Source organism: Myodes glareolus, chromosome 8, assembly GCF_982192425.1.
Source record: "Myodes glareolus chromosome 8, mMyoGla1.1, whole genome shotgun sequence".
Taxonomy (NCBI): domain Eukaryota; kingdom Metazoa; phylum Chordata; class Mammalia; order Rodentia; family Cricetidae; genus Myodes; species Myodes glareolus.
In genome coordinates this window covers 86,271,287-86,343,375 of record NC_142033.1, presented here as the reverse complement: position 1 = coordinate 86,343,375, position 72,089 = coordinate 86,271,287, and the positions used below count along the sequence as shown (strand labels likewise).

Genomic DNA, 72,089 nt, shown 5'->3' with positions numbered 1-72,089 from the left:
AGAAAGCAATTGGTTAAACCAATAAGGGTCTTGTCAGTATTGTACCAGTGGGCGCATGTGCATGATGGGTCAATATTCTCATACACAGGATTTCCCTGCTGGGCCAGAGACCTTTGATGACTTTGCTCTGCCAGCAGCCTGCTCAGGGCCCCATACTATGAAAGTTCACCTCCACGAGGAAGCTTCAAGTTCAGTTTCAGCTAGATTTTTCTATGCCCTGCAAACGAATATGTGGTGTCTTCAGCAATGGGATCTTAGCGTTCAGTTCAGCAGTGGTCTTTTGGGATGCTTCTGGGATTTCCCTGGCCAACAATGCACAGGAAAGTACCCTACACCTGATACTGCCGTTTCCATGCGCAAACTAATGGCTTCTGGGAACCACATTATCTATCCATGCAGGATACCTCACTTATATCCCTTAAAGGCTATATTTTTAATCAACTTATAAAAAGGCTTTTTTTATATTTCCTAAGTGTTAACCCTCCCACCATCCCTTTTCTTCTCCTTTCCTGATCCCTGATGAACTCTTTCTAACTGACTTGTCTCTGATCCGATTGCCCATTTTGATGTATTCTTCTTGCTCCTTCATGACCTCTTACTAGCTTCTTGGCCTCTACAGACACTTTAAGTTAAGCTTATATGTTTAAAACTTTGAAGCGCTTCATATGAGAGTGCATACAGCATTTGTATCGCCGAGGCCAGGTTTCCTCAGTATGGAATTTTCAGTTCTATCCATTTTTATTGTAAGTTTTGTGATTTCATATTTCTTTACAGCTGAATAGAGTAAATGTGTAAATGTTTGTGGCACATTTTCATCATCTGTCCTTCAGCTGGTGACATCTAAACAGACTCAATTTTTTAGATATTGTGAAGGGGGCATCAGTGAACACGGGTTTACGAGTACCTCTGCATTGGGATGTAGAATCCGTTGGGTATATTATTAGGAGTGGAATATCTAGGTCATATTGTATTTCCGTTTTTGTGTTTTGAGAAACCTTTACACAGAGCTCCATGGCAACTGAACTGGTTTACATTCCCACCAATACTAAATAAGGATTCATTTTCCCACCCCCTGCCAGCATTCGTTGTCATTTCTTCTTGATGATAGCCATTCTGGGGTGAATCTGAAACTCAGTGTACTCTGAATTTGTATTTCCCTGATGACTGAAGACGTTGAACACTTTAAAACCATTTATTAATTGTTCCTATTTCTTCTTTTGAAGACTCTGTTCAGTTCTATAGGCAACTTTTTGATTGGGTTCTTTGCTTTCTTAGTGTTTAATTTTATGAATTGTTTGTATTTTTTAGATATTAAACATCTGGATAGATAAAAAAATACTTTCTCCCATTATGTAGACTGCGCTCCACTTGAGTAACTAACTGTCTTCATGGAGTACTGAAGCTGTATAATGTCAGGAGGTCTCATTTTCAACTGTTAGCCTCACTGAGTGATGCAGTCCTGTTTAGACTGTCCTTATCTATGCCTGTGTCTTTAAGTGTGCTTGCTACTTGTTCCTCATCGGTTTTAGAAATTGTGGCCTCATGTTGAGGAGTCTGACCCATTTGGAGTTGAGTTCTATGCAGTGTGAGAGAGAAGAATCTACCTTCATTCTACAGATAGATGCCCAGTTTCCCCAGAACCACTTGTGGAAGACACTCTTTTTCTCCTACGTGCATTTCTGATGTATTTGCCCCGAATCAGGTAGGTGTACTTACATCTGGAGCTTCTGTTGTATTCAGGTTATCTGTTTTTGTGCTAGCATCTACACGCTGAAGATTCTTATTAAGGTTCTGTAGGGTCTCAGATGAGGTCTAGTGCTATTTCTTTTCTCTTTTTCCTTTTTAAACTCAGGACTGTTTTGGCTACTATATTTTGCACTGTGCATAAAATTGGAGATTGCCTTTTCTATTTCTGTAAGGAATGGTAGTGGGATTTTGATTGCAAAAGCATGGGACCTGCAGTCGGTGTTGGCAGCATGGCCGACATCATCCACAACATTATCTCTTCGAACCCACTGGCACTGAAGGTGTTTCCGACTCCCATTGTCTTCTAGTTCTTCTTTCTATATTTTAATAAGTTTCTTGATGGAGCTCTTTTATTTCCTTGGTTAAGTTTGTTTCAGAAATTTTATTCGTTTTTCTTTTAGAAGTGGTTGTAAGAGGGTTTGTTTCCCCAATTTTCTTCTCAGTTGTTATTGGTGTAGACGATGATTCCTGATTCTTATATTACTTTGTATCCTGTCACGTTGTTGAAAGTGTTTATTAACTCCAGAAGTTTTCTGCTGGAGTCTTTAGGGTCTTCCCATTATAATTAGTCTTGTCCAGAAATCCCTCACAGTTGTTCCCAGAGGCTTGTCTCTTAATTACTTCCAGATCCAGTTAAACTGTCAATCAACCTCTGTGTACATCCACAACACTCTGTTCCATTTCCCTCTCCTAACAATATCCAGTTCTCCCGAGTAGTTCGTCAGTCTATATTTACATTCTGTGGCTCTATGAATTGTAGCTTGGTTACCATTGACTTAATAGCTAATATTCACATATAAGCAAACATATACAATACTTGTCTTTATGAATATGGGATACGTCACACAGGATGACTTTCTTTTCTATCCATTTACCTGTAAGTTTCATGATGTCATTCTTCTCAAATATTGGGGGTTAAGTGGGGAGGGGAGTGGAAGTGAGGGACCAAATATGAGGAGGGAGAGCTAAGGTTGGGGGCCACTTGAGGGGTATGGAAGTGTAGAAGCCTAATGCAGTGGAAGTTTCCTGGAATATATACACATGTAATTGCCAATATAAATGAAATCTCTGAAAAACGGTGGAGACAGAATCCCATCTGGCCATATCTAGTCACCAGATGAAACTTCCAGTACTGCAATTGGGGTGTATCTAATTGAGTTGTTGGCCCTTGGCATCCCATGGAATCCTCAAGCAACCCAGCCTGTTGTAGAGACTGTAGGCGGCTGAAGAAAACACCTATACAACTTGCTAAACATGAAGAAGTTGAGCTGGTTCCTGCATGGAGCCTTTGCTTCACCACCACATTTTAGGACCTTTGGTAAAGGACAGCAGTCTGCATGCTACCAAAAGAGAAAGGTAAACACCTAAGCCACGCACAAACCCCTTACAATGGTGTCCCATCTGCCTGATATTCTTGGGCACAAAGCTTGTGAGAATAACCAACCAATATCTGAGTTGACCTAAGGCCCACTCCATGAGATGGAACCCATACTCAACAGTATTTGGGTGACAAGGAACCAGGCCCTGGACAGCCCAGGAGCCTAGGATAAAATCAAATACTACAAGTTCAAACAAACGCAGACACGCAGTAAAATGATTCCTGGGGACATTCTGCTGTCGTCACAAAGCAGTGTCCTGCTCAGTCATCACCAGGTAAACTTTCTCCTGCAGCAGATAGGAACAAATAGAGACCCACAGTCGGACATCATACAGAGAATGAGAGGCTTTGGAGCCCTCAACCCGAAATGGGATGTCTTCTTGTCACAAGTTCCTTTCCTACTTTTCCGGGACTCTTTGAGTTTAGTTAGGGTTGCTTGCATGAGCATGGGTGAGGGGTTATTTATTGGCACAGGGACAAGTTACTAGTGGCTCAGGCATGAGAAAGAATGATTTATTGCCTTCAGCTTCTCAGGGAGGGGTGGGGCCTCATGAGTGTAGTGTGTCATTCATTTTTGGTAGAATGTTGATGGGCCTCGTCTTGGGCATGTCTTGTGCAGGTAACAATCACTGCGACTTCAGGAGTGCAATGGCCACTTCATGTTCAGGAGACAGCATTTTACAGTGCTCCTCTTCATTTTCTGCCCCTTTACACAGAGTTCCTTAAGCTTTGGAGAAGGTTGTATACATATCTTCTGTAGGGCTGAGAACTCAACACTCACTTATTCTCTGGACTTTCAGTTAGGATTCTCTGTGCTAACCGTCACCCACTGCAGAGCAGATTCTATGAATAAGAGAGATGTGCCACATCATGGTTAGAAACATAAATATTTAGAAAGCAGTTCAAGACCATGTCCATTTAGCAAAACAACAGAAATTTGCCTTTAAGGGTCTAGGACATCCTCACGGATGGACTTTTGACGAGGCTTACAGAAAAAGTCATACGTTCCATTTTGAGAAGCAGACATCCAACCTAAGAAGAAAGCAGTTAGCTATCTCATAACATCCATGCCCCTATTGCACCAGAGGGCACATCTTGCCTGGAAGATTGGTACTATAGCTCCCCGTGTTTCAAGCTATTTATGACCATTGATGACTTGTCTCTTCCATCAGGCTGAAAAGCATCTTCTTGTCCTATGAAAGCTAGCCAGCAAGGAGGAAACTTCCCCCTCAGTTTCAACTTAATTTCATATAATTGTAATCAAAGTGACAACAGTCTGTGTTGTTTTCTGGGTCCCCACCCTCAACATAGAGTGCACAACATAGGGAGATATCCCTGGTCTTGGGACTTTTTGTTTAATCGCCTATGGCTTCTGGGATCTGCATTTATATATTCACACAGGGTATCTTCTAAAGAAGTTCAAGTTTTTTTAAATTGTGTTTTAAATTTACCTTATAAGATAGTTTTCATCATCTTTAGTTTCCATTAATCCTCCTCCCTACCACCTACTCTCTTCCTGTCTCCCACTTACATTCTTACTTCAATATTTGACATCAAGTATTTGCTGTCATATCACATATACTATACTATTTCCCCTGCCTGAAAACATCTTTTCCCTAAGTCAGTTCCCCTTTCTAGTTTTAGGACTTCTCTGTGCCAATTAAAAAAATATCTAAGGATTCTAAGTAAGTTTGCACATATGAGGTAACATACAACACTTTATTCCTTTTGGGTCTGGGTTATCTCACTCAGTGTATGTTTTTCTAGTCCCATTCATTATCCTAAAAATTTTACAATTTCATTTTCTCCAGTTACAATGAAAACCGCTGGATAGAAGGTGTCTTAGAGAGAAGTTGAGCCTTGGTACTGAAGAAGCCAAAAGAGGCCACTGCTGAAGGTATAGCTTCAGTTATAGTGGATACCATAGGATACTGGAGATGCCATGACTCCAGGATGACTGACGAGGACAGTGGCGGGGTGGGGTGGAGCCTGCGTAGGCTTCCTTGGCAAGCTGTGGGATGCTGTGGATGGTGGAACTGGAGAGGTGCGTCTACTCAAGCACTCTGAAGCCCGAGTGAACATGAGTGAGTCCCAGATGCTGGGCATTGAGCTTTTGTATACTGTTGGAGACTTGGTTTGTTTGGATTTTACTGTCGCTATGCTCTGGTTTTCTATCAGGATAAGAATGTATATAACTTGGTTTTAATTTTATAGGAGCCTGCAGTTAAGAGACTTTGGATTTTCAATGAAAACTTGGACTTCTAACTGGTTGAAATCATTTAGAGATTGTAAAACTTTTAAAGTTGTACTACAGTTCATATTGTAATATTAACATGAGATCCTGGGGATGAACAAGAAAGGATGTAATATAGATTAGTAGTGATATGTTCCTGTTTGGAGTTGACGGTTGTGCTGATTAGATCTGGTCAACTTATCACTAACTAAATTGGTTGTGCTGATTAGATCTGATCAATTTATCACTAACTAAGATCTGATCAACTTATTGCTAACTTGTGTCATCTGGGAAGAGGAAACCTCTTTATGGGGGAATTAATCCGGTCTTAGGGTTTCTATTACTGCAACAGATTACCTAACTTGATCGAAAAGCAGGTTAGGGAGGAAAGGGTTTATACAGTTTACACTTCCACATTGCTGTTCATCACAAAAGAAAGTCAGGACAGGCACTCAAACAGGACAGGATCCTGGAGGCAGGAGCTGATGCAGAGGTCATGGAGGGGAGCGCTTACTGGCTTGCTTCACATGGCTTACTCAACCCACCTTCTTATAGAACCCAGGACACCAGCCCAGGGATGGTATCACCCAACAGAGGCTGGGTGCTCCCCATTGATCACTATTTGAGACAATACCTTATAGCTGGATCTCATGGATGCATTTCCTCAGTTGAGGTTCCTTCCCTGGTGACTCTAGCTTGTGACAAGTTGTCACACAAAACAAGCCAGGATCTCTTGTCATCTTGACACACAAACACATCACTATTAACCCTTCCTTTCTTATTTATCCCCAAGATCTCACAATGAAAGCATAAGTACCTTTAAAAGTCCCACAATCTTTACAAATTCAAGCAATAACATTTCAGTCCCTTTAAAATAGCTGACCAATCTGTTTTGAAATTCAAAGTCTTTTAAAATTCCAAGTCTCTCAGCTGGGCTCTATTAAAATACTTTCTTACTTCAAGATGGAAAAATCGGCACAGTCACAATCAAATCAAAGCAACAAGCAATTCCAGCTGTCAGTGACTGGGATCCACTTGCGATCTTCTGGCCTCCTCCAAAGGGCTTGGGTCACATCTCCAGCTCCAGCCTCTGCGGCACACACAGCCTGTCTTCTAGATTCCGGCTGACTCCACTCCACTGCTGTGGCTGATTTTGGTGGTCATCCCAAGGTGCTGACATGTCCAAAATGTTGGTGTCTTGTGCTGCAACTGGACTGCACTTTCAGCCATAGCCTCTCATAGGCTTTCCTCATGGTGCCAAGCCTAAACTTCTGCACATGACCTCTTCAGTCCTGGCCTTCAACTGCCACTGAAGCTGCACCTTCACCAACGGCCTCCTCTGGCCTCTCACAGTGCCAAGCCTCAGGGTGCTCCATGACCCCTTCATGCCCTCAAAATCAGTGGCATCTGGGTGACTCTTATACATTACCAAGTCTGGTTGCCAGCACTAGGTACATACAACCTTGGCCCCCTCTGGAACATAGCTTCTCTCTATATTACAGGAAATACTTCTTAGATTTCACCTCAGTAATACTGGTCTTTTTCTTTTTCTTCTTCCTCTTCCTCTTCCTCTTCCTCTTCCTCTTCTCCTTCTCCTTCTCCTTCTCCTCCTTCTTCTTCTTCATCATCGTCATCATTTTTTTCTTCTTTTTGGTTTTCTGAGAAAGGGTTTCTCAGTAGCTATGGAGCCAGTACTGGAACTCACTCTGTAGTCCAGGCTGGCCTCGAACTTACAGAGATTCACCTGCCTCTACCTCCTGAGTGCTGGGATTAAAGGTGTGTGCCACCACTGCCTGGCTGCTGGTCTCTTCTTAATCACTACTAATTTCTTTTTCTTTTCTAATAAAGGAAAGCATTTAATTCAGAGGTTTGTCCATTATCCTCATGGTAACACATAGACAGACATGGTGCTGAAGAAGGAGCTACGTCTTGATCTCACAGGCAACAGGAAGTGGTCGAGATACTGGGAGTGGCTTGAGCATATATGACACCTTAAAGCCACCTCCACAGTGACACACTTCCTCCAACAAGGCCATACCTACTCCAACAAAGTCGCACCCCCTAATAGTTTCACTCCCTATGAGCTTATGGGGCCAGTTACATTCAAACTACCGCAAGCCTGGAGCCTGAGGTTCAAAGTGTCCTTTGGTCACCATGAAAGGTTCATGGTGAATCTATGGAAACAGTTTTTAAAATTGGTACATTTTATCAGATTCATTGTGTCTCCTCTCTCTCTCTCTCTCTCTCTCTCTCTCTCTCTCTCTCTCTCTCTCTCACACACACACACACACACACACACACACACACACGCACACATTTGGGGGGCAGTGATAGTAGGATCAGGAGGTTGAGGTCATCTTTGGCTGCATGTCAAGTATGAGGCTAGCCTGGGCTACATAAATTCTTATCTTAATAAAACAAAGAACAATAACAATATGCTGGACAAGGCTAGAGCTATGCCCATGAACTTGCACAGTTTATTGGGATGATGGCAAAAGCTGCTAGCCAGACACACTTCCAGAAGCAGAATGTTCACCACTTCAGCTCACCCAGCCTGGTTGTAAGCAGGACTGAGTCTTCCTGGTCATAGGGACAGACTGAGGATGGCAGGGAGTAGCACTCGGGGGCTGTGCCCAGACTCCCTGGCCATGCGAACCCAAGCAGAAGAACCAATGTCACCGATTAAAACAGTCTGTCTTCCTCCAAGAAATTACTGGAATTTTAATATATTCAGAAGAACCTGGGTTCTGAGGGGGCTCTGGCTACCCTACAAATAATACATTTGTGTTTTCTATATGAATTCCTGGTGTTAAGAATAAAAAGAGCCAGGCAGTGGTGGCGCACACCTTAATCACAGTACTTGGGAGGCAGAGGCAGGTGGATCTCTGTGAGTTCAAGGCCAGCCTGGTCTACAAGTTCCAGGTCAGGCTCCAAAGTTACAGAAAAATCCTGTCTCACAAACCAATCAACCAACCAACCAACCAAATAGACAAATAACTAAAATAAAAGAAGTCGTCTTTTATAACTTTGGCTTTGTGCAAAGCATGGTATAAAGGATATAGAGCTGACACCCCTTGTTCAGATGCTTGTCTCTCTCATACCTAAACCTGACTGTGGAGGAGCAGCCTCCAGCTCCTGGCCAAGCAGGTATCGTTTTCCATTCTCCCACACACCCTGGCACCAACAGAATTATCCAGGAGCAACCCCAGCGGTGGACTTCTGTTGAGTTTGTAAACCCTTGGAAGCCAACTTCATGCTTTTTAATCTACTATCTAGAAATGAAAAATAAATCCGAGCAAGTTGATACTGTCCCATTTCTGAATGCTTCACATTCAAAAACTTCAGTAGCCTTGTATTTTTGTTTTTTTCTTTTCTCTTCTGTTCTTTTTTGTTTTTCAAGACAGTGCTTCTTTGTAACTTTGGAGCCTGTGTTGCAACTCATTCTTGTAGACCAGTCTGGCCTTGTGCCTCTGTCTCCTGAGTGTTGGGATTAAAGGCATGCACCACCCCCACCCAGCTCCAGCCCTATATTTTTATTTCTTTTTTTCCTCACCTCACAAAACATGAGTCAGTAAAACAAAACAAAACAAAACAAGAAAACAGGAAAGAGTTCAAAGTAAGTCCTCACAGCCAAAACCACTGATGCCAAATTTCAGGCTTCAAACAAGCCAATTTATAAATAAAGATGCACTGATTGCTAAATGAAGAGGAACACGCTGGGGAGAGCAGTGGAAGCCTTTGAAGAAGGTGAGGAACCTCACGGTGTCAGAAGGTGGGAGCTGGCCCTCAGCCGTAATCACCAACTTCTTAGCTCCTGCCAATCAGCATCAACCATCCCAGCAAAGCAAAAACGTTGCTTGTTGCTTCTGTTGTTCTGGTATCTTGTTAATCACAGTTGATTCTTCAGCCCCACCTAACCACAGAATTTTAATTCAAAATAACAAATGGCCCCGATAGAGTCTTTACATTTCCCTCTAAAGCCTCACAAGCCTCTGCGTTGTTCTCAATAGTCTTATCTGTTCCCACAGAACATCCCAGAGAGCTGCACTCAATGGCTTTTCTAGTACAAACTTCCAAAGTCTTTCCACAGTCTTTCCAAAAACCTGGTCAGGTCTGTCAGAGAAATACCCTACTACATTGGTAGGAGTTTTCTTCCCCTCGAATGACTCTAGCTTGTGTCAAGTTGACAGACAAAACCAGCCAGTACAGATACCATCAGATTGGCCTTTGAACACGTTTGAAAGGCGTTTTTTTTTTTTTTTTTTTTTTTTTGGCTGCTAATTGCTGTATTAATGTGTTAACCAATTATGGGTGGTGCCGTTTCTGGGAAGGTGAGTCTGGGGTGTATAAGAACGGTAGGTGAGTAAGCCAGTCTTCTTTGTGCCTTGAATTGAGAATTCAAGGGTTACTTCTCTCTTCCTCATCAGAGTTCAAACTGAATGTCTGTTTTTGCTCTTGTTACTTCTAAAATATTAGTTGGTGTTGTCAAAGGAAGCAACAAAATTTAAATATTCATATTTAACGTTTGGAAAAATCTGCTAGATTCAATCCTTTGCATCACATGAAACTCTGTCTCAGATGTTTAAATTTATGGACTCCTTTAAATTTATTTTGTCAGTAATCTCATTCTAATTATTCCTTTCCAGGATGCCATTGTGATCAATTCCCTGTGGGATGCCTCGTTCTCTGTCATTATAACCCACAGAACTATCCGACAAGAGCGAAAGAGCCACTCAGCACCTAGTTTAGAAGCTGGATGCTCTTTTCTAAGACAGTCAGAGGTTAGACCCCAGTTTAAATTTTTTTTTCTGATACAAAAATTCGAATTTGACAAAGGCATAGTTCCTATTGCAAAAATCAGGTTCACTTAATTACAAGTCGTGAGAAGAATAACATACAAACGTTTGTATCAAAACCTCCTGTTACACAGATCAAATAGAATTGAATATGGATCATAAGTGCTTTCTTTTTATGAAAATCAACCTTTAATTATAGAGTAGTTTAGATTCACAGGCAATTAGGCGGTACAGAGTTCTCATATACCCGATAACCAGCTTCCCCACGGTTAGCATTTACATTAATATACCACATTTATCATTACCAGATAGACGCTAATGATGGGTTTTCATTACCGGGTACACATGTCCTTTCTCTCTTACACTACATTTAGTTATTCTGTCTTTTTTCAGCTCCTCTTGCTCTGGGGGTTTTTCAGAAGTGCCTTGTTCTTTTTTACGACCTTGACACTTTTGAGGAATTTAGACAGATGTTTTGTAGAATGTAACTCAATTGGGGCTTTATTTAATTACTGATTGATGATTAGTCATCAAAATATTTGCCATCACCAACTCGATTCACCACTATTGAAACCTTCCCCACTGGGCTCTGGCCGAGCTGGTGTTTGTTAGAGCCCTCCCTAATAAAGTTGTTTTTTTCTTCCTCCTCTCCATTTGGTGAAAGGAACTCAGTATGTACAGTGCTAAGATTAAGAAATGGGGAATTTACTTCGGTTGTCCAGTTGCATAACTTATTTGAAATTCTTGGGATAGATGTATCTTTTCTTTATGTTCTCCATATCATTTATTAACTTTATAATTTGATCTATAATGTAATATGGCCACCCTTGGGAACCCTCAGGGGATTACTTTCAGGTTGTTTAAGTTTCTTATGCAAAGTTACATAGTATTTGCATATGACCTATATATATGTTCTTATATATTGAAAACCATCTCTAGATTGCTTATAAAACTTAATTCATTAGGAACAGTGGGTATTACATTTGACCTTATCCAAAAGATCATAAAATAATAAATGTTGTACAAATAGTTGTAATGCTATAGTACTTATGTAAATAGAAAATGTTCTGTCATACTTCATATAGGTATGATTTTTTTAAAAAAATATTTTCCTTCAATGCTTGTTTGCACCTGCAGCTGTAGAGTTAATGTTTTGTTCCTCAAATGGCTTCAGCTTTGGCCACTGGGTGCTCTTTCAGATTTTTTGTCTTTGACATGACACATAATTGTGGATTTATATATTAAACTTTTTCTTCTTTTTTTAATTTGCATTTATTTATTGAAAATTTTCACCTCCTCCCATCCTCCCATTTCCCTCCCCCTCTCCCCCTCTCCCCTTCCCCCTCACTCTCCAGTTCTAAGAGAAGTCAGGGTGCCCTGCCCTGTGGAAAGTCCAAGGCCCTCCCTCCATCCAGGTCTAGGAAGGTGCGCATCCAAACAGACTAAGGTACCAAAAAGCCAGTACATGCAGTAGAATCAAAATCCAGTGTCATTATCATTGGCTTCTCAGTCCACCCTCATTGTCAGCCACATTCAGAGAGTCCGATTTGATCCCTTGCTGGTTCAGTCTCATTCCAGCTGGCCTTGTTGAGCTCCCATTAGATCAGTCCCACTGTCTCCGTGGGTGGGCGCACTCCTCGCGGTCCTGACTTCCTTGTTCATGTTCTCCCTCCTTCTGCTCTTCATCTGGGCCTCGGGAGCTCAGTCCAGTGCTCCAATGTGGGTCTCTGTCTCTATCTCCATCCATCGTCAGATGAAGGTTCGTTATCAATGACTTCTCAATCAGCCCCCCATTTCAGCCACATTCAGAGAGTCCGGTTTGGTCGCATGCTCATTCAGTCCCAGTCCTGCTGGATTTGGTGAGCTCCCATTAGAACAAGCAGACACTGTCTCAGTGGGTGGACAAACCCCTCGCGGTCCAGACTTCCTTGCTCATCTTCTCCCTCCTTCTGCTCCTCAATTGGACCTTGGGAGCTCAGTCTGTTGCTCTAATGAGGGACTTTGTCTCTATCTCCATCAGTCGCCAGACAAAGATTCTATGGTGATATTCGAGATAATCATCAGTGTGTTAGTGGGGTAAGGCCAATTCAGGCACCCTCAACTCTGCTGCCCAAGGACCTAGCTAGGGACATCCCCGTGGACACCTGGAATCCCCTCTAGAGACAAGTCTCTTGCCAACCCTAAAATGACTCCCTTAATGTAGGTATCTTCTTCCCTGCTTCTATATCTGCCCTTTCTCCTTCTCCACCCTCCCACTCCCCCAAGCTCTCTCCAGTCTTTCCCTTCTCTCTCCCCTCTCCCCTTCCCCAAAACCCACACCTACCCCCAACCCCATGCTCTCAACTTTAATTTTTAGATTAAATACTTCCTTAAAATATTTTAAATTTAATTTTACCTTGTGTATATCAGTGTTTTACCTACAAGCATGTATGCACCCCATGATGCTACCTGTATCCCTTGGAGCTGGAGTTAAAGACAGTTGTAAGACATCATCTAGGTTCTTGAAAATTGAACCAAGGCCTTCTGGAAGAACATCCAGTGTTCTTAGTCACTTAGCCATCTCTCCAGCCCCAAATTAAACACTTCTTAAAAGCACTTTATTTTTGATAGTACAAGATGACCCTGGGTCACCTTGTGTATTTCACACTAGAATCTTAAAGGCATCCTTTTTCCCTGCAGAACTCTAGCTCTTCTTACTGGAGATTATTAGAAATCAAGATCTGAGAGACAAGGGTGCCTATTACTACTTCCAGAGAGTTAGCCACAGTTTCTCACAGATGATAAAGTAGGAGAAACTTTCTATGTGGAAAATTCTCTTGAGAAAAATGAGCATATCTATCACATGCCTCTACATACACATTATATATGTAGTAAATAATTTCATGTGAATTCTACCATCTGTTGAACTGGAGCCTATTTCCTTGGCACCAATTAGCTACCCTTTAGTGTGTCTGAATGAGTTGGGAAATGGAATTTTGTTTTTGTCTAGGTGATTATTCCCATGAATATCTTAGGTAAAGATCTTTGCAAACAGAGGCACTCTCTTTTTGGTATTTGCATAATGACAACGACAATCTATTGGAGGAAGGAGAGAGAGAGAGACTGAGAGAGACAGAGACATAGAGAAAGAGAAAGGATCCTTTCAGAGAAGGTGGCAGGTTTGTTTACTATTCAGAACAATAAAGATTATCCCTCTCTGAGGCGAAACTTGGGCATGTTTACTCGTGACTTATTATAACCAACTTAGGCTTCTGAGCTCAAGCTTCTTAGGTGCAATGCACAGAGTCCACTGGAGATGGTCTCTCTGATCTTTCCAGCACACGGGGACAGATAGCGCCCATACGAACATTTGTCTTACTTTGATTCACTAGGACATGCATAACAAAGTCCTGCGTCTCATCGAATGGTCCAGAAGTCATGTCTATCGGTCACGAGACTGGCAATGTAACCTTTAGCTTGCATCAGGGTAAAATCCCAGACTCGTCAGGGTTAGGAAACTTGTCTCTCAGTTTCAGATCAATACTAGCAATTTTGTGATATTTCTCAGGTAAATTTAAAGTCCTTTTGAGTAACTAGTGCTAATGGAAAATTCAAAGAGGAAGGCGATTTCAGCCCTCATGTAGAATAAATAAAAAAAAATAGTGATTCAACATCACAACTTGTTTAAAGGAGAGGTCAAAGATTAAAAACATACAGGGTAAAGGACTGTTGAAATCTATTCATAAATGGACAAAAACCTGGCTTTACCATGGAAAGTGCAGGAGAAAAGCAGGGTTTGAAATGAGGTCTGTTCATGTTAGGATTTGTGTGCCCATCAGTTGTCCACAACTCCCAGTTATAAAAAGGCCCCTAGACAAGGAAAAGCACACCCAGTTATAGAAACACAGAAAGATTTACTGTAATTGGTAGTGTTATACTGTACACCCATAGTAATCTTTTTCCCCCTCATTCCAAAGCCTCAAGTTTTCCTTACACCAGTAATAAGTCCTGCATACTCCCCAGGCTATTGGTGAAGTGTGGGAGGGCGGGAGAGTCTGCAGGAAGGGATCTGAGGAAAAGCCTGGACACCGACGTGAGAGATGCCTCAAGAGGCCTCTAGTGAGCTTGTCTAGGGGTGAACTGAACATTTGCTCAAACTCAGACTCCCCTGAGAAAGAGAAATGACGACAGAGAATTTCCTTTACTGACCAGCAGGTGTTGCTAAGAAGTCGTGAGGAGGGTAGGCGGGGTGACATCTAATCCATCCTGAACTGAGATGGGTAAAGGGCTAAACTTGTGAATGGTCCCTTCCATTCTCTCTTTAGAGCAAAATGTCTGTCTGAATATGAACTCAACAAATCATCGGCTTCGTCTGTTTCTGACTTGTACAGGTGCCTTCAAATGCTGACTCCTTCACCCACATTTGTTTTCTAAGAATTTCTGATTAAAGTCAGCGTGCTGGGGAACTGTTAGCAAGCCCTTTATGACTTTAGGCGACGAATACTTGTATAAAACATTGAAAATAAAGAGGTATCAACTGTTTGCGGGAAGCAGTGCTGGGAATGGCAGGGAATGACCCAGCTTGTGAGCTGGCTTCCTCTCAGATCTCCAGGCTCCCAGATGCCTTTCACTTTTCTGCATGCAGAAAGCGTGCACCCAGGGATCACTTTTGGGAAAGAGTTCATTCTCTACACTGTTCAGGATCTATCGAGTGGGGTCAGTCCACATGCCGCCCCTTCAGTGATCAGAGAAGGGAGACTGAGGTCAAGTATGGCGCATCAGAATCTCGGTGCTTGGAGACTGTGTGGAGTGTGGTAATCATGGGTATATTGTCTTCTCGATATCTTAAAACGACACTCTGGTAGTGCTCGCTGGGACCCCATAGCTTCCATGTTTTCTTCTTTCCTCAGAGACCAGTCAGTTTTCTTTGTTTGTTCAAGTTTGTGAGTCATTTTATTTTCTTCAGCAAATCCCCATTTACTTCTGTCATCCAAAGAAACAGCTCCCAACATAGAAGAATAAAAGACATAGTCTGTTCTGGAGCAAATATGAGTGACCATTATCCAGGCGCATACATGAAGACCTCCCTAAGTATAATTTTCCAGCGGAAAAGCAGTTCTGTGGAGTTTTATAGCAATACAAAAAGAACATTACAAATCAAGGCATTTAAAAAAAACCTGGTATTGGCATAAAAACAGACAAATGGAACTGAATCGAAGACCCAGACATCAATCCACACACCTATGAACACTTGATTTTTTACAAAGGAGCAAAAAAAAATTATCAAATGGAAAAAAGAAAGTATATTTAAGAAATGGTGCTGGCATAACTGAATATCAACCTGTAGAAGAATGAAAATAGGTCCATAGTTATCACCATGCACAAAACTAAGTCCAAATGGATCAAAGATCTCAACATAAGGCCAATCACATTGAACCTCATAGAAGAGAAAGAGGGAAGTACCCTTGAACTCATTGGCACAGGAGACCACTTCCTAAATATAACCCCAGCAGCACAGAGATTGAGAGAAACAAATAATAAATGGGACCTCCTGAAACTGAAAAGCTTCTGTAAAGCAAAGGACATGGTCAACAAGACAAAACAGCAGCCTATAGAATGGGAAAAGGTCTTCACCCATCCCACATCAGACAAAGACTGATCTCCAAAATATACAAAGAACTCAAGAAATTGGTCATCAAAAGAACAAATAATCTAATAAAAAAATGGAGTACAAACCTAAACAGAGAACTCTCAACAGAGGAATCTAAAATGACTGAAAGACACTTAAGAAAATGTTCAGCATCCTTAGCAATCAGAGAAATGCAAATCAAAACAACTCTGAGATTCCATCTTATGCTTGTAAGAATGGCCAAGATCAAAAACACTGATGACAGCTTATGCTGGAGATGATGTGGGATAAAGAGAACACTCCTGCATTGCTGGTGGGAGTGCAAAGTGGTACAGCCCCTTTGAAGGTCAGTGTGGCAGTTTCTCAGAAAATTAGGAAACAACCTTCCTCAAGACCCAGCAATACCACCTTTGGGTATATATCCAAAGGATGCTCAATTATACCACAAGGGCATGTGCTCAACTATGTTCATAGCAGTTTTGTTTGTCATAGCCACAATCTGGAAACAACCTAAATGCTCCGTGACTGAAGAATGGATTAGGAAAATGTGGTACATTCACACAATGGAGTACTACACAGCAGAAAAAAATGACATCTTAAGATTTGCAGACAAATGGATGGATCTAGAAAACAACATATTGAATGAGGTAACCCAGACCCAGAAAGATAAATATCACATGTACTCACTCATAAGGGGCTTTTAGACATAAAGCAAATAAAACCAGTCTACAATTTACAATCCCAGAGAACCTAGACAACAATGGGGACCCTAATAGTGACATACGTGGATCTAATCTACATGGGAAGTAGAAAAAGACAATATCTCCAGAGTAAATTGGGAGCATGGGGACCATGGAAAAGGGTAGAAGGGGAGGGGAGAGAAAGGGAGGGGAACAGAGAAAAATGTATAGTTCAATAAAATTAATTAAAAAAACCCAAAAATACATTTGTGGGGAAATCAGAGAGGCAGGCCAGAGCAAGATGGCGGAATCTTTCTTATGGGTCTGAGATGTTCCCTGATGATATTTTTAAATTTGGGGTTGGTTGAAAATAGTGGTCTGGTGAGTTAGTCAGTTCCAGAAGGTTTGTGTCTATTAGTCACAGGATATTAGCACTCATACAAAGTGGGCATCAGCCTGGCTATATAGGGAGTAAAAGCTAGCCCAAGCTGAGGTGTCATTGTATAGGGAGCGAAAGCTAGCTCAAGACAAAGTGTCACTATATTAGGAGCGAAAGTCAGCCCAAGATGAGGTATCGTTATGTAGGGAGTGAAAGCCATCCTAAGACGAGGCGTCATTATATAGGGAGTGAAAGCCATCCCAAGATGAGGCACCATTATATAGGGAGTGAAAGCTAGTCCAAGATGAGGCGTCCTTAGGTTCTCTGTTCTTGTAAATGTCCCAATCCATTCACACCACTACAGCTCGGACCAGTTCATCTGTCGTTGCAGACACAACTTCTTCACACCTAGAATAGTCAAGCTTGGTGCCTGTTGATTGCAGCTAAGAGATCAGGACTAATCTAGTGAAATAAAGATTTCAGTCCTATAGGAATCATTTCAAAGGATTATACAAAATCTCTGTTAAATTTGCTATAGAGAAGAACTGGTCTCAGGACGAGGGTAACTTGTCTGAAGGTAGCGAATAGCTATCATTAACAGACCTCCACTGTACTCCACACAATGTCCTAATCACTAACATCTGTTATCTTATTTAATATTTAGAATGGCCTCATCGGACAGGTATTATGATCCCTGTATAATAGATGATAAATCTGAGGGCGAGTGACTAGGTAACTGTCCCATTGTCATATAAAGGTTTATTCTATAGAATATTAGTTTTAAAAAACTACATTATATTTTTCGGAGCAACTATAATCAAGTGTCTCCAAGTGGGTAGCTTAAAACATGGAGATATCTTATCTCATGCTTCTACATGTCTGTAACGCCATGTTTTCTGAAAGACAGCCTTGCTTATGCCTTCTAGCTGGTTCCCTTGCAGCCCTTGGATTCTAAACTCATTACTCCAGTTCTGCCTCTGCAATCACAATGGGGTTACCTTCCCGTGTGTCTCTTTTTCTTAAACGAACAGTTGTATTGCATTTGGTGCCCCTCTTTACAAGGAGGGCATCATATTCCTTAACCATTTGTCTCTATGGTGACCCAGTTTCCAAAGACATTGTATTCGGAGGTACTAGGTTGTTAGAATTCTTTTTTAATTTGTTCTGCAGCAAAGTGTTATTGAGGATTGCTCAACAAGAGTTCTTCAGGCAAATAAGTTTGAGACACACTATTAAAGGAGCGTCTCCAGTAAAAACCTGGGGTGGAGTAATGCCAGCCTGCTCTCAGTCCACTGGGAGAACCCTGAGGCCGGTGCCCTCCCTTCTGGCTTCGCTTTTATCTGCGGTGTCACTTGAGACAACCACTCCTCTTCTTGAGTCTGAGTTTCCTTAGTTCTAAGAAAATACACTATGCTTTCCCCATGGGTTTCTCGAGGGAGTAAATTAAATGAGGCTGGCTGAACAACATCCGCTATAGTGTCTGGCACAGAAGCAGGTAAACCCTTAAGACTAGGTACTTTTGTTACGCTAGTCAGATGCTTCTGAATTTCCTGGCAGCTTTTTTTTTAATTTAAATTTTTATTTTTAGAGAATTTTCTATATGAGTGATATTTATATAATTTCTACTCCCCTCTTTCTCCCATATTTTTCAACCCTCTCAACTTAACAATGCCTTCCTCTATATTATTATTGTTACTCTTCAGAAAATACCCCAATACAAAAAAACCCATAAAATCTTATGGGGTTGCTTTGCTATGTTTGGTGTTGCTTTTGTATATAATTATTTAGGTCTGAGCACTTGGGACTGGATAACCTCTCAGAGGGCTTGTCCCTGGGGAAAACTGACTCTCCATCTCTCAGCAGCCATTGATTGTAGCTCTTCATCTAGGGGTACGATCTTGTGGGATTTCCCCCATCCATGTTGGTCTATCAAGTGGTGTTACTCATTATACAGGTCATATTTGATCAACCATACTGTTGAGATTCCATGGTTGCAGCGTCCCTGTCCTGTCTAGAAGATACTATCTAGAAGTAGGCATCCTGATCTTTTGGTTGTCATAATCTTTCTTGTCCTCTTCCACAATGTCCCCCGAGCTTTCGGTGTAGGGGTTGAGTTGTAGATGTACCAGCTGGACATCGGTCGCTCTCTGCATTTGACCAGTTGTGAATTTCTGGAATGATCTCACTCTGCTGCAAAAGAGAAGCATATTTGATGAGGGTCAAGAGCTACACTTACCTGGGGGTGTAAATATCAAGTGTACCTTTAGAAACTATACTATTTTGACTTAGGAAAAAGGCAGCGATAGGTTCTCTTGGATCTAAGATCTCTCCAGCCAGGGGTAGTTGGCTAGGTTTACAGTACCAGCATGAGTTCCTCTTCTTAAAGTGAACCTTAAATCTAATTAGACGGTGGTTGGTTATCCCCAAAATGTAAGTGCCACTGTGGTACCATGGGGGATATCTTGCTGGGCAGGTCGTTGCTGGGGTCATAGACTTTATAACTGGATGGGATTGTTGATTGGCTTTTTTTCCCCCTGAGCAGCTTGCGTAGCAGCTTCTGACACTATGAGAACTAGGCCTCATGGTGGAGCCTCCCAGACCACCCATCTCAAGTCTTCCATGTCAGGTGTCTGAGGTGTGTGCTGTCTTCAGCAGTAGGATTCTATCTTCAAGATCTTGGAGTCAACCAAGGGCAATGGCAATTAGTCTTTATACTTTTTTCTTTCCCCACTTGAGACAGGGGTCTCACTATGTAGCCCTGGCTGTCCTGGAACTCATTATGTGGACCAAGCTGGCCTCAGACTCACAGAGATTCATCTGCCTCTGCCTCCCGTGTGCTGGGATTAAAGGTGTGGGCCACCATGCTTCTATCTATTGTTTTGAGAGGTTCCTTGACCATTCTGACCAGCAATTTGAGGGGAAGTTTCCCATGCCTGCCTGACACTGGGGTTTCTGTTGGATAGTCTCTGACTCTTGTGGTACAACTCCATTTCAAATACACAGACGCAGACAGACAGACAGACAGACAGACAGACACACACACACACACACACACACACACACACTCCATATATGTACTTTTAAATAAGCACATGAAACAATGCTTTCCATAAGACTTTCCCAAAGATCCTCAGTGTGTTATTTGTCCTTCCTTCCTCCCTCTCCATCTGTATTACCCCTCTTCTTCTTTCCTGAGTTAAAGCCCCTCTCCCACTCCCCGTTTCCTGTACACAACATTAAACTCATTAAATGTATCCTATTAAACTCATCTCTAGAGTGTGTTGTCCCCTTTCCTCCCATGATCCCATTCTACTTTCCTGGCTTCTCTGGTTACTTCAGGTCACATATTCACATCTAAAGATCTAAAGCGAGGATTCAAAACCAAGAGAGGACAGGTGGCACCTGTCTTTCTGGGACTGGGTTACTTTAGGGATAACGTTTTTAATTTCCATCCCTTTACCTGAAAATTTCACGGTTTCAGTTTTCTTTACACCTGAGCCTCTTAAGAGTGTGGGGACAGGGTAGGGGGTTGAGCACTCACCTGGCTGGGCTGGTGCCCATGGAAATGTGGGGATGGAGGCAGCTCCTTGAGATTTTTATTAAGAACTTCTAAAACCTCAAGAATGATTCCTAAGCAGGGCAGTGTCAACCATTAAAGCTTTATTGTTCATCTCTTATCGTTTTTTCTTTTTATTTTTAGGAGAAGAATTTTACATATGACAATACACATTTCCATCTGGTTAATATTTGAATCGATTATACTACTTAATTTCCAGCGTTAGGAAAGCCTGGGCTGTTCAGCTGTCGAGTTCCTTTTTCTGACGTGTCGCCCCACCGAGGGGAAAAGGATGTCATCACGTAGTCATCGGCAGAAGAGAAATTTCGAAAGAGACCTCATTGAAAAAGGACAGCCCACAAGCACTTCGGTTCTCAGAGGAGACGGAGCTCCTCCGTGAACGCGGCTGAAGAGTGGTCCGGCGCGTCTGTCTGTCAGGCATGGAACCCAAGCGGATCAGGGAGGGCTACCTGGTGAAGAAGGTAAGTAGCGAAGCACTTACAAGGGTGGATGGACCTGGACAGCTAGACAGGGGCTCGCCGAGGATTCGCGCTCGCTTCTTACTGTGACCGTCCCTTGCGGGGATGTTCTATGTTGAATCTATTGCGCTGGAATGAGGGAATGATGCATCATACAGCCCGTGTGCCGGAGTGGGGCAGCCTCCAAACGTTCCACGACATTTACTGAACTTATCTCAGGCTACAGAACATTTGTCCTTCCAAGCCTGAGAATTCCAGACGGCAGGTGTTGAAGGTAAAAATCCAGAGGGCAGGTGTGCAAGGTAAAAATCCAGACGGCAAACTTTGCCTTTTGGTTAAAAAAAAAAAAAAAAAAGCAAGCCTCAAATTCTTCTGTAAGAGAAGTTTCTCAGAGGACCGACTGCTCAGTTCTTATTTACATTGCAGGGTGGTGGAAGGGTTAGGGGTGGATTGGGTGGGGGTAGGTGCGATAAGCTGACAGAAGAACATAGCTAATTTCTTGGGCCTTGGATTTACTGCACGAAAGACCTTGTGTTATGTTTCAAGGGTGTGAGTGTGGTTGGAGGTGGTGATGGTGGGTGTGGGCTGCAATTTCTTACAACCTGAGTGGATCTGTAGAATGGATCACCAACGTGATAGATGTATATCGCCTTAAAGAACACAAATGGAGGGGTGCGAATACTAACGATTGCTTTGTGTCATGGGAAATTGAATCTTGTTAATGTTCCTTGTCTTTCTTCTGCTGCTGTGTGTGCTTAGAGTTGTGAAAGTTTCCTGCACAGCGCATTCACACCTAGGGGCTGCAGGCATTTTGTGGGCAGTACGCCGAGCGTAGACACACTCACATGACACCAAGTGGGTTCAGCCGCTAGAAGATGTTGCTTCTGACTAAATTCATGAGTAATTTTCTAGCCAATAAGACGGCAATGTGACTCTTATTTTCTTTTAAAGTCAATTAAATTTGTTAATTGGCTGGTTAATCAGTTTTTGAGATTGAGTCTTACTCTACACTCTTAATGTGTTTGTAAGGCTGACTTTGGACTCGTGGCAAGAATCCTGACTTGGCCTTCCAGATGTTGGGATTCCAGGAGTGAACAACCGCACACACAACCTCACCCAGATGTAGTTATTCATTAATTAAATGTAATTATTAATTAATTAAACTTATTTAATTATATTAAATAAATGTAACCTTACCTTAAAGTTGCATTTATTTTTCTTTCATTTAAAACAGCTTATGTCTGCGGGCACTGAATGGTACACATTGTGATCTGGTTCCATATTTACTTTGGGTTAGAAAGAAATGGTGTGGAGACTAAGGTGCCCAGGCATGGGGGTGTGACAGAGTCAGAAGAAACCCCCTCTCTTACTTTGGGCAGTGAGTTCTCTATTTAGCACCCTAGGGTTTTCCTGAAGCAAACATAATTTCCATTAGTGTTCACAGTGTATCTGTGGTGGAGAGAGTTATGAGTTGGGCCTTCAGTGTATTCTCGTAGGCTAGTTGAACTTTGAAACACCCTTTCTAAAAAGAATATGTAAATAAAATCGGGTGGAGGTTATTGGTAACTGGCACCCATGCCGTCCCTCTCTGAGAACCGAAAGGAACTGTGGTTGACTGACCTCCTCCGTGGTCACACTGAGTAGTATCTCATGGTGTGTGTGTGTTTCTTGGTGTCTGTATGTCTGTGCGGGTACACATCTTCCATGGTGTGTGTACAAAGGTCAGAGGACAACTTTCAGGAGACAGTTCTGCCCCTCCCCCCCCGTGTGGGTTCTGGGAGTCTGACTCAGGCCCTTCTACTTGCTGGTAGGCACCTTCACCCGCTGAGTCACTTCAGTGGCCAGGCCTTTTTTTTTAATACGAAATGACAAAATTGACGCTATAAAGTGTGTGTGCTTATACTTTATAGTCACCATACCACAAAAATATCGATGATTCAATCTACGATAAGTGAGACCATTTCCCTAGAAAGTGGGGGTGGTAGAGTCAGGACTGTGACGCCCCTGGATTCAATAGTTTCTTATCAATCACAGTAATTCTTCCAGATTTTACCAGTAAGTGTCAACCTAGGAAAGAATAGAAGAAGGCATAGTGAAACCTTACACTGATATTTCCACAATGCATGTCTCCCATAATTCTTCTGGAAATACACACAAATATTACCCTTAAGTTTGCATTATATTCAACTTAATATACATCTTTCCATGCTGCTTTGCATTTCCTCAGGGACACTTAGGCACTTCTTTAGAATATACAAAGGTTTTTCTAAAAATTTGGCACTTTACTTTAGTTTGAAATCTCTTTCAGTGCTGGACTTCAAACCCAGGGCCTCACGTCTGGCTAGACAAAAGTCCTTTACCACTGAGCTATACTACCGACCCTCTAATTTGGCATTTCACAGAACTATTTGTTTCAGAAATAGTTTGACAGTTGTCGATGTCAGCCTGAAACTAGATTTCCTAATTAGGCATCAAAATTCTTAACTTCTTTATATTTTATGTTTCTTTCAGTTATAGAATATGTGCGTTAAAATCTATCGATCATCTATGTATGTATGTATGGACCTATGTACTGTTTGATCTATCTGTCTATCTATCTGTCTGTCTGTCTATCTATCTATCTATCTATCTATCTATCTATCTATCTATCTATCTATCTATCCATCCACATATTTAGGAGCCCAGTCTACAGTAGGTACCACATAATTGAAGATGGACACCAGCCAGCACAATTCTCTACAACTTGTGAGATGTGGGATGTGTGATGGCTCCAAAACAATCCCGAGGAAAGAACCGTGAGAATCTCCTGTGGGGACTTCAGGAGTCATGGGTGTGGCTGCTCAGATGAAAGCATGCCAAATAATAATAATGGAAGTGGTGTCCTCCTCTTTGCTTCTCTCTTCTATTTAGTTAAAGATTCCAGGGTAGGAATTCAACATGGCTTTCTCCAATGCCTTATGAGATAATTATTTTCAAGTTAGAATAGTTTGGTTTGAAAAAAATACAGCATTGGAAAATGCCAGTGTAGGATTTTTGTCAAGTCTTGGGGGTCGATGGTCAATGGTATAAACTGCAACATGTCCCTTCTTTGCTCCCCCTCTCTCATTCTCTCTCTCTCTCTCTCTCTCTCTCTCTCTCTCTGTGCAGCATGCACCACGGTGTGTGTAATGAGCTCAGTGGACAGCTTGCTGGGGTCGGTTTTCTCCTCCACCATGTGGTTCCTGAGATTAGACCCAAGTCACCAGGCTTGGCATCAAGCACATTTCCTCCTGAGCCATCTCATGAGTGCATGTTTCTCTTTTTGCTCTGTTAGAGATAACTGGCCACATTTCACAATGTGTGTTTCCTCTTTTGCTTCCTGGCTGAGATCCTTAATTAGAGAGTATGGTTACGAAGGGGAGAAAAGAATGTGACTGTCATTTTTCAACCCTTCCATTCTACGTTACACTCCTTGCCTCTGAGTTTGTCACTTGCGGTTATTTTAAGGAACATTTGTGGCCCTGTAGATACGGTTAGACCAAGCTGATCTTTCTTCAGTCCTAAAAGCTCACAGAAAGCAGGTGACTTGCTCATTGTCAAACAACTGGCAGAGGATAACGTGGGGTTCAAACCCAGGGTGGCCTAATAGCAAAGCCCTCTTCTCATGACCCCATAGCGCTTGGAAAGGCACAGGTGTATTGCAAATAACACTGGGTTTAGCAATTCAGATCTCTTTCTTTCTTTCTGATTAGGGGGTTCATTTTTTGAGAAATAAATAGTTTGATTATTCTTGATTACCTATGAATTGGATATTCTTATAACCATAGCTTTAAAACAAGAGAAAATTCCTTCATGTTATGTCTCTCATTGCTAAAAGCTAGTTTCCATGAGAACAACCCAGAACTCTCTAGGTACTGAAGAACAGACTCAAGCAATGGCTTAAGATTTGAATGTCTTGAGAAGTTGATAGACAGCCCAAGAAATCAGGACAGGGTGCTGGGGTGGGCTTCCAGAGACCTATGGTAGACGGTGCATATTGTTGAGCCTGGTGTAAAGTATACATTGTTGAGCCCCTTGTAAGGTATTTATTGTTGAACTCAGGGCAAGGTCTATATTGTTAAGATCAGTGTTGAGCTAGTGTTGGGAAGAAGGAGTTTGGTGGGGTTAAAAGGGAGATAAAAGAGGCTGACTGGGGCAGGGTTAGAAAGTACATCATATGTATGACATTATTGAAGAGTAGGTAGCTAAGTAAGTGAACCAGAAGTGGGCAAGTCTGAGATAATAAGAGCACAGAACAGACTGGAATTTCATCCCAGAATTCATTCCTGCAGCCACGCTGTCTTCTGAACAGCATGAAATGATCCCTAAAACTTTGCCTTCTCTTCTGGCAGTAATTCGAGGGGCAACCCTAAGCATTTATTGCATTCATTTACAGACCATTCCAAGGATAACCCTAGGGAATGATTATAGTTATCCATTCTCTGCAGATGAGGATGCTGAGGGACAGAGAGGCAGAAGGTCTTGCTTAGGGTCCCCAAGACAAAACTTGGCACAGCTGATGAGGAGCCATGCAGTGCAGCTCTGCACAGCCCAGTGCTGTGTGTAACCGCTGCTACCAGCTTTCATGTGGTCTTCACGGGTTCAAACTGCAGTGACCTTATCTTTCAAAGAATTTCTTTCTCTGGTAGATGGAACCTGGGATGCTCTCGGGCCAGAATCATTCATATGGCATTGATTACAGAATTGGGTTCTGACCTGTCTGTACACATTGTGGCCATGTCTGAGGTCCGACCACAAGCTGACAGTTTGCTAACGTCTTTTGAATGTATTATATCCTCTACTGTTTGTAAGGAGAAGTAGGCACTGCTGCTTAGAAAGAAATGAAGTTTGCTGAAGGTCTCAGAACCTGGAAAGGACAAAGGTGAAATATGAACACAAATCTAAAATTCAGGATATCAGGCTATTAAGATCACTGCCTTTCTGTCCAGCTTATTTAATGTGCTTTTTTTTTTTTTTTTTTTTTTTGGTCAGGGAAAGTACAGTCTGATAGAACTTATTCATATAAGAATATACCACTGCATAGGCTTGTTCCCTTGCTTCCAAAAAGTTTGTATACATGTAAAACAAGTCTTCTAGAAGTTGTACAAGTCGCACTGTGGATGATATGATTTATAGTGCAACAGAAATGAAAAGCTGATTTAATATAATGTAAAACAAAATGCCCCATAGGTGTGGGGGAGCAGGGTAATGACGCACACTTCTGGTGTAGTTTGGAATGATGCACAGGTCTTATGTAGTTTTGATCATCACAGAGTTCTTTCAATTTGAGCTCTGCATTGACATGTAAATTGAGAAGTTTGAAGGAAAGGGGAAGTTAGAAGTGGTTCTTCATTTCAGGAAGTAGCTGGGAGGGCTCTAAACACAGCAGTCTGTATACCTCAGCACCGAGCGTCCAGTCCTGGCTTCTGTCAGTGCAGCTGGACATACTGAGCATGAGGTCACACTCCCTTCTGTTACGTTCTGAAGTGTTTGAGAACGGAGACGCCATCGTGGTCAATTCTGTACTCTCAGTATGCAGGCCATGTCTAAAAACATAAGAAATGTCTCATCATTCCTGACCTGAACTTTTCTCATGGAAGAAATGCAATCAAAGTAGATTTATAAGAGACTTAAAATGGACTTAAAAATATAGAGTTAAAAGAGACCAGAGAATCAGGGTTCCATATGGCAGTAATATTTAAAGTATTCAAAAAAGGGGAAGAATGCCTAGCTAAGGCGGTCCTTATATGATCACGTAACACAAGTTAGTAGCAGTTACTATTACTTTTGCATTAAGAAAGAGGATCCGGGGTTGTCATGGCAACCTGGTATTAGAAGTCTGAAGGCCTAGCAGTGCTACGGGAAAAAAATGTGTAGAAATCAGGGTAGAAAGGTATGTGAAACATGTAATTGAGTTTCTGATTTGTGCCTTGTATTTGATCAATATATTAATTAATATTCAATACTTTTCTTGTCAGAGAGCTGACAAATTTAATGTTTTCCTATGATTGATGCAAATAAAAATGTTTTTTTGAAACTTCTACCTATTGTAACTTCCAAGTAATCTAGAAGCCGAGTGTGGTATCTCATCCTGGTACTCAAGAGGCTGAGGCAGGAGGATTGCCACAGGTTCCAGGTTAGCCTGAGCAATGTAGGCGGGAATGGAGGAAGGACAATGATAGGTTCACCCTCAGCTACACAGTGAGTTTGAGGCTAGCCTGAGCTATCTCAAGGAACAAAACTAAAACTAAAACCCAAAGCAACCACTACCAACAACAACAATAAATAACCCCCAAATTAAACTAAATACATTTGAGCAAAATGTTTCTCTGTTTTGCCTTGGTCTAAAACTATTCAATTTCTCTACCAACTCTCCTGCAGAGAGAGTGCCACCAGGGAATCCTTTTGTGAACCAGCCCCAGTTGATTTGTAGCTGTCCTGGTCCCTGAATGAGACATTGGTCCCCAAAATGCCCAAGAAGCATTTTAGAATTTGCACAATTAGTCTATACTTAGGAAAAACAGAGCCAAGTGATGCATTCGATGTGGCGCATTGAAAAGAGAAACAGGCCAGTGTGTTTTCATGCAGTGACATGAGGTTTCAGTAGAAATAGGAACGTATACACAATAAAGTATCATTGCTGACCCTGCCCATCAGTGTCCATCCTTGTCTGGGCTTCAGGAGTCCTGAATGGTGAGCTGGTAAGTTGTCAGAACTGAGCAAAATCTCTTCTAGGGTGGCAAGTCCTTGAGTCCTAGTTTGTCCTTGAGCTGGCACAGGATCACCAGCCTTCCCTCTGCCCCCAGCATCCGATGTTTGAGAAAATCCTAGTTGCTGGAGGTCCACTGTCTGATAGCCATAGGGAGGGGGAGTCTGTGTAGAAAGTGTTCTGTATTCTTTCCTGCCACATTAGTTACAATTCCTCTCTGTTTTTAATCTCAGTTTTGACTGATGTAGAGGACGGCATGCTTGAGTTGGTGTGAAGGTTCCTGAAATATGCCTGGAGCGGAAATAAGTGTGACACATGGAACATAAGCAGTACCAATGTCAGAAAAGATAGTTCCGGGTGACCACACGTAATCACCGTCTCTCCAGCCTCTCAGCTTCACTTACTTTAAAAGGACTAGCACAATTTTAGTGGCAGGACGTCACTAGGAAGTTTAGTCTGCCCTCAAAATTGCGAGCTTCCTGCTTCAGATGTGATGACCATCAAGTTCCACCATGCCCAACATGACTTTATTTTCATTCTGAGCACTCTGTCCCTGCTGAGAGACATTTCTGGACTGGCTGATGAATGTAACTGTAGGAACTAATTCCTGACCAAGCCTAAAATGAGCCCTTTAAAATTACGTGTTAAGTTTGCCTAGCAAAATGTGATCTAGAACTATTCTCTGCACATTTAGAAAATGATGTTTTAAGAACTCAATCATCCTTCAGATGTATGACAGGACCCAGGATTTAATGACAGAGATCATTTTCTTTTGTAAAAGTGGTTTTTAATATTTTGTCCCATTATTTTTCTACTTAATTATATTTCCTAAAATACTTAATGCAATCCATTTTAATGTTGTTTTAAAATCCAATTGTTCCTTCTATGGTTAATCACTGCAAATTGGACATGAAATTTAAAGTTATGTCCCCAGTATTCGAGACAAATTTTGTGATGATCCATCATTTTATGTGTTTTCGAAGCAACAACATATTCACTCAGCGGTGTTCAGAAAGACTTCTGTTTTCCCTATGAAGTTGAGTATTGTTCTTTTGAGGTCTGTGAATTGTGTTGGGATTTTGATGGCATTGCATTGAATCTGTAGATTGCTTTTGGTAGGACTGCCATTTTTACTATCTTAATCCTACCTGTCCAAGAGCATGGGAAATTTTTCCATTTTCTGATATTGTCTTCAATTTCTTTCTTCAAAGACTTAAAGTTCTTGTCATACAGGCCTTTTACTTTTTTGACTAGAGTCAAACCAACATATTTTATATTTTTGTGGCTATTGTAAAGGGTAATGTTTCTCTGATTTTTTTCTTGGTCCTTTTATCATTTGTATATAGGAGGAGTACTGATAATTTTTTTTTAGTTAATCTTGCATTTTGCTACATTACTGAAGAGGTGTTTATCAGCTGTAGGAGTCCCCTGGTAGAATTTTTGGGGTCACTGTGTCTACTATCATATCTCCAAATAGTGAAAGTTTGACGTCTTTCCAATTTGTATCCCCTTGATATCTTTTTGTTGTCTTATTGCTCTAGCTAGACCCTTGAGAACTATATTTAATAGATAAGGAGAGAATGGACAGCCTTGTCTTGTTTTTAATTTTAGTGGAATCGGTTTGAGTTTCTCTCCATTCAGTTTGATGTTGGTTGTCGGCTTGCCGACATATGTTTAGGTATGTTCCGTGTATCCTTGCTCTCTCTAAGACATTTATCATGAAGGGATGTTGGATTTTGTTGAAGGCTTTTTTTCAGCATCTAATAAAATGATCAAATAATAGCCAGACTACAGTCCACAGTTCCAGAGAAGCTAGGTAATAAGAGGGACCCTAAGAGGGACATGCATGAATCACCCTAGGAAGGGGAGATAGAAAAGATCTGGGTTAGACTGGCGACAGATCAGAAGCAGAGGGGAGGGGATGGGGGTGAGAACATCAGGGAACAGGATGATCCAGTTGTGGAAGGGATGGAGAAGGAAAGCAATGAAAGAGACATTTTGACAGAGGGAGCCATTATGGGGTTAGGGAAAAGTGTGGTGCTAGGGTCACAAGGATGACCTCAGCTAAGACCCTAAGCAATAGTGGAGAGGGGACCTGAAACAGCCGTCTGTAACCAGATTGATGACTACCCTAATTGCGATCATAGAACCGTCATCAGGTAACTGATGGAAGCAGATGCAGAGATCCACAGTCAAGCTCTGGGCTGAGCTCCTGGAGGTTCCCCAAAGAGAGGGAGGAGGGGGGACAAGATCATGATGGTGAAACCCACAGAGTCAGCTGACCTGAGCTTCTAAGAGCTCACGGACACCAGACTGACAGCTGAGGAGCCTACATGGGATTGAAGTAGGCCCTCTGCATGTGGGTGACAGTTGTTTGGCTTGATGTGTTTGTGGGACCCCTGACAGTAGGTCCAAGATCTATCCTGGTGCATGAACTGGCTTTTTAGAGCCCATTGGTGGGATTCCTTGTTCAGCCTTGATGCAGTGGGGAGGAACTTGGTCCTGCCTCTTGATATACCAGGCTTATGGGAGGCCTTACCCTCTCTGAGAATTGGATGAGGATGGGGGAAAGCAGGAGGAGGGGAGGAAGGGGACACTGTGGTTGGTATGTAAAATGAACAACAACAACAACAACAAAAGACGTCTGAAAGAGTGGCAAGTGCTCTTAACCACTGCTCCATCTCTCCATCTCCGAAACCATTCTTTTCTTTCTGTTTGCATTATTTTGATGATTTAAGCTTATTCACCTAGTATTCCATACCCCAACACTAATGAACACTCGATGCTCATGTATTTTTAAGTAGATTTTTTTATTTTTATTTTTGGTTTTTTCAAGACAGGGTTTCTCTGTAGCACTGGAGCCTGTCCTGGAACTAGCTCTTGTCGACCAGGCTGGTCTCGAACTCACAGAGATTTGCCTGCCTCTGCCTCCCGAGTGCTGGGAATAAAGGCATGAGCCACCGCCTCCCGGCTAAATAGATTTTTTGAAGTCTAGCAGAGTAACGGCATATGAGTGGCATCCCTGTACATGAGTCATTCTACTTTGCCCTTACTCATTTCCTCCACCATCACCTCCCCCAAGCCCTCTCACATCCTCCTGCTGGTTCCCTCACTCACCAGCTGATCACTCTTCTGCTTACCTTATACCCTCTTATTTCCCAACTCTCACGCAATCTCTTCCTCCCTCTTACAGTCTATTCTCTAATTTCATCACACACACACACACACACACACACGCATGCGCACACACACATGCACACACAGACAATACACATACAGACATATACACACATGGACACATACAGAGAGAGAGAAATATACACACATACACAAACACACACACATACACAAAACCACACACAGACACACAGGCACACACAGACAGATATAAATATACACAGATACATACATACACACATACACATTTACATCTACAGTGACAGAGACACAGAGAGAAATTCACACACATATAGACATACACACAAACACATACCCAACACCCATACACACACAGACACACAGGCACACACAGACAGATAGACATATACACAGACACACAGATACACACTACAATATACAGACAGAGAAATACACACACATATAGATAGACACATATGTACATACACACTCACACATATAACTTGAAATCTAGGTGCCACATAATACTTTTCGGGTCTAGCCTACTTCACTTGACACAATACTTTCTAGCAGATGTCACAATTTCATTTTTGGTTGTACCTTTCTAAAACTGTGTATGTGTCTTAATCCATTCAGCTGATGATGGGCATCTAGGATGGTTCTTTGACCTGGCTTTTGTAAATTATGCAGCAGAGTTAACAGTATTTAAGCAGTGATTTCTAGATGTCAGATATCATGTCCTGCCACGTATATGGGTAACTTTATTAAATCGCCAAACAATCACTAAGATGTAGTAAATATTATTAGCTCCATTTTCCAGAGACTTAAAAATAAATGTGCTTAAGTGGTATTTCTAGCAAGTGTTGGGTGTGAGCTAGACCAGCCCAGGGCTGTCAGTCACCTACAGACATACTGTCTTAGAGATGTTATATTTATGTCTTAAGTTTGTTTAGCAAGATATGGTTTAGAAATACTCTCTGTACATTTAAGAAGAAGATGCCCTTCTTTACCTTAGGGCCTGCGCTATCTCTATAGCCTATGGCAAGGGTGGTGTTTTTTGACAAATGCCATCAAACTTCTGATTCAAAACTCTTCTGGTTTCATAACCCAACTCTCCAATATATTTTACAAAACCTAAAAAAAAGTCTTACTAGAATAGATTATCTTACCTAATTTCTGTCTTTTTCCTTGGGTTGCTATTAAAGTACATTCTGTTTATTGGGCTTTAGGTAATTCTTTTGAAAATCAATTACTCCTATTATTCTTTATTTAAAAAACTCCAGTGTGTGCATATGTCTTTTACTAACTCTAGTGAGTTTTAACAGTACATACTAAGGACATTAACCTTTAACTCAATGAGGGTATATTATCAATATCATGCACTTTCAATTCATTTTCAGTTTTTATAAGTGTTTAAAAAATAAACAAAAATTAATGATAAATATGATCACATCTCATCCTTTATAACTTCTTGTGGTGTTATGTACTGTACTAAGATACATTATATCAGGTTCTATGAGGATGACTCACTGGGAACTCCAAATATGACTCATAACCTAAAACCTTCCTATTGTGAAGGACTTTGTCTTATGTACCAAGTGACTAAAATATTATATAAAATTACTGTTTAGCTGTGTATAAAAGGTGTATTTGGCACACAACTGAATTCCATATTAGATTTGGGTTCCGTTCTCAAAATATATGTATTCCAAAACCTGAAAAAATAAAAAAAAAGTCTGGAGCAATGGTGGTCCCAGATATCATTTTGGAAGCATTCTGTCAGTTTGTCTGTCTGTCTCTCTGTCTGTCTGTTTATCCTCTCTCTCTCTCTCTCTCTCTCTCTCTCTCATCCATCAATCTATCCATCTGCCTACTTTCCTACCTACCTATTTATCATTAAGTTGTTTTGAGAAATTGATACAGATTTTGGAATTTCTCAAAGTCACTCAAGAACCCAAATGAAGATCGCATCTGAAGGGAAGAGAAAGAGCATTAACAAGGAGTTAAGAGGCCAGGGTTCTAGTATCCTTTTCTGTTAACTGGGCAAATGCACTAGGACAAGTATTTCTACCTCAGGTTCATTCTTTGGGCAAGCAGAAGATTAAAGACAGAAAGGGAAATATATAGGCATCAACAATAGTAGGTGCTCTACAAGGCTGTCCGAGTGACAAACTGGTGGCTTGCAGTAGTCGCATAAAGGACAGAGAAGTGACCCTAAATCTCACCATAACTCACCATTCCACTCGGAGTAGCAGTACGGCCTGGAGCAGCATTATAGCTCTTTTGTACAAAGGACCTGCCTCCTCTGTGTCATAATGGCCACGCATTAGCTTTCCCACGACCTGCCAGATATTTGTCTATGGGCACCATGCGTGCGTTCCAGCTTTTCCACCTCTGTGCCCAGTGAGGCTCCTCTCACCCTTTATAAATGGTGGGTGTTCTACTGAACACACAGCACCATCTCACTGTGGTCTGAATCTCTCTTCCCCTGATGAAGAATGATGCTGATCATTTTTGTTTGTAGGATTTTGGATGTCTTCTTGAATGATATACCCATTTAATGCTGTTGTCCTTTTAAAACATTGGACTTCTTTTACTTAGTAGTTTTGAAGATATATGGATTGTAAATTAAAATAACTGAAGTTGTAAATCAGGAAATAATTTAATTAAAATTATTTCATACATTGTCAAATAGTTTTTATTTTTGGAAAAGGCTAATCATTGTTAGCCTGTCTAGTCTTACTTCTGGGGCGGAAAATGATTGTGCATTTCAGCAGAAAAAAAATTTATTTTAGGACTAGAATAAAGGAAGCATCCAAACAAGCAAAATGACAGTCCTATACACATTTATCTTCTTTGCATAAGTAATTTCCCTGTTGACAACTGTACCCTTTTATGGGGGCCTTTGTGTTTCAAGATGCACAGCAGGAGCTTCTGGAAAGTGGTTGATAATTCTATTTGTGTAGTTACAGCACCGTGCCACTGTGAGTCAGAGGGTAGGGGCCGAGAAGTCACCCCTTCCTTTCTAAACTGTCTGAGCACAGAGGCCAGAAAACGCTTTCTTCATCTAGCACAATGGTGAATTTAAAAACATAATTTTACTAACTCTTTGGCAATTTCATACAGGATGTATTCATTATATTCCCCCCTACTCCTCCCCTTAATGCCTACCAGAGCTATATCTACATTCTTGCCTGTTCTTTAGAGCTTTCTGTCCTTTCTTTCTTTCTTTCTTTCTTTCTTTCTTTCTTTCTTTCTTTCTTTCTTTCTTTCTTCCTTCCTTCCTTCCTTCCTTCCTTCCTTCCTTCCTTCCTTTCTTTTTTCTTTCTTTCTTTATTACCCATTAACTCTAATTAGTGCTACCCATGTCTTCCCAGGTGTGGAGCCATCCACCAGAGTGTGGCTCACTCACCAGGGCCCACACCTTTAATGAAAGCTGACTATCCCTTCCAGAGAAGTCACAGAGTGTCTCTAGCTCCTCAGTCAGAGGTGGAGGCTTGTGAACTCTTCCCTCTATGTGTTAGACTGGCGACTGGCTTGATCGCTTGAAGTTCTTCTTCTTGCAACCACCACTGTTGAGTTCCTGAATTTAGGGTCCCTGTAATGTTCAGAGGACAGTGTTTGCCTCTGGTTCTCTCTGACCTCAGGTTCTTGTCATCTTTCCACCCTCTTTTCTACTGTGGTCCCCGAGCCTTGGGGGGAGGGTGTGACGCAGATGTTCCATTTGTGACTGAACCCCCACTGACATGTGTTCTCTGCACTTTAACCAGCTCTGTCTTCCTTATTAACTACTGTCCACTGCACAAAAGGCTCTCTGCTCAGGTCTGAGAGACTCACTGATCTACAGCAAGAGAGACACACATTGGGAGGAAGTTTGATATTTGGCAGAACAACATTGGTAGTCTCAGTCGTGGAGCCTATGAGTTCCTAACCGTGGGTTCTGGGTCAGATTTCTAGTACCAGCCATGCCTTCACTCCTACAGCGTGTGCCTTAAGCCCAACCAGGCAGTATTGGCTAGTTTCTTCATTCTACCACATGCTTGAATTGTGGTCGGCAGGCTGGGCAGCAAGAGCCTTCATAGGCTGAACCATCTCACAAACCTTACTGTTAAGAATTTATCTGTCTGTCTTGTGCAGAGAGGGAAGAAAAAACAGTCATAAATATTTTTGTTAAAAAGGTTTTTATTTTTGTTTTTGAGCTAACTACTCCTCACAAGTTGTCCTCTGACCACCACACATATGCTGTGACACTTTATATGCACGCACGCACGCACACACATACACACGCACACACATGCACATGCGCACACACACAAATTTAAAAATAAAACAGAAAAGCTTGCTGACAGTCCCTACAAATAGCTGTAGGGTGAGAGTGTGGTTTTTTTGGTAAAGAGCAGAGGAAGGTAAGGCTCTAGGTGACAAGGCAGAGAAGGGCCAGCCATGTTTCTCAGTAAAGAGTATTAAATACAGGCATTTGGCAACTTAGAAAAGCAGTCTTCTTTGTCATTATTTTAATGAATGTGAGCTATGTGCTCAGTAACATGAACCAAAGAAAGGACCCGCTAATGCCAATTTCTGGCACGGAAAGATAACCACACTGTGGCATTTTAACTTTAATAAAAGCGCTGGTTAGATTTTAACTTGACACAAACCTAGACATATCTGGGGAGAGGAGATCTCAGCTGAGGAGCTGCCTCCATCAGACTGGCCTATGGATCATTCATATAGAAGGACTCAGTCTAGAATGGGAGAACATGCCCGGGACAGTCAGCCAATAGGCGGCATTTCTCTGTGGTCTCTGCTTCAATTCCTGTCTCCAGGCTCCTGCCTTGAGCTCCTGTCCTGACTTTTCTCCATGACGGATTGTAAACTGTAAGTGGAATGAAACCCTTTCACCAGCAGATTGCTTTGGGGCAGTGTTTTTATCACGGACCCAGGCTGGCTCTAAAAGGAAGCGTACAACGAAGTTTCACAATGCAAAGCACAGTCAGTGAGAAAAGTGGGAGGTGACCTTCAAATCAAGGCCACAAAATGTGGTTTGGAAAGTCTTTCCCATGAGGCCCACAGGCTAAGCCTTGAGGTTGGTGATGGGAGGGAGAACTTGAAAGGGGCACATAGAGAATATGACCAGCTCAAGCAAGCTGCATAGGAAATACAGTGGTGTCCCAAGGAGTCATCGTTTTGAGAAGATTTATGTTGAGTCAGCAGAGGTCATCACAAACCACGTTTAAAGTGAACTTCAAGAAGGTAGGGATCTGTTCTGTTAAGTGGAAAATACAGGGACAAATCATCGCGGCTACCCAGCTTCTCGCTCTTTCTTGTCGTTACAGGGAAGCGTCTTTAGCTCCTGGAAGCCCATGTGGGTTGTGCTCTTAGAAGATGGAATTGAGTTTTATAAGAAGAAAAGCGACAACAGCCCCAAGGGAATGATCCCTCTGAAAGGAAGCTCTCTCACTAGCCCCTGTCAGGACTTCGGCAAAAGGATGGTGGGTGCAAATCCGCAGCCAGGATGACACTGTGTCACCTGCTGACCTTGGATGGCCTTTTCGAATTCTGCCTGCTAGCTCTCTCCTCCCTTCCTCGTCCTTAAGGCTCAGCCTATGGGCCTCCCTGAGCCGCCTGCTGACTTAGAAGCCTGTGTGCGTTTTAGCGGTGTCTTCTGAACAAGTGTCTCCTCTTGTCGACATCCACATCTTAGCACAGCACTGGACTCTCTCTTTGTCAGACAAGTTGCTTGTATCAGCTGCTATGTTTCACGAGGGGCCTTGAAAAGGGCCGTTTCTAATGGGATCTATTTTGATTTTCAGTTTGTGTTTAAGATCACTACAACCAAGCAGCAGGACCACTTCTTCCAGGCATCCTACCTGGAGGAGAGAGATGCTTGGGTTCGGGATATAAAGAAAGCCATCAAATGCATTGAAGGAGGCCAGAAGTTTGCAAGAAAATCCACGAGGAGGTCCATTCGTCTGCCAGAAACCATTGACTTGGGGTAATTTTCTGAGTTTGCCATTCGCCACCCTTTGAGTTTCCTTTCCTCTTTGATCTGAGAAATCCTGTTTCAGAGCTTCCTTTGGCCATCTTTGATGACAGCCCCTCTAACGCCTAGGAGCTGAAAAGAAAGGTGTGTGGTGTATGGGGAGGGGAGAAGAGAGATAGAGGTGAGAAAGAGAGAAGACAAAAATGCTAGACAAAGAACGGAGGGGAGAATAGAGAGAGGGAAGGAAGAGGAGAGAGAAGGGATAAGAGGAAGAGGAGAGAGGATAAAGAAAAGAGAGAGGAAAATAGAGTGGTTGTTTTATCTATGAAGTTGCCTTCTGACGTTAGTATTGAAAGAACATTTCAGAATATGTAGGTAGAAAGGGAAAAACAGGGGCCATGTGTCCAAGCAGACAGACTTTCAAGTTTAGACGCATGCTTTCCCGCCCAGTCAGGAAGGGCCAGCCAGCGTGAACACTCATCCTGGATGGAAACCATTGGTCTGCAGATTTGATGAGTGACCTCTGAGGTGCACTGCTGATTCCTGGGAAATGCAGGTGTTAACTGCAGTATACAGGTGACCAGGGAACAGCAGGTTGCCCCAGGTCCTGATAGGGGCTGGCAATGGGATTCTTTCTAGAGTTCTTCACATCTGTTCTAATCATAAGTGTTTCTTTCCCCAGGACTGTCATTCTTGGTAGATTTGCTTTCTGTTTTAAGCAAGAGATTCGTTAGAAGGCATACCATGCTGGCTGCTTAATATGTGTGACAAGAATTCAGTTCACAAAGAGTGAGGTTGAAAGCCGTCTCTGGGACGGGATGAGAACCGGACTTTCTGTACAACTGATGTAAGAGTTGGCAGGCCACAGGAATAGAGTCATGCAAAGCTTCAGGAGAACTAAGACGTCTCTCACTAGACCAGACCCCAAGAGGAGACATCTGGTCTAGTCGTAGCTGCTGGCTTCAGACATCATGTGACCACATTCCTGAACAGCGTTGTCAGAACTGAGTGGGAATGATGCTCAAACGACAAAGACACACAGAGACTTAGAACTATTCTGATGAGGCTATTTTTTGTTTATTATTCCGGGGACAAAAAGTAAGAGTGCACTATTTCACCTTACAATTTCAGAACCAAAGGGTAGCTTAGAAAACAAATCTCTTTCTTGAAGGCCATAGTCTATAACAAATGGCCTTCTGAAAACCTTGTAAAAATTGGGAGACTGTGCTATCTTTGCGTTGCTTTAGCAAATATCTAGAAGAATTGATTTAGAAAAGGGGGATTCATTGTGGCTTGAAGTGCTTGGTTGGTTTGACCGATTTCTTTTAGTCCCACAGTGGTGGTTGGGGGGGCAACCCATTAAGGCATATATGTATAATATGGCATGTCTGTTACTATGTGTTTGGGAAAGAAGGAACTTGTGTTCACAAAACTACTTCAAGGGCACATCTACAACGACTTGAAAAACTCTACCACTTACTGACCTGTGTGTGTGTGTGTGTGTGTGTGTGTGTGTGTGTGTGTGCATATGTGCGCACCTGTATGTGAATCCATGTGCATATGTATGCAGGTGCTGGAGGCTGATTTCGGGTATCTTTTTCAATTGGCCTCCTCCTTACTCTCTGAGATAAGGTCTCTCACTGAACTTGGAGCTCACTGACCCGGTTAGATTAGCTGACCAGCCTGCTGTAGAGATCCTCCCGTCTCCACCCCAACAGTGCTGGGATTGGAAGCTACCGTGCCCTGCTTTTCCTGTTGGTGCTGGGAATCTGAACTCAGATCTTCAGGTTTCTCTGGCAAGCACTTTACTAAAAGTGTCACCCCCTCCCTGGCCACATTTCTTGAAGCTTCAACCGCCTCTGAACAGCATCAAGCTGGGTCATAAGACTTTAAGGCAGTGGTAACTGCAGGACATGCCAAATCCAAACTATTGCAGGAGCTTTAAAGATCTTTGTTCCTACAAAACCGACCCTGGGAACTCTTAACCTTTGGCACATAGCAGGGTAACTCTCCACCTTAAGAGCAGGATTAAATCAACAAAGAGAGTATTGAACTGAAGAGGTATTAAGTGCATCTGCTAAATGCTGGAGGTCTCCTGAGGCGGTTCACCCTCCAAATGCTCCTTGCTCACCTCTGCTTTTGTCTCTGTGCAGGGCTTTGTATCTGTCTATGAAAGACACTGACAAAGGAATAAAGGAACAGAATCTGGAGAAGGACAAGAAGGTTTTTAATCACTGCTTCACAGGTAAAATGACGTGCGCTCCCAAAGTGGGCAACCGAGGAAGGAGTGGAGTGTTCTCCCATAGCTATCTGTGTGCGTTGGGGTGTGGTGTGTGGTAGATGTGCAGGATTGCAGAATGCAGACAGACACACAAGAGATCCAAATCCTGCCAGTGTGGAGACAGAAACCAGGGTAGAAGAAGCCTTTGTTTTTGTTGAGGATATGACTTCAGAAGCCACAGCTTTATCAATCGAGCATCCCTTTTCTTTAATATTTGGCATTAAGTTGAAAAAGTGTAAGGGCTAGGAACAGCTTAATATGCTGCGATCCACACTATGGTAAGCAAGAATTAAAATATGTAGTATAAAACTGAAGTAATCCTGTTGGGAGTGTCAGACACGGTACACAGTAAGGTCATAGGTGTCACCAGCTTAGGCAGTGTGCTATTGTGGGGAAAGTGCACTCTCAAGCAACACACTGGCTGGGTTCCAGCTCTGGATCAGCAGTTTACAAGGCACAAAGCCAATCACTGCCTCTGCGCTTTACTGTCTACCCGGTGGGAACTCTCAGTGCACCTCTCTCCCAGGCTTGCTGTTGTAGAGTGGACTGGTCCCTGACACACACCAGGCGCTCTGAGCGGTAAGCTTTCAAATACTTAGAATGATGAAAAGAGGCGATATCTATGCAACAGCGTCATAAGTTTGGGGAAAGAGAAAGAACTGAGAGAGCTGCTGGGGTGAGTAGGAGGGGGTGCCTCAGGTCGACCTCAAAGTAGAGGGGTTTTGTGAGGACGGCTTCCGATGATGAGTTAGGGGTGGAAATGTGCAGAATATGCTTCTGGAAAATGGAGGCCAGCACCTGGAAGAGCGGATGGCTCGTGATAGGCAGGAAAATGCGATACTAGTTTGTGAGTAAGTGTGCCAGACACCCAGCATGTTGGCAAGAGGTGCCATAGGGATACAACTTGGAGGAATTATGGCAGTGCAAGCATCTGAGAAGGTGTTCAGTCTACAGACAATCCATCAAAATGGCTTAGGTCAGAGTTAGGAAGAGGAGGAAAGGAAGTGATTTGCACCGTGGGATAGTATCTCACAGGAGTGTGCTTCGGAGAATACAGAATGCGGGCAGTAGCCTTTAGCATCAAGTCAGGACCAAGCTTCTCCATCAAGATACAAGGGAAACAATAAAAGCAAAGCAGGACCCCAAGGATACGGGGCTGGGGTTCCTTTGAGACAGCCTCAGGCCAAATGAATAAGAAAGAGTTCCTAGGGAGGCTCAGCCACCAGATCAAGCCCAGACTTACTTCTCTTGAATGCACCCCTGAGTCCCAGCGCATTCACTAACACTCAGGTCCTTCCTATGCACCGTCATAATGGATTCTAGAACCCTCCACGAGTTCAGTCTTCATGAGAGTCAGGTGGGGTCAGCTGAGAGGCAGAAACTAAGAAGCGGTCAATGCCCACATGCAATGGATACCTTGACTATCGCACGACTATCACCCGCCGGCGGTCTTTCAGACTTCAGCCCAGACTCAAGTGTGAGAACATACAAAATGAAGGTCCAGCAAACGGACATGCAACTGAAGCCGCAGGTCACTGAAACCCCAGTGGGGTTCGTTCCTGCTCTCTCTTGTAGCGCTGTGAGGGCTGAGAGCGGAATGCTTGTCTTCACAGAGAGAGAAAAGTGGGGGAAATATCTTCATGTGTGAAACTCGCGGAGGGCTCGGTCTCTGAGAGGGACACATGGCTCTTTCAGGTGTCCCGTATCCAATGCACCAGTGTCCCAGGACTAGTAGGCTACTAGTTGATTGTCATAGCTGAGCTTGAAAAGAATGCCCTTTATAAATACAGAACTTCACTTGTAGCTTGCTAGTAACCCAATTGACAGGTTCTCTTCATTCCATTCCCTGTTATTTTCTCTTGAGGTAAAAGTTGAATAAAATGGCTGCTCAAGGTCTATGCCAGATTCTTTAATAAACAATAAACACAAGTAGTGTAATCAAATTTTAATTTAGGACACATATTTCATTATGTTATTCGATAATTAAAAATTTGAAGTGTCTCTTTGTTGGCAGTTTCCCCTTCCTTCCTTCCTTCCTTCCTTCCTTCCTTCCTTCCTTCCTTCCTTCCTTCCTTCCTCCCTCCCTCCCTCCCTCCCTCCCTCCCTCCCTCCCATCATCTGTCTGTCTGTCTTTCTTCCTGGTTTCTCTGTGTAACAACCCTGACTGTCCTAGAACTCACTTTGTAGACCATGCTGGCCTCAGACTCACAGAGTTCTGTGCACCTCTGACCCCGAGTGCTAGGATTAAAGGCGTGTGCCACCACGCCCAGGTTTGACGGATTTCTTAAAGCGCCACCAGACTTTCCTCACTGCCCCATATCTTCCTTCTACTCCCGCTTCCTCTTGACCTCTTCTCACCAGCTCCATCTCTGGTCTCAGGGACTGCAGTGTGCTCGCAAGTTCGTCCACATTGCTGTATCCTTGCCTATGCCGGACCCTCAAATCTTATCTCAAATGCTTGCAAACCTCATATTTTAGTTCTCAGCCCAGTTACTTTTTCTATAAATTCTTTTCTTTTTGGGTTCAGTTATTCATTGTACTGGAGTACTGACTTACAGCAGAATTCTCTAATTTTAATGCTTGAATTTTTCACTAGCAAGCCTGCCCACTGCCCATCTACTGTTTTGTTCAAGCCCAATAAATGTGTAACTTAGTAAAAATGAATTTTTAAAATGTGTTTCTTTTAAAAGTAGGACGTGTGTGTTTATGTGTAGGTGTGTGTGTACTTTAACTTTTACACGATTCCTTTTGTTTCCAAGTATCTGTCTCATTAATTTTCTTTTTCCTTCCTGGAGTAGCAGGGAAGTTGAGACAAGAGGGACACCTGTGAGCACCAGAGCCAGTATGTGCCTGGCAGTCAGTGGCTTGTGGCTTGGGAAAGAGTTAACTTCCGCTCTGATGTTCTCATCCAGGTAGCGAGGTCATTGACTGGTTAGTTTCTAACAAGTTGGTCCGGAATCGCCAGGAAGGCCTCATGATTTCCGCATCATTGCTCAGTGAAGGGTACCTGCAGCCTGCTGGGGATTTGTCTAAGGATGCAGCGGATGGAGTCGCTGAAAACCCTTTCCTGGACAACCCGGATGCTTTCTACTACTTTGTAAGCACGAAAAACTGCCTGCTTGGCTTTCCTGACAGAAGACCAGGGTAGATTTTCTATGAATATCAGCTTAGCGCCACCTATGCAAACAGAATGTTTGGTCCTAAGGAGAATGGATGGGTGAGAAGGCTACAGAGGAAGCCAACCAGAGTCAAAAAGTTAATAACAAGCTGCTGGGATGGCTCATTGGATGCAGGTGCTTGTTCTGAGTTCAATCCCCAGAATCTACATGGTAGAAAGGAGAATCAACTCCTACTCCTGCAAGTTGTCCTTTGACCTCCATACCCACTCGAAAGCTTGCACATGCTCACACATAGTCAAACTCACATCAGCGCGCGTGTGTGCGCGCGCACACACACACACACACACGCACACTCACACTCACAAATGTTTTAAAGACAAATACTACAAGATACAGAAGTACAGGTCCATAAAACTTCTATTACACCAGCACTTTCTAGACCTAGCAGCTGCTCCCTCAGTGCTGCCTTCTCCAAGTGACCGGTTGGAAGGAAGCGATTGCTGACTTGAGTAGTTTTTCTCTGAACTCACTTTTGAAATCTTGTGCCCTTTATTCTGATTTAAGCAATCATTCCTTTAGGAAGGTGTGTGTGTGCCTCTACGTGGCATGTGTTGTCCTTGACAAAGGGAGCACAGCAGTGGATAGGCAACAGTGCCAGTCCTGGTACGATGTCCTTCTCACAGGGCTGCCAATAAGCTGTCTGTCTGTGTTCAAATCTACAATCAAATAGGCACGATGCTTCTGCATGCACTTCCCCCAAGACCTTGCATGCCTCCTATCTCATGCCTACCGAGATTGCTAAATCTCATCTTATGTAACAAGAGCCTAACTTGCCATCACGTGGTAATGTCAACAGCTGTGGATTTCTAGGGGGATTTTTGACAGTTTTGTTTCTATTTTGGGTCAGAATGTAGAAGTTCGGAAAGCTATGTGAAGAGTCATCCCGCTTACACAAGTGAGGTGAATATCCCAGACAGTGTTTCACTTCACTTTTGCGGGAGGTCCACGATCAGTACATTTTCATGCTTCAGACCCTTGGTCTAATCTTTTTATTGTCGTTTCTTAAGGCTATAAAGATGAAGGATGCTAAATTAGCTCCCCACAGCCGCTCCTCCTCTGTGCGGTTTGACACTCTCTTTTAGCTCAGAAAATCTCCAAGTATCCAGACAGCAGGGGCCAATGTGATGCACACACTCTTGGTTCTCTCAGGGCTAGAGATAGAGCGTTGTGACAAGTCACAGTGGAGAGCAGCGGAGAGCGTTACATCAGGTGTTGTCAGTGTGACTTCAAACATGTGGCCTTGAAGACCCATGAGAAGTTGGAACTATAGAGATAGACTTAGGACATAGCCTGGAGAATCATAGAAAATCAAAGGCTATTGACCAGATCATCCAGGGATAGAGACACAAAAGGACCAGGATCCAGGGGGCAAGAAAATGGGGGATGCTTAGACAGCAAACCCAGAGTAACCTTGAAGTAACCTTCGTGTCATGGCACACACAACAGCATGGAGGAAAAGTGTCTGGCAGGAATCGGTGCAGACATCAGTATGGCATTATTCTTGAGACTGATAAGAACCTGCTGTGTGGTTTTCCAACAGCCGGACAGTGGATTCTTCTGTGAAGAGAATTCCAGCGATGAGGATGTGATTCTGAGAGAAGAATTCAGAGGTGTTATCATCAAGCAGGGATGTTTACTGAAGCAGGTGAGTGACTACCACTATTTTCCTCCTTCCGTTTCAAGCCTTCTAATTTTTTTCCTAAATTGCCAATGTGAGCTGAGGATGGCAGTGTATGTCTATAATTCCAGCACTCATAAGGCTTAATTAGCCATAAGGACTGCAATGAGCTCAAGGCTAGACTAGATAGTGAGACTTTATCTCAAAAAGACAAAAGAAACAAAAAAGGAAAAAAGTTGGCATTATTAAATAGAATTTAGTTTACTTGACTAATAGCCAACCAGAAAATGAAACTCGGAAGATGAAAGATCAAATGCTAAGTAGATGATGAACATAATGCTGGTTAGGACTGGGACAGTCAGGGTTCAAAGTTCCCCGAGAAATAATGAATGCTTCTTTTGCCAGTGTCATGATGGTGAAAAGTATTTTCAGAAAATATTGCTCTTTCTTTAATAACTAGACATAAGCTGGCCAAGAGAGGCCATCCAAAAGATAAAGACATTTCATGATGTAGTACTTCAAAGTGATCAGAAAATAAGAACGGGCCACACTATATGGTAATGTTTAAGAACAAGGAAGTACCATTCCAGACTGTGGTGAAGCCTGGTGAGATGGAAAACTATGGCACGAGGCCCCTATCTGTAGGCATAGTGGGCTAAGATCAGGTCCTGTTGGAGGGCACGGGCACAGTGCAGGTGTGTGTGTGTATGTGTGTGTGTGAGTGTGTGTGTGTGTGTGTGATTATGTGTAATTTCAGGTAATCATGATCAACCTTTGAGGCCAGGGCTGTGGTAAACAGAAGCTCTCCACAGCTCTAGGTGCCCAGGGCTGTGATAGTAAGAGTTAAAAGAGCACAGGGTCTCTTAGCAAGAAGTCATTCTGGAGGGGTGGCTTATCTCCCCAATCCCCAAAATTGGGGCGAAAGAATCCTCCTTACCACCCTCAATTCCCAATATGGGACAACTTTAGGTATATACCATGGTATCTTGTGACTGTTTCATTTAACTTGTGCCCACAAAGACTTCCGACTTCTCTTTCATCCAGAAAACTCATAGTCTAAGACCACCTGCTACATTGGTTATTTCTTTTAAAAATGTGACACTCTGTAATACAGACTCTTGTACAGAACAAAGAAAAAGAGGGGAGAGGGGGAGAAGAAGGAAGAGAGGGAGAGAGGAAGGGGGAGGGAGGGAGGGAGGGAGGGAGGTGACAGCAGAGTCTGACTCTGTTCCAGTGAGCAGAGATGGCACTGGAAAGGGTGAGAAAATCCACAATGTCATAGTCACTTCGGCCACCCATGCCTTTTAACAGGCTGTGTTTGTTCTGCTCGGGGAGGCACTGGCTGTGAAGTCTTTTCCCACTTCCTAGTGGTCTCTATCCTCATAGAAGAAGCCAGTAGAGGCCATTCATCATTGTTCACCCCATTTTGTCATGGGCTAGGTGATGGGGGTGATCTGATTGACCTGGTTAGTGCAGCCAGCCACCACAGTTGTAGGGTGTAGCATGAGGGCCGGCTTGTTGGGGTTTCTGTCCCACCCGGTACCCCACAACCGGCAATTCCCAAAGAAGATAACACAGAGTCTACATTAGGTTATAAACTGATTGGCCCTTATCTTAACCCATTATTCTGATCTATGTTAGCCATATGGCTTGGTACCTTTTTCAGCTGGGCAGCTTACATGTTTCCTCTCCGGTGGTCTGCGCAGGAGTGGCAGAGGAACCTTCCTGCTTCCCAGAATTCTCCTCTTCTCATTGCATCACCTCTACTTCCTGTCTGGTTTTCCCACCTATACTGCCTGCCTGGCCAATCAGCGTTTTATTAAAATATGATTGACAGAATACAGACAATTCTCCCGCATCATTTCCCTCTTTTTTTTTTTAAACAAAGGAAAATACCCATAGTCCATTTGTTGGGAATGTGGGCGTAGTATTTCAGGCTACTTCCTGCTGGTTGGGCGCGCTGATGATCTTATGAGGACCTAAAGAAAATTTAGAGTTATAATCAAGTACTGACTGGAGTATCCTGTGAGTCTTGATCATCTCAGGCAGCAGTTTTGAATCTGTTTTGGATGTAGAACTCAGACGTCTGGGCTAGCTGTTCCCGTTGGAAATTTCTCAGGTGGCCTTCCTTGATCATACTGGATTTTTCTTAACTCAGAATGAATCCACAACCTCTCATTTTCTGTGGAAACAAAAGCAAAATCTCTTCTCCAAAGTAACAAACCTTTTGACTTCAGTTTTGAAGTCAAGGTATTTTCAAAATACCTATCTTGGGTTAGTTCAGCAGTATTTATAAACAACAGTACTTTAGCAGCTGTTGCTCCTTCCTCAGCATTCAAACAATTCAAAGAGAGCACAATAGCATACAGTATCAAGATTCTCTGTTTATTTTCCATCTTTATTTTAACCTCTATTTCTTTTATTTTTACTTTTACTTTTTGAGACAGGTTCTCTGTATATCTTTGTCCTGGAATAACACTGTAGACCAGGCTGTCCTTGAACTCACAGAGATCCTTCTGTCTCTGCCTCCCCAGTACTGGGCTCAAAGGTGTTTGCTACCACACCTTGAACTCACAGAGATCCACGTGTCTCTGCTTCCCCAGTGCTAGGATTAAAGGTGTGTGCTACCACACCTTGAACTCAGAGATCTGTCTGTCTCTGCCTCCCAGGCATTGGGATTAAAGGTGTGTACTACCACACCTTGAAGTCACAGAGGTCAACTACCTCTGCCCCTTAAAGTCTCAGAGGTCAACGTACCTCTGCCTCCCAGGCGTTGGGATTAAAGGTGTGTACCACCACACCCTATTTCTCCCTTTCTTTCTTTTTTATTTTTAATGACTTTAACCTTTAGCCTGCATATATTTTTAACACACTGTAAACTCTTTAGAGGTTTTCTTCATCTTTGAACCTCTCTTTACTGTATCTCTCTCTCTCTCTTTTGACTATATGAGTCTTTAAGGAGAAGATTAATCCTCTCCTTTAAAGCCGTGGCTTTGACGGCTAGATCCAGCTCATTCTTTAGCTTTCCAGCCTTGTGGCTGAGGTACCAGCCAGAGCTGTGTTCACTGCCACAACTCTATGGCTTTTCAAGGTCCTTGCCAACAAGCAAACTGAGACCACACTCAGTCGGACTGCCTGCCTGAAAGAGTCAGAATTTGCCCTGGCAGGACGGCCGGCATTTTAAAATAGCATAGCTTTTTTTCCTGCTACGGCTGAAAACCGAAAAGCATGCATTCAGCTTTTCACCAACACCATTTAAGTGTTTCATGGCAGGACCTCTTAATGAGCTGCAGGGTTTTGCAGCTAAAGCTGAGTCAGGAAGCCTCTCTTAGCTGAGAGCCTTGCTTGCCTCTAGCAAGCAGAGCAGACCTGAGAAATTGCTGCTACCATACCAAGAAAACATGCTTTACTCTATTCTTTTCCAAACTTTCTCAAGCTTTCTGTGGATTCAGTTATCCATGTCTGGGCGCCATATGTAGCATGAGGGCCAGCTTGTTGGGGTTTCTGTCCTACCTGGTACCCCACAACCGGCAATTCCCAAAGAAAATAACACAGAGTCTACATTAGGTTATAAACTGATTGGCCCTTATCTTAACCCATTATTCTGATCTATGTTAGCCATATGGCTTGGTACCTTTTTCAGCTGGGCAGCTTACATGTTTCCTTTCCAGTGGTCTGAGCAGGAGTGGCAGAGGAACCTCCCTGCTTCCCAGAATTCTCCTCTTCTCATTGCATCACCTCTACTTCCTGTCTGGTTTTCCCACCTATACTGCCTGCCTGGTCAATCAGCGTTTTATTAAAATATGATTGACAGAATACAGACAATTCTCCCGCATCAGTAGGGTCACATCAGAATAAAAAAAGGGGCTGGGAAATGGTGGTTCTCATAAAAGGGAGGAGTTTGCAAACATTTAGTATACTTACAAGCTCAACAAGAAGTTAATCTTACTTCGTGGCTGGGTCACCGAGTTTGGTGCTGGTGTGTGTATGTGCACGTGTGGGTATGTGTGCATCGGCACTGGGCATTTTCAAGTTCCTTGTGTCTTATTCAAAGAATTTAAAAAGTGCACACAGATGGAAATGTGTCAGCTTTATTTGAAGAGATAGTGCAGGGGACAGGGCAGGGGATGCTACTAGGAAGCAGCAAGCTAGACAGACTAGAGACCAGGTTCACAGCTCCTTTTCATGGGGTCCAGAATGAGGATGTGTTAATTTCTAGGGCATGTAGTTGGGTGGTTCTTTTTTGATTAATAGTCCTGGGTCTTGGGTTACATAAGTTTTTCTTCATTGCATGTGGCTTTTTTCCATGATACATCTAAACTTAATCTAATTAATTCAAAAATATAGACATAAGAAGACAGAGGATTTTCCCTAAAAGTTCACTTTATTGCACATGAACCCCAATTTGTTTGAGTTGCTTTTGTCCCCTCCCTCTAGTTCACACGTGCATTTCAGGACATGTTTGAACAGAGAGATTTGGTGTTTGTGTAGTTCCTGGCAGGAGAGAATTCCAGGATGCCAGGTGCATTGGAAGGAAGGAGGTGTGTGTAGCCCAAGCCAAGAAGAGTCATAGGTTGCTGAGTTTTTCTTATGCCTGCCCCAATCCTTTAGCTCCCGAGTGATTCTGTTCATATCAGAATCACTTGATAGCAAACTAAAAAATAACTTTATGGTCTTCAAAATATCAACTCTCCTTCCGTTACTGCTGATAGTTTACCAGGGTTAGCCTATAAAGTGTAACATGATAAAGGATACCTGTGTTGCACACAGGTGGAGCAGCTGTGTCTACGTGGAGGACTGTGTTCCCCTGCCTCTTTCCCACTTCTGTCTCAGGAGAAATACTCATAATTGGTCAATGGAACAAGTACAAGGATGATTGAATGGGTTATCTTCTGTCTAATCCCTTCTGTTTAAGTTTCCTATTATAACAATGAGCTAAATACCTTTCTGTTTAATCTTTGATCACATAAAGAGTTTGTGAGGGAACAAACCATGTATTACGTATGCTTTTCTTGTTTGTGCCATAGAATTCAACACTCTTTTTTGTTCTGCTATAAATAATAACCACTTGCCAATCAACAAAATCAAATATAATATATGACTGATAATTCAATTAATAGTTGTTAGAAAACCCAGGCATGTTTATGCTCTTGAAATCCTTCAGTAAGTAATTCCTAAAGAAGGACGATCAGACACTTATAGTAGACCTTTCAATAAACCCTTTTGTGATGTTAGAGAGGGCTTTCAGAGAATATGACAGCTGCTTAAGGTTGACTGATCCATCAGCTCAGGATAGCGTGGTAGCCACTTAATAGTCACACAAGACAGCACGGCTTTCACTTCTTCCAAAAAAGAAGAAATTGTGTGAGGCAACCTAAGTGCCCATATCTCGTGGGAAATGTTATTAAGGCAAAGAAGATACCCATATTTGTAGATGTGGATGGATCTTAGAAGTCTTTCTGAAGTGGAGAGATTGCTTACTGCTTAAGAATACCCTCTGCTCTTGTAGAGAACTGGGGTTCAGCTCCTAGCACTCATATGGAGGCTAACAGATTCCCCTAACTCCAGTTCCAGGATACCCACTGCCTTATGACCCCAAGAACACACATGGTATATATATCTTGTTTATATATGTATATGTAACATATATATATGAATGAGAACCTACGTTCTATCACCAGAACCCAAAGCAGACATCTTTATTGTGCTTTGTTTGATAACTCATGTCTACAGTCACATATCTCTCATTTAATTCTTTTGAAATCCATTATTTATATCTAGCATTTTACTTGGATTTTGTCATAGTCTATTTCCATATGGATCACCAACTCCATTTGTATTGTCATCAAATACAAGGACAATGTCTTGAGCCAAGTTATATGCCCAGCACTGCCTAACATGTCACATATGTAGTACCATTTCACATAATTCTAAAGTTGGAAGACAGTGCAGAAATAATTTAACTTACCCATGTGATTCAATAACATCTGTCTCATTAATTGGCCTTGGCTCGATCTCCCAGAGAAAGACATGGGCCAGGACATCAGCAGACTTCTTACCTGGGGTGCTGTGTGTACAGAGGGATGCTAGCAACTCACCCTTCCTTTCTCTGTTCCTTGATACAGGGCCACAGGAGGAAAAACTGGAAAGTGAGAAAGTTCATCCTGAGAGAAGACCCTGCCTACCTGCATTACTACGACCCTGCTGGGGTGAGTTTCCATGGTTGCTAAGTCCATTCATGGAGAAGCTTTGCAGTGTGTGTGAGCTGGGGCCACGCCCCTTCTGTTTTGATGGCTTTCATCTTTGCTTCCTCCTCTCTGCCACTTTGTTCTACCACCTCCCATGCCAGTGCCTGAGTTCTCAAGTTCCTTAGACCAGCCAGGACTCAGCAGAAGAAGAAAATATCAGTGCATTAAACGTATTTGGTGAACTCAGTATAACTTTTTGTCCCATTGAGATATATATCACCATTTTAGCTTCTCTCTTTCCTTGTGAGATTTTCACACCTGTATCTGCCCTCATTCGGTTGCCATTCCTCTGTCCCACTGCCCTCCCTTCTGTCTTCTCCGAGCCTGTTAGATCCTTCCTTGCCTTGAATAGCTTTTCAGCTTTCATGTCACATACTCCTCTCCCTCCTTCCTTTTGTACCTCTTCCTCCTCTTTTGTAGTCCTTATTCTACTTTCTAATTTCTTCATAGGAGAGACCATGAGGGCTGTTTATCTTCCTGAGTCTGGCTAATCTTCCTTTAACAAAATGGTCTCTAGTTCCATCCATTTTCCTACACTTATCAATATTTTGTTTTGTTTATATCTGTATATGTTACACATTTTAACTGCTTAGCCACCTAACCCAAGTTCTAGGTTGAATTATAATGTGTTTCCTACTTTTAGTCTTTTGAGACCCCTCCACATTGATTTAAGTAGTGGCTACCAAACTTTACATTCCCACGAACAGTGTGGAAGTGTTCATTTTCCTCCATATCTTTGCAAGTCTTTACTATTTTTTAAATGACAGCCATTCTGACTGGGGTGAAACAGAATTTCAATGTCACTTTGATTTGCATTTCAATGATGGCCAGGGACACTGAACACTTTTCCAAATTTTTTTTGGCTGCTTGCACGTCTTCTGTTGAGAACGGTCAATTCATTTCATTAGCCCAATTTTTAACTGGGTGATTTGTTTGCTTTGGTATTTTACTTAGGAGTTCCTCATCTATTACAGATATTAATATCATGTTTGGTGTAGAGCTGGTGCAGTTTCTTCTGCTCTGCAGACAGACTCTTCACTCTGTTGATTTTGCTCCTCTGGGGTGGGGAAGGCTTTCAATCTGCTGCATCCCATTCGCCAGTTCTTGTTTATCTCTGTGCTGTTGGAATCCTTTTCAGGAATCGTATTCCTAAGCGACATCTTGAAACAGTTCACCTGTGCTGTTTCAGGATTTGCACTGCGATCTTTTTATTTAGTTTTTTTTTTATTATTAAAAATTTCCACCTCCTCCCATTTTCCTCCCCTTCTCCCCTCCCTCTCCAGTCCAAAGAGCAGTCAGGGTTTCCTGCCCTGTGGGAAGTCCAAGGTCCTCCCCCCTCCACCCAGGTCTAGGAAGGTGAGCATCCAAACAGACTAGGCTCCCACAAAGCCAGTACATGCAGTAGAATTAAAACCCAGTGCCACTGTCCTTGACTTCTCAGTCAGACCTCATTGTCAGCCACATTCAGAGAGCCCGCTTTGATCACATGCTTGTTCAGTCCCAGTCCATCTGGCCTTGGTGAGTTCCCATTATTAGATCAGCCCCACCGTCTCTGTGGGTGGGTGCACCCCTCGCGGTCCTGACTTCGTTGCTCATGTTCTCCCTCCTTCTGCTCTTCATTTGGACCTTGGGAGCTCAGTTCACTGTTCCAATGTGGGTCTCTGTCTCTATTTCCATCCATCGCCAGATAAAGGTTCTATGGTGATATGCAAGCCATAATTAAAGGACATTGAGCCTATAACTCGTGATCCTAGAGAAGCTAAATAAGAAGGTGAACCCAAAGAAAAACATATAGTTATCCTCCTGGATACTGGCTGTAGACAAGATTGCCAAGCAAAAATTGGGAGGTTGGGGGTGGGTGTGGGGTAAGGGGAGATGGGGAGAGAGAAGTGAGAAGGGGAGGATGGGGAGAGCTTGGGGGAATGGGACGGCTGGGATGGAGGAAGAGTGGATATAGGAGCAGGAAAATATATATCTTAATTAAGGGAGCCATTTTAGGGTTGGCAAGAGACTTGACTCTAGAGGGGTTCCCAGGTGTCCAAGGAGATGTCCCCAGTTTGTTCCTTGGGCAGCTGAGGAGAGGGTGCCTGAACTGGCCCTATCCTATAGCCACACTGCGATCTTGTATCTACTCTGAGCTGACTTTCTGTAGACTGAGAGCTGTGTATTTAGTTTCAGTTTTCTTATGAGTATCCAGCTTCCCCAACACTGTTTGTTGAAGATACCATCATTTTTTTAATGTGTATTTTTGAGACTTTTATTTCAGACCCCTTTGGCTACATTTTTGAGGTGCATTTCTTGGTTCTCTGTTCTATCCCCAGGGCCTGTGTAGCCATTACTTGAGTTAATCCCACCTTGGTTATTATGACTTTAGCGCAACCAGAGAACTTGATGCCTCCACCATCGCTGCTTCTCTCTCTAATGTTTAGGAGTTTTAGTCTTTTTGTATTTCCATGTGAATTTTAGGATTTCCCCCTAATTTTGTGAAGAAATTTGTTGGGACCTTTGCCTTCTGGTGTGTGTGGTCTCTCTGCTACTCCTGCTACCTGGTAAGACTGGATCATCTGTGTGTTGGTACACAGAAAAGAGGAAGCATTAATTGAACAGGAGGAGGATGGTACAGAGTCAGATTTCCAACACCAAGCACCCCGGAGGACCACAGAAAGCCGTCTCCCTACCACCAAAGGCAAAGATTGGAAAAAGTCCTCACCATATTGGCTGTCTGGTCTAACCTGCAGAGGATGGACATTCTGCTCAAAGTTTGGATATCACAAGTGCCATGTTTCTAAGGCTCCAGGTCCCAAGCAGGACTTCTAGATTCCAGGCTGCCATGTCAAAGGAGAAGATGACAGCTGGGACAGTGACACTGGTGCTGGGCTCCACATGAATGCCTCCGAAGGTGCTGGAAAGCCAATTACAGAGTGTACTCATACACCACAGAGAAGCTTTCCCCAACTTATAAATGCTAGTTTTCCAGTGGACCCCAAGGACATCCATTTTTTTTTTCTCTATTTTTGGTCATTGTAGGGAAAGCCCCAGAGCTCTGATTTGTGCTTTGAAAAATCCCGGAAAATACAAATGTGTGTCAGGGTTTGTTCAAATTTTCCACCCAGTATTCTGCCCTTGTGGCTAACAAGCCTTTCAAGGGCAACTGGGACCAGACTGGAGTAAATGGGAGGTTTCATGAGGCAGACCGCCTTGTACAGTCTATTCAGGTCCACAGATAGACATATTGAAAAGCACTTGACAGGCTGTGAGAAGATGCACCTTCTGTGGATGCAATGCTCTGCATATATTGCTAGGACCATTTGAGCTAAGTTAAGTCTCGGTTTCTTTCATTGGTCTTTAGTTTGTACAGCATCTCTTCAGAAGAGGGAGGAGCACAGAATTCACTCACCGTGGCTAGCCTGTTGTTGTTTAACCATTAATGTCTGCTTTGCACAATTGGGAGCCCTGCTATTTGAAGCAGATATTTATAATTATCACTGTTCTTGATGAATTTTCTCTTTATTGATATGTTATTTCTTCTAACGAAAATTGGTTCGAATTCTTTGTCAGATCCCATAATAACTGCAGCAGGTTATTCTGGGCTGCCCTTAACCTTACTAGTTGAGTTGGTCCTTTGAGTTTGAGTCCGTTGTTGACTTTGCTAGAAATGCGCATTTCTTAGAGACGACAGAGAGGTGACTCTTGTTTGCTAATAGAGCCAGCCGATCTGCCTCTAAAGGCAGTTGAAGCCATTTACCATTAAATTCATTCTTGAGAGATGTTTACTCATTCCTGCAGTTTTGCTGGCCATTCTTATTGGTTGCACACTATTTGTCATTTTCTTTCACCTGCAGTCGTATCAGGGCCTTCCTGGCAGACTGTGCTGGACGTGACGAATCCTGTCCTGGATTTTCTTTCTTTTCCATCGCATGAAGTATATGTTTTTCTTGTGCCCTCACAGGAGAATGTCTTTCTTTCTCTTTGGTTTATACTATTCCTTTAAGAAACTTTTCTAGGGTTGGGATAGTCTAGTGAGTAAAGCCACTTGCCACTGAGCCTGACAACCTGAGGTTAGTCCCTGGGAAAGGACTGACTCCTGCAAGTTGTTCCTTGACCTCACACGCATGCACCATAGTACACAGGTGAGCACATGCACACACACACACACACACACACACACACACACAGAGAGAGAGAGAGAGAGAGAGAGAGAGAGAGAGAGAGAGAGAGAGAGACAGAGAGAGAGAGAGAATAAATATAATATGATAAAAAAAAGAATCTTTTTTCAGTGCTGACTTGGGCACCATGAACTGGCTTACGATTTTCTTAAATGTCCTAATTTTCCATTAGATTTAAAGGATAGCATTGCTGTATATAGAAATCCATGTTTGCAGTTAGCACATTTCAGCCTTTGGAACATCATTCCATACTCTCATGGCTCTAAGGATACTGACGGAGAGCTGATGTTGTTCTATGTGCTTGCCTTCTTAGGAGAGATTGCTCTATTTTTAAACCTTTTCAAATTACAAGGTATTAGATATCAGTACAAACAAATATTGAATGAAAGTGTGTTTTAGCAGATCCTCCTTGCCCCTTCCTTGCCCCTCAGCCATCTATTCCATACTTCTGATCCCCACTGTAAGCTTCCTCCCATCTCTTCTTTCATGTTTGAAATCCCACACCCTCATTCCCTATTTTAACCTCTCGCAGATCATTTTCTAGATTTATTAGGTTTTGCCCTTATCTATAGCCTTCCACTGGTGTACTGGTGAGATTAATGTATGAAAACGGCCATACTATCAAAAGTATACTACGGACTCCATGAAGCTTCAGTCAAAACACCAGTGCCATTCTTCATAGAACTAGCAAAAGTCAGTCAAGAGTTCATGTGGAATCACAAAGACCACACATAGCCAAAGTAGTCCTAGGGAGAAAGAACATGCCTGGAGGTATCACGACACTCCATCTCAAATTATACAACATGGCTGTAATGAGAAAGATAGCCGGATCCGGGCATACAAACAGTGAAAACAGACAGTTAGACCAATGGAATGGAAGAGAGGACTCAGAAATAAGCCAACAAAGCTTCAGTCACCTGAATTTTGACAAAGAAACAAGAAACATGTAGTAGAAAACAAGACAGCTTATTCAACAAATGGTGCTGACAAACAGGCTATTGATGTGCAGAATGGAATCTGGGTATCTTTCGCCCTGTGTGAGGAAATTAACTGTATTTAAAACCCGAGACGCTGAAGCCAACCATGGAAAACAGAAGGGATGTGCATCAAGACACAGGTTTAGGCGTGACTTCTGAGCAGATCTCCCGCTGCACAGGGACTAGATCCAAGAATCAACAGATGGGACGAAATTAAAATAAAAACCTCTTCACAGCAAAAGCAACTATAAGCAAAGCGAACAGACGACCAGCAGAATGGAAGAAAGTATTTACTAGCTATACTTCAGATGGGAGATAATATCCAGAATTTTCAAAAAAACTGAAAAAATTAAACATAGAAAAAAATCCCTACCAATCAACAAACAAGTTAAAGAAATGAACAGATAGTTTTCTTTTATTTATTTATTTATTTATTTTGGAAAGTAAATTTTATTAAATTATAAAAGTTTCCATTTCCGCCCCTCTTCCCAACACCCTCCCACTACCCCCACTCCCTCTCCTCCTCCCTCTTCGTCCCTTAGGGCAGTCAGGGTTTCCTGCCCTGTGGGAAGTTCAAGTGAACAGATAGTTTTCAAAAGAATAATTACAAATGGCCAATAGCTATTTTTACAAAGTGTCCAACATCCCTTGTCATCAAAAAGCTGCTTTGAGACATCACCTCGCTCCACTCTGAGTGGCTATTGAGGAAAGAGAAATTTTTAAAACTCAAGAATGATGAGAGTATACAAACTAGTCCAGCCATCATGGTAACCAGCATGGAGTTTTCTCAAACAATTCAAAAGAGAACTACCCTTTGACCCAGCTGCATCGCTTCCCAGCATTCCCATGAGACTCCACATCCCACCGCAGATATACTTACACCTACTTTCCAGCTTTTCATATTGTTTCTTAGCTCTGCTTTATCACTATCATGACTATAATACATTGTGGGAAGGTTCTTCTCTGGGCATGTCAATTTTTGATCATAAATGCCATTGTGTTTGTATGCTATTTCCTTTCTCTAGCTTTGCTCTACTTTCTGCTATGATTTCGTCAAATAGATTATCTACCTTCGGTTTCCACCACATCTCTCTCTATGCCGTGGATTCTTAGGTTCGGTCTTAAAACTATATCCTAGAAGTCTTGGACACTGTGTGTCTATTCGTTTATACTAGTTGATGTGAGATGTCACAGTCCCCAGTTTCCTCCATCCTTGATATTTTTATTTTGCTTGGTCAAACCCATTGATGGTACTTTGTGCTCTCTCTCTTTTTTTTTATTTAGTTGACTCTGTTTTTGGTTGTTGTCTCTCAACATCCCATCTTGTTGAATTTTCTTCCTTGTCACTTTTCAATCTACATTGCCGCTTTTCCGTTTTTCTGGTTGTTTTTTCTGTGTTGCTGATACTCCTCCACAGGTCTTAGATCGGATTCATCTGCTTGTTTGTGAACCATCTGAGGTCACTAGCCGTTTGACTAGTAAGTTTTCATCCAACATTGTACCTACTTCAGCAACTCGGAATTCAGTTCATGAGGGGTTATGATAGTCTTTTGGAGGAGTCATACTGCTTCGTGTCTGTGTTTCTGTGCTATGATCTGTGCCTTTCTTGGCTTATGTGCTGGTTCTGTTAGAGGATGTTCTTATTGAGCAGCCCACAGTTGAGGGCATTACTGCTTGCACTGGAGAAAACAAAGTGCTTTTGGGCAAGACTTCTTCATGTGGGCTGTGTGTGTGTATGTGTGTGTGTGTATGTGTGCTCTACAGACATGAATGTGTACAGGTGTGTGCGACTCTAAACGTGTGTGGAGACCAGAGGATAATATTAAATGCTCCTCTATCACTCTTTCCTTTATTTCTTTGCAGTGAGTTCTCTCTCTGAAACTAGAGTTTAGTTTGCTGTCATTTTCTGCTTAGGCTGGAAGCTAATAGACCCTAGCAATCCCCCTGGCTCCACAGGTTTGGGTTATAGGGGTGTGAGGGACATATCCACGTGTTATATTAGTGCTGAAATCAAATGTGGTCCTCATACAAGCGCAGGAAACCCTCTTAGCTACCGAGCCATCTCTCTAGCCCCCGGGTGAAGCTTGGTGTTCACGTCATTCCCTTGTGTCTTCTGTATTTTCTCTGTACCTTTTACCTGCTCTGTCACGACCATTGTGAATTTTCAAAGCTCTGTCTCTCCTTTGCTGTCAGAGTAATGTCCATTTCTTCTTTTAATTTTCACCTTTATTAGGTTGCCAGAAAGCAGCATTTAGTCCCCCAAGGTAGTCTCCAGTTTGATATTATTGTAGCAACTCATCTTGTCCAGGACCATGCACATGGTCTAACATGCACGAATAGATAATTCATCTTCCAGGACACCATGACAGTCCCTCTAGGTCCAGCAATTCTGGCTGGTGACTGATGAAGAGGCTTTTTCCTCAGCAAAAAGATCTAACTCAAAAGAAAAAAGAAGCTTGTGTCAACTGTTGGGATTGAGGTTTTGCTCTGCACACACATGGTGTCCCGTGACTAATTCCCGTGAGCACTGACATGCTATGCCAAAGGCGAGAACAGGCAGTTCTTCAGTGGGATGTAACAACCTGAGCATCTCCAACTCTCCACTTCTTTCCTCCAGATCTCAGCTCTAGACCGGCTTGCATCTTCTCACACAGCTTGTGGCGGGGGGGGGGGGGGTAGACATTTTGAAAAGGATTTTCTGTCACCCCCTGTGCTCTCACCTGACATGTGCCTGACTAAGCCTGTGTGCTGTCTGCAGCAACAGGGCGATGCAGGTCCACACTGTGTACTTTGGAGACTCAGCAGCCTCTTTCTCTTCCAGGGTGAAGATCCCCTGGGAGCGGTTCACTTGAGGGGCTGTGTGGTGACGTCAGTGGAGAGCCATCCCGATGGTAAGAAGGCATTTCTGTGGGAGGGAAATGTGTTCACTGTGCTCTTCCCTGTGTGTATTGAGCTAATCAGTCAGTCATGAGGCACAAACCCACATTGATTTACTGTCTGAAAACTTTGGAAGGAGTAAGTTTCATTTTCCCCCCCTTAGAGCTAGCCTACCTTTTAGAACTTGGGCAATGGGGATGGCTTTGTGGATGCCTTGAGTGTGTCACTGCGCAATGCTAGAAAAATTCATCACCTCCAACCTGGCTTCTACGAAGGGCTTGACAACAACTCCTGATGCTGCAGGTTTCCTTAAAGGAGATCCTTTTGTCCATCTAAGGAAGTGCTCTGCAATAAACAGAGTGAACCGAGTTCCTATACCACGAGGCAAAGTGTTTAGAGAGAAAACTACCCCAGTACAGTTGGCTGTGTCTGTGCAACTCAGTCTACTCCACAGCCACTTGTGAGCAGGCCACCCCGCTGCATCTCTGTCCCTGCTCTGAAAATGAGGGGCTGCACCAGATGATTTCTGTTCCCTTGCACTCACGTGCCTAGGATTGACTCATGGATTAACCGCTTGGCTGTCACTGCCTTGCCAGATGCTGAGGATGGATGGGGTCACTGGAGATGTGGTTTTCACAACCCAAGCCCTGTTTTCTTTCTTTTTTCCCCCTGCTACTTGTCAGACTAATTTTTCTGTATTGTTATAAAAATTATATTTTTGGACACAAAATTATAGAGAAAAGCAAGTGTCAATTACCAAATTTCAACAGGCATCACTCTGCAATAATTTGTTTGATGTGTGCTTGTCTGTCTTGATACTCAACTCTTGATAGTTTATCTTGAATCAAGAGAAGACATGCCATGTGAAAGGGAGCAAACCATGTAATCACTCTGGTTTCATCTTGACATTTTGGGTTTATTTGCCCTTTCTTCTTTCATTAAGAGCTCAGACTTACTTCTTAGTTTAGACTATATGTACAAGACTAATATTTGATATGGCTTGGGTTCCTTATATATGTATGGTTGTTGATATAAATATATGTACATTTTAATATAGCATATATTGAGATTGGTTCTTGGCTTGAAGCCAAACAAAGGCCCTCCTTCAACACCATTAGAAGCGACTATAGATGCTATTGGTGTGCAAAGGCAAGACATTTAGCTTACTTACATATTATGAAAGAAAATGTTTCTCCTTGAGTATTACACATGTTTCTTAATGCTCATACTACATGGCTATCTTTACAAATACAGAATGTATCCTTAGGCAATGGGTATGAATGCAGATTTTCCTTAGGACATGGAGAACCAGGCCTTCCATGTCTCTGGGAAGGTGTGGACTGCTGAGTTTCTGGTACTCACACTTTATTTTACTGTCTCCCCCGCCCCCCCAGGCAAGAAGAGTGATGAGGAGAACCTTTTTGAGATCATCACAGCGGACGAAGTTCATTATTACTTTCAGGCGGCCACTCCCAAGGAGCGTACTGAGTGGATCAAAGCTATCCAAACGGTCTCACGGACTGGGAAGTAAGGCCAGTGTTCAAGTACTCATCCCCTCCCGAGGGAAGCCCACGTGTGGATAAACTCAGCCCATGACCTGTCCATGTCTGTGACAATTCAGCCAAAAAGAGCTGGGAGTGGGAGGTGTTTACCTGCGTGTCACTAGCCGTGTGCCACCTAATGTCACCTGCGGCACTCTGCTCCAGTCTCTCTGCCCTTGCCGGTCCCACAAGGCATATAACTATACAGGCTTTCCAGGCCTTGGGGCCTCTTGTGGAAAACGAAGGCATGGATTAGGTTATCTCTGAGGTGATTTCTAGTTTGTTTTTTTTTAAAGCCAAATAGCAAATAAATACATAATGCAGTACGATTATAATACCCATGGAAAGAAACTGTCTCCAATTGTGCTCTGGTGTTCTTGGTGAACTAAGTTGTGGCTCTTAGCTCTCTCATGCCAGGTCTTACCATCACCCGTCTTTGACACTGTTGCCAAGGTGTACTGAGAACACTAAGAATGAGGCTTTGTTCCCTGGTCACTTAGCTGTTGCTCTTGACTGAGATTATGTGACGTAATGAGGGAGCAAGCTTGCTCTCTTGTCTGCTCACCCAGACATGCCACAAGAGCAGCTTTCTGTCTTCAGTGGATGTCTGAGAAATGAACCCAAGGATACCAGGGGCAGCTGAGGGTCTTCCAGGTTGTGCAACTGTGTAGGTTAAGGATTGAAGGTCTCCCCGTGTTCTTTGCTAGAGTGTTATGCATCACTTAGTGTAGGCGGAGACCTCTTGTTCGGTTCCCGGCTGCCCAGACCTTAATAATTACAGAGAAACTATATTAATTACAACACTGATTGGCAAATCACTTAGTGTATTGCTAGCTAGCTCTTATATCTTAAATTAACTCATTTCCATTATTTTATGTTTTACCATGAGGTTTGTGGTTTACTGGTAAGGTTCCCGCCTGGGTGGCTACATGACGTCCCTTTTCCTCTGCCTACTCTCTCTCTCTATATCTCTATTCAGATTTCCTGCTTGGCTTTTCTCTGCTAAGTCATTGGTTGGATAAGTTTCCTTATTAACCAATGGCAATACAACATATTCATAGCATACAGAGGGGAATCCCACATCAACTTACAAGTAGAAGGTGACCCCCAAGCCCTGGAGTTTCTCTTGAGGTTTACAGAACAGGGGTTCATGCGGGGGTCCTTGAATGCGCGAGAGGCCTGAGCAGCTAGCTGTCTGGCTAGTGTGTCTCTCCCACTTGCAGAGTGGGTGGGACTGGATTGCAAGGCAAGCTGAATAGATGTTAGACCTGTACAATGTCACCACCGAAGGCCTGGAATCTATTGCAGAGTTGGAGGCCGTCAAAGCCACGGAGCTCCATCAAATCTCCCAGGCTCAGTACTATGTAGTTCTGTAGTCTTAAGTGCAAGCAGCTTCCGGTTGGGCTCCGAAGGCTTCCTGGTCCTGCTAAAATGGAAACTCGTTTGTAATTTTTCATTCTGATTAATCACTATTTATCATTCCTGCTCCAAAGTATAAAACAAAGTATCCATGCAAAGGAGTATTTTTCTTTTAAAATTATTATTATTTATTTATTATTATCATCATTATTAATGTGCATGGGTATTTTGCCTGCATGTATGGATATGTACCATGTGCCAAGCCTGGCTTCTGTTAAGGCCAGAGGAGCACATTAGATCCTCTTGCTGGAGCTGTGGATGACTGAGCCCCCACGTGTATGCAGGGAATTAATCCCAGGTTCTCTGGAAGAAGAGCCTGTGTTCTCCAACACTGAGTCATCTTGCCAGTCCTGGGAATATTTTTCTAATTCCAGGTTTAGTTCTGTGGGCTCAGTGCAGAAAGGAGAGAACATTCTTGTTGATCCTATAGCTCTTTTATGCATGCTGTCAATTCCTCTGCACTGGTCATGAGGTTCTCCCTATTCCCTGCATGCTGTCAATTCCCCTGCACTGACCATGAGGTTCTCCCTCTTCCCTGCATGCTGTCAATTCCCCTGCACCGGTCATGTGGTTCTCCCTATTTCCTGCATGCTGTCAATTCCCCTGCACTGGCTGTGCGGCTCTGCCTAGTCCCAGATTATTTTACCAATGGCCAAGAGGCAAAGGACTATCCTTTTCTTTGACTCCTCAGCACATCGTCTTTGTAGAATACACACAACAGTTTATTTACAGCTCGTCTTCAAATAATTGTCAATATAGAGTCAGTCTTCTGTTTTGAACCATTGATTTATTTGAAATATTATTTGAAATATTGAAATATATGATTTAGCTTGGTGTCTTTGGGGATGATTACCTCTCTTGAGCTGCTCTCCCTTTATGCAATTCACTTTCATCTTCTGAGTAGTGGTTCATTTTATTTCTCGAATCATTTGCATATACTTGTCATTTAAAACAAGACAGGAGTCAGGAACTGGAGACACGGCTCAGCAGTTAAGAGCAGTTGCTTTTCTAGCAAAGGCCTGGGGTTCTGTTCCCAGGCACACACACTGGCTCCCAACTGTCAATAATTACAGTTCCAGAGAATCCAGCACCTTTCTCTAGTCTCCAAAGGAACTGCAGACATGCGGAATATGTACATGCACACGGGCAAACTTTCATACATATAAAGCAAAAGTAAATACATCTTTTTAAAAAGTCACTTTACTATAGGGTATAATGAAAGCATAGCCACACTGATGAAGTTTAAGGCAGAACACACGTCTTGTTTTTAACACATACCATCTCAACTAGAATCCTCAGACAAGTGAAGGGACCCACTGGGTCCACACAAAGGTCTTCTTCCTGAGGGCTGCTAAGCATGCCGCAAGTCCAACTCTGCTGTCACCAAGCGACTGTTTTCCCTTGGGACTTGGGTTGCACAGTAGAGGATTCCTAATGTAAGCAATCGCCTCTTCTTGAGGAGAGGTTGTCTCTTGACGAGACAGTTAATCAGGTAATAGGTAAATGTGATATTCATATTTGAACGACTTTTGCCTTGCAAATGAAGCTCAGACCCTGTCGGATGCAACAATAATATGGCAGGCACGATTTGAACTCTGTCATCAGGGCCACTGCCCTCACTGGATGTGTGTAGAGGGTGTGGGAGATGATTCTTCTTGCAGGACATTGGACGCTGGCAAGAGAGACTAATCAATTTTTCACTCAGTTTTCTAACTTAAACTGGGAGGAAAAGAACTTGTTTGATTACCAACCATAGAGGTATTAAGAAATAATACATCAGCCAGGTATGGTGGCATATATGTGTAGCCCCAGAGCTTGTGAGGTTGCGGCAGGAGGATTGGGAGTTTAGGGCTAGTCTAGGCAACATGGTGAGACCATGTCCAAAAATCACCAAAAGAAAGAAAGAGAAGAAAAGGAGGAAAAGATAATGAAAGGCGGGACATGTCATATGATTGACAGGGAGTAAGACGAATAAAACATCAGCTTAAAAACTAAAACATACTTTGGAAGAAAAAAATGATTAAATCTTACAGCATAGAACGCACACACACACACACACACACACACACACACACACACACAGTGGCTGAAACTGTACCATAACAAGTGACTTTCAAAACAGAATGAGGAACCTACTTGAATGAAGACATCAACAGTTGGTCAGCACCCGTCAGGAGACACTAAAGAAAGCTAAACAGAGGTTTCGGGGTACTGCCTCTGCACTCTTTGAAGAGTGACGAAAACATGTCTGTCCCTGACCTTTCCGGCCAAAAAGAAAATGGAAAAGTAATTGCACAATGTTTCAGATCTTATTTTGTGTTCCCTAAACACGGGGTTTAAAAACCAGGCCGGATGTGTCAGGAGAAGCAGAGGAAAGGGGAGTGGAAAAAGAAAGTAACGAGGAAGTTCAAAATGGTTAAAAGTTGCTTAAAAATAAGCAGTGTGAAATTACACCCTCACTGTGTTTGGCTCAGTTTCAGCCAAGGGAAACAAAATTTAGAAGTCACTGGGAGAGACAGAGCAGGAGGGAGGAGCCGCCCCGAGGGGAGGCACACAGGGATGTTTGTGGGGAGGCTTAGTCTGTGGGCCGGGCACCTGGGGTCAGGGCTGGAAAGCAAGCCGGTGACTTACTGGGCTCACAGACTCTCCGAATCAGCTTCTGTGCTAGTCAGTCTTTCGACACTGTAACAAATGCCTCAGATAAACCAACTTAGAGACAGAAAGGTTTCTTTCGGCTCACAGTTTTCACCCAGAGTTGGCTGGCTTCCGGTTTGGGGCCCTTGTTGACTATCTAACGCTATCCGGGAGCAGGTTCTGGTTGTGGGTGAGACTGGGAACTGAAGAGAAGCTTGCAGAGGAGCGTGTTTCCAGGGACGGAAAGACTTATTAGAGCTCCTACAGAGTCTCCTGCCTCCTAACACGGGAACCCAAGACTTACCCACATGCGCTTTTGGGGACCGTCCAATTCAAACGGTGGCAGCCTTTTGGTTGCTAAACTGAATTGGTGTTGCTATTAGGACCAAATGAAGCAGCATGTGTAAACAAGCCGGCCTGTGTGGACACATTACAAACCCTTCCTTTCACCCTTCTTCCATAGAAGGATTTCATGGCAATCTAAGGGAATGGGCAATGGTTTTCAACTTTTATAATCTAAGTCAGAGTTGCCCAGAATTCTTTCACTGAACATTTCTGTACAAAGCTTGTTCAAGATCCTCGGGCCTTTAGTCAGAGGCGATTCAAAGTCCAGCTTGTCGGACTTCTGAATCCATGTACTTAAGCTCCCTGTCAAGCAGTGGATATACTTGGCTCTTGCCAGCTTCGGGTACCTATCTTGTGTTTCCACAGGAACCCTATAAACTGTGTCATGGCTCCTGTCTTATCAGTTTCGGCAGCACTTCCTGTTGGCACATAGCCAGCCCTGACTCTGGGTTCTGGACTTCCGTTGCCTAAAGGGAAACCTCTAAGGTCAGCTATAGCTAAAGAAGAGGTTCCACAGCGTGGGTGCTGGATTTGAGCTTTCTGGAGAGTCTACTCCCTGACATGTTCTTGCAAAACATTCTTTTTTTTTTCTGGACAAATTGGAATGTGTTTATACACACGTACATTGTGTACTCATGTGTGTACTTAAAAATGTTTTAAACTTCAAAGTGTTCACACATTTATAGTGAAAAAACTGCTACATGAATAAAATCCGAGTTTTATCCATAATAAGAAAAAAGAATAACATAAGGATAGGGGAACTTGCCCAAAGCTCTGTGACTGGAAAATAAATACATGAAAAAAAAATGCCTGGTATCATTTGTCACTGGGAAAATGCTAACTGAGGTCACAGTAAGACAGGACTAGAGACTTGGTGGGTTGCATTTACTAACAAAGAGTAGCGGGCTGAGTTTTGACAAGTATATGGAAAACCAGAATCTTTACATAGCACGGGGAAAGTACAATAGTACAGTCACTGTGAAGAACAGCTTGAGGGGGGACTTAAATCATTAAACATACACTAGTTTCTCCACTCCTTGATCTACATCCAAGAGAAATAAAAGCTTATGTCCATACAAAACTTTTATGGGTGTTCATCATTTGTAGTTGTCAAAACAAATAAAAATGCCCCAGATATCCCCAAATAAAAGTTAATGGAAAAGCAAACTGTATATAGCCATACAATAAGACACTACACAGCAATAAACAAGAAGTGAACTCTTGGGTATGCATAACAAGGGTAAACATCAAAACAAGTAGGCTTGTTGAAAAAATACAGATTGTATAACTGCAATGTCATGAAGTTCTAGAAGGTGCACGCTCATCTGTAGCGATAGAGAAGAGGTCAGCCGGTATTTGGGCCTGAGGAAGAGGATAGAAAGAAGTGGGCAGAAGGAAGCACAGAGGAAGGGGCACATGTGTGAGAGGAATGAATACCTGTGTCTAGACGGCTGTTAGTGCTGCGGGGACACAGGAATCTCGGCCCTTGCTAAGGTGTGCGTTGTCAGTGCCATTGGCTGTGTGTCAGGAGACTTTGTATTGGGTTCAGTGTGAGTAGTCATCTCTCAATCTCCTTGCCAACTCTCCCATATCACACTTGGCATTCTTGAGAGAGTGGCTTGTGGGAAGCCAGCAGGATATAAATCTCCCTCGCTCACCTTTGGTGAGGTAGCAAAGATCTGAGGGTTAGACGTGCACAAACCAGGACATTTGGAAGTGTGATGTTCAGGCTGAGAGTTCTCGCCTTTGGAATATTTATCAGATCCCCCCCCCACCATTGCATTTGACTTAACAGCCTTCCAAAAGGTGTCAGCCTAGGCTCCTGACTGCAGAAGTGCCATATGAGGACATTTGAGGTTGTCCTTTCCAACTAAGAACTTTGTCTTACTATAGAAAGGACACAGGTGAACATGGAAAGAAGTGGGTTTCTAGGCCCATGTGTATGAGTCAGTCATAAAGCACTTGTATGTCAAGTATAAGACCCTGGGCTCAATCCCTAGCACCACCAAAAATTGCTGAAGGAGAACCCATACCCAAAACTTCTCAGGTTTCCATGCCTTGCTGTGAACTGCTTCTTTATTTTGAAGTTAGAATACAGAAAAGAGTTTTATTATTTGGGAATTGTGGTCAGTTAGTTAGCTTTGGCTCAGTTTCTTTTAACTGGAGACGTTTCCTCTGAGTGGCAACCCAGAAAATAGATGCGCAGATGTGTGCAAACTCATGAAGCTGACCAAGCTCAAGGAAGAGCAAAAAGAAGTCAGTGAGGTGGGTGGGGTGTGAGCCCAAGGACTCAGGAATCCCCCTCTGTTTTTGCGTAGGTCTGGGTGAACACAGTTCTCCGGGTGACACACTTCTAACCGCACATCAACTGGGAAGCAGAAGCTTTTAAAATGGTTCGGAATTTTTCTATTTTCACCGTAGCAGGGAGTTATTAGAGCCATCAAACAGGCCCAGCCTCCCCCAGCCCTGCATATGAACCTGTAAGAGTGAGATAAAGACATCCACTTTGCATCATGGGCATGGGCTGAGGATTAAGAACAGGAAGCAAATTAATGCTGCTTCTCATAGTCCTTGTAGTCTTAGTCTGGGAATTTCCTAAAGCAGGGATAAGAAAATCACGGTTTATGGCGTGTCATCAACCCACACTGGAGACATAGCGGGCAGGAAACAAATTCTGTGTTTTATGATGAGGTAGTCTGCGGTCCTGGTTACCTCACTAGCACCCTAACTATGCTGACTTCATTCGCCCTGTAAGAAGTAAGGGAAGAGATATGAACTCATGATCTTGCTCTTTGACATCTCATCGAACCCTATTTTTCTCTTTTAGATTCTGCATCTTCAAGTCCAATGACTTAGTCAGTGTTATTAGAAACAATCCCATCTTACCATCCTGTTAAGGGTCCAGTTGAGTGTCAGAAATAACGTGCTATGTCATGGCACATGTCATGCTATGACATGACTAAGTGGCATGCCACTGTGGATCTTCCTTTTATCGTCAGTGTATTAACATACAAAGTAATTTTTTTTATTTTTTGCCTGCTTTATTTGTGGGTTACACCCGAGGCAGTGTACGAGCAGAAGACTCAGGGCCCAGTTGGTTCATTTGCTTCTTGTCTTGGTGACTGACCCAGATGGTTGGCAATGTGCCTTTTTCCCTTATCTGGCTGACCTTTCAAAGTCTCTTTGGCCACTGCAGGGAGAATAGACTGCAGAGGGTAAAAGGTGAAGCTACAGATAGGATGAGAAACTGATGAATAATTTATTCGAGGAACAACGGTGACTTAGGACAGAGAAGGTAGTCCTGCAATTGTAAAAAGGGGTTCCATTTGGAATACGTACTGGTGGTGGTTTCATTAACAGGACACAATGAGTCATGTGAGAGGCATGAGTGAGAAGAAAGACAAATGGAGTGTGGTTCTTGCATGTTACTTGGAGTATTGGATGAAAAGTGGAACCATTTGCTGAGGAAGGAAGATGGAGACGTGTGGGTTGCTTAGTGCATTATATCTAGTAAGACTGCTGCCAACATATAGTCCAAATGAACTCCTTACAGACACAGGGCTACCTTGTCTGGTCTAAGTCACTGTTGTTTCTTAAACAAATTGTTCATCAGCTTCTCATCATATTTCAACATAGATCAGTAGCGTATAGGATTGGGGGGTTGTTTTCTTATTTATGACATGCTTTGACTCATTTAAGTAGGCTTAAATAAATGGGAGGGACCAATGACAGATGTCTCTTCTAGGGAGAACTGAGTATTTGTTGATTGACTGCAAGGTTATGCCAAGCTTGAAGGCAGCAAGAGACATCCCTTACCTTGAATTGCTATCTGGAGAATGGAAACTGAGATCTTAGCAAAGGGAAATAAGATGTGGATACTTAGATATGGGTTCTGGGGTAAGATCTAAAAGTCTACGGGGGTCTCATATGTTTTACGTGTGTAGTTCTTCCCTTTGTTATGCATGCCTCTTTGTTACGTGTGCTTATGGCACCAATGTGATTGGTGTTCCTCTTACACAGTGGTGAATAGAAACCCCAAAAATCAAGTCTGTAAATGCAAGTTTCCTCCAACCGCACTTGAATAGATGGTACACAACTCTGAGGCCCTCCACAGTCTGGTTGTGGCACAGGCGTAGATTTAAAGGAGCAGTGAACAGTATGATCCTAAGTGCTCAGCATCAATGTGTCCGGTGGCAGGCATGTGTAGGGTAAAAATACTACAAACCTATGTGTTGGGTAAATATGCCCCTTTTCCAAGCTTATCTGTAGGTGGCACTTGAAATATAACAATGTTGTGTTTATGTGTGAGAGAATGGTGAGAGACTCAGGCTGCCTTTTTTCTTCTTCCTTTATATTATTATTATTATTTAAATTTTTTGAGACAGGGTTTTTCTGTGTAGCTTTGGAGCCTGACCTGGAACTTGCTCTGTAGACCAGGCTGGCCTCAATCTCACAGAGATCTGCCAGCCTCTGCCTTCCAAGTGCTGGGATTAAAGGCCTGAGCCACAATGCTCTACTTCCAATCTGCCTGCCTTCTTAAGAACCACTTGTCAGCCGGGCAGTAGTGGCGCTGGTGGCGCACACCTTTAATCCCATCACTTGGGAGGCAGAGGCCAGTGGATCTCAGTAAATTCGAGGTCAGTCTGGACTACAAGAGCTAGTTCCAGGACAGCTCCAAAGCTACAGACAAACTCTGTCTCAAAAAGAACCATTTGTGGGTTGGATGCTTTGTTTGCAAGGGTAAAAATGGTATACTTTGTATGGACATAGACTTGCTTGCAAGGCGTTTTGGGGAAATACCCACAATTATTGTCACTTGAGGAACGTCATGTTTTCCTGAGATTTGTGGACAGCCCTTTACCGGCTATGAAGCCTGGACCAGAAACCATACCAGATATATTGTAAGTGTTGTTTTATTTCATACTCACACTAACCCTTTTTATTATGGTTGGACAGATGAGGACACCACGGATCACCAAGGTGAATCTGACTGGCCAAGATCCTGCAACCGGGACAACGGAGAAGGAATTCAAGGCCGGATCCCGAATTCTCAGTTGGCACTGTGTTTTGCCTTCACTCTCCTCACGTGCTTCCTGGGTGTATAATTTTAATCTCCCGTTTATTTAATATTCTCCACAGCAAGCCTTGTAGAGCTGTTCTTCCCCCCAGCACTCAAATAAAATTATATTGTGCCTATACAACATCCCACGAGAAGGCTGGAGATATCACAGATAGTCCAAAGATTCTCAAGATTGGGGAGAGCTCGCTCTTCCATCCTGAGCTTTCCATCATCATTCAAGCTGAATTCCCCTTCCGGTTTTCTTATCGCTGCCCCCTGAATAAAATAATTACCACAACATTCCATGTAAAGACTCAGCCTACCTGTGCTCTTCCTCCCTTTCGCTCAATGTCACATCTCTAGATGGACAAGAATGCCAGTTGGACTCTTAAAGGAGGTGATTCCGAGGTAGGATAAGGTATGAAAGAAGCTTATTGAGAAAGGGAAAGGCCATGACTAAATTAGGCAACAAGTGCAAGGAAGTAGAGACTGGGTGAGGAGACTCCGATTAAAATCTAACGAGAGTTGCCCTGGAAAGAATAACAAAGGGCACCTTCCCCTGGCAGTGCTTTGAGCAGTGTATGGGGTCTTCTGTCTTGGGTGGAGCAGTGAGCCAAGCTGATAACATAGTTATGAACTCATGAACAGTCGTGAATAGTCTCTAATTGTTCAGACTGAAGGATCAGAGTCAAGGAGTTCTAGGGAAGAAGCATATGGATGGACATCAGGGAATGGGTGTAGAGTGTGAAGATAAGTGTGTGTCATATCCTAATGTCCCCAGAAGCTTCCACCCCCGCATCATTTGGCCTGTTGTGTGCGTCGGCCCTTGTCGGAAATTCCCACGGCAGTGGCACAAAGGGCATATGAATGAGGCGGTCACAGCGGTGGATATACAGCCCACATACAGGGACCACAGCCTCGGCTTCTACTTTCCAATGCTGATGGAGCTATCACCACCTCTGTGGGTCCAGCATGTGAGCCGTGAAGTCCAGTGCTGAGCACTGTGTGGCATTCTTTAAGGGGATCAGCAAGTCATTTGGAAAGCTGGGCACATTTCATTCTCAATGTTCTGTCCTCACAAGAACAGACTCTGATTCTAGCTACAGATTTCTCTTTCTTTTTCAGAGTGCTCAAATTATAGACAAAATGGCCACATACTATAAGATTTAGTTAAAGAGTTATTCTAGGTGAGAAAAGATGAGGAACTAGACCCATAAAACAGGTTTAACTTTGTGCTAGCACATCCCTCAGTTACATTATCTCCTTGAGTTCACTAGTTCCCCAATCTTAATACATGTTAAAATCATCCTTCTTAGAGATTTCTATTTCTGTGTTTAGATCAGAACTCGACCATTTATTGTCTGGAATAATTTCAAGAACCTCCAAATAGACTTCCCTTTCCCACAACTACCTATCTACTTTATATATTTGAGCCCAAAACCCCATGTGAAACGTAGGTTCCTTAAACAGTTAATACTGCTTCTTTTCCAAACCTCAGCTCCTCTCCAACTGTACTATTGCCTGTGCCATGGGATACAACGTTACTGAACTGTAGCGGTTAACAATGCCAACTTGACTAAATTGAGAGAAGCCCAAGGCAGAGGGGATCAGTTTAACACATTTTAAAATATGTTCATAGTAGGAATTTTTAGAGCTAATTAGTTCATGGTAGCTCCGATTAAATGAATGGATAGCTTAACCCATGCTAGATTCAAGATTGCTGGGAGACTGTGGCCGGAAGCTTTTCTCTGTCTTGCCTGGTCCCGCTGAACTGGCTTCTCTCCCGCCCGCTGGGTCTCAGCATCCACTTAGGAAATAATCACTCAGAGGCTAATATATTAAATATAATTGTTTGGCCAATGGCCCAGGCAATCACTGGCTAGCTCTCTCTTATAAATGAACTCATTTCTGCTGATCTGTGTGTTGCCACATGACCGTGATGCTGTCTCTATTCTGGCTGCGGCTGGCATCTCTCTTCTTGGGCAGCCACATGGTGTCTCCCTGACTCTTTCTTCTCTCTCCATGTATCTTTGTTTGGACTTCCCACCTAGCTATATTTTGCCTGTCCATGGGCCCAAACAGCTTTATTCATCAACCAATAAAAGCCACACATATACAGAAGGACTTTCCACATCAGGATTGGTATAACTGCTAGCTGGAGGAAGTAGGTCGATGTGGTTATGTCTTTGGAGAGCTATATCTTAGTCTCTCCTTATTTCCACTCTGCACTGATTCCTGTGTGCCATAATTTACCCTGCCCTGGTTCACCCCCCTCAGTAACCACAGTGGACTGAAACCTTGGAATTTGCAAACAACAACAACAACAAACCCTTCTTCTAAGTTGTCTTGGCAAGTATTTTGTCACAGCATGAAGAAGGCCTAACCTGTCAAATATATTCATTTTCCTAAAATTCAGGAGTCAGATGGGAAACCGTAAGATCTTATATTAAGACAGAAAGTAAGCAAAGAGCTGGGAGGGTAATAAGAATCTATTGGTGGAGTAGTGCCATGACTATTAAGGGTGTAACCAATGGCTTTCTGGTTGGATCTGAGGTCCACTGCACAGGAGAAAATTCATGTTCGGTACTATACTTGGTCAAATGCCTGTGTCCGGGGCAGGGCATAGACCCTACTGGGTAGGCTATTACTATTGTTTTGCTTAATAGACTCAGTGTGTCTATCAAATCACCTTCTGAAAAGACCTTTAGTGTCTGTGAGTCTAATAGTCTAAGAATGTCCTCAGATGAAATCCAATACCCATAACTGAGATTTCTCTACCTTGTTGTAATCCTCATTATAGTGATATTTTGTTTAACAAATAAAGCTTGCCCAAAGATCAGAGTGCAAAGCTAGCCACACTAGTCAGTCATACAGGCCAGGCAGAGGTAGTGTACACCTTTAATTCCAGCAGCCATATTAGTTAGCCATAGAGGCCAGGTGGTGGTGGTGTACGCCTTTAATCTCCGTAGTAGAGAGGAATAAAAGACAGAATGAGACAGGAACTCTCTCTCTTTCAGTCTGAAGCTTTCGTAGAGGTAAGAGCTC

General features: G+C 42.9%; 1 protein-coding gene and 1 pseudogene across 2 annotated transcripts; both read left to right on the top strand.

Moving 5' to 3' along the window:
- Positions 1-20,699: 20,699 nt before the first annotated feature.
- Positions 20,700-69,349, top strand: Plek (pleckstrin). 2 transcript variants are annotated; one of them, XM_048435470.3, is made up of 10 exons: positions 20,700-20,858; positions 36,054-36,209; positions 36,531-36,712; positions 38,854-38,945; positions 41,894-42,078; positions 43,701-43,805; positions 49,904-49,987; positions 57,991-58,060; positions 59,441-59,573; positions 68,942-69,349. In XM_048435470.3, the coding sequence occupies exons 1-10, from the start codon at positions 20,817-20,819 to the stop codon at positions 68,943-68,945; spliced, it is 1,053 nt and encodes a 350-aa protein (XP_048291427.2). In that variant the 5' UTR covers positions 20,700-20,816; the 3' UTR covers positions 68,946-69,349. The 2 variants fall into 2 exon arrangements, with proteins under 2 accessions (XP_048291427.2, XP_048291426.2); XM_048435469.3 differs by lacking the exon at positions 68,942-69,349 and having other exon boundaries at positions 59,441-59,943.
- LOC125401251 (S-formylglutathione hydrolase pseudogene) lies at positions 51,969-54,247 on the top strand (annotated as a pseudogene).
- Positions 69,350-72,089: the final 2,740 nt, after the last annotated feature.

Bases quoted from the DNA above. Each gene is read 5' to 3' on its own strand.
- Plek (XM_048435470.3), top strand. From the start codon at position 20,817: ATGGAACCCAAGCGGATCAGGGAGGGCTACCTGGTGAAGAAG. The intron at 49,988-57,990 runs GTGAGTTTCCAT...TTTCTCTTCCAG, and splicing joins ATTACTACGACCCTGCTGGG to GGTGAAGATCCCCTGGGAGC. The intron at 58,061-59,440 runs GTAAGAAGGCAT...CCGCCCCCCCAG, and splicing joins AGTGGAGAGCCATCCCGATG to GCAAGAAGAGTGATGAGGAG.